Source organism: Globicephala melas, chromosome 20 (assembly GCF_963455315.2).
Source record: "Globicephala melas chromosome 20, mGloMel1.2, whole genome shotgun sequence".
Taxonomy (NCBI): domain Eukaryota; kingdom Metazoa; phylum Chordata; class Mammalia; order Artiodactyla; family Delphinidae; genus Globicephala; species Globicephala melas.
Window position 1 is genome coordinate 20,419,423 of NC_083333.1, and position 69,799 is coordinate 20,489,221.

Here is a 69,799-nt window from a genome sequence, read left to right on the forward strand (position 1 = left end):
AAGGGATTATTGCCGTTGCAAAACTCGAAGTTCAGGGATGGACCTAAGGGCCCCATAGGCCGTGTCTGGAGTCTGTTTCTTGCACCCTCACCTCTGCTTTCCTCTGGGTGGGGGTCCTCTCAGGTGGGCTCAGCCCACATTGGGGCAAAGGTGTCCCCAGCGGCCCCTGGGCGTAGAGTTCCTTTCCCAGCTGATGCAGCCAAAGTCTTAGGGCCGGTTCTCCTTGGCTGGCTTTGATCACATGTCCACACCCCCAACCAATCCCAGTAAAGCTCACAGCCAGGCCTGGGTCACCTGCATCCTGGGCCGGCTGTGGTCCCAGCCATCCCTCCAGCAAGCAGATGGTTGGTAGAGGGCATGGGTAGGTGTGGGTAAGGTTCTCAGGAGAGGGGCTTAAACAGTGGGAGAATGTGGACCACTGATGCCCCCAAAGTGGCCCAGCCAGGACAGCACCCGCCCAACGCACAGAAGGTATTGGATCCAGCGGCCTTCACCCCGGTGCTGCCCCCTGGCCTCCAGAGAGCTGCAGCTCCAGGGGCGCGGGGAGGAGGCCGCGTGCTGAGCCTGTGCAGGAGGCAAGCGTCAGCCGGCCAGCTCCAGGCTGAGATCGATGCCGGCTTCCTGACGGGGTGGGCGGGACTCAGTGTCCTGTTTCCAGGGCTGCACTCCGTTCCTGAAGTTCGGCTCTCCTCAGATCGATGCCGTAGGGTCAGCCCGGGGCTGCAGGTGCCTGGGGACCGGGGAGCGCAGGGCCGGGAGCTCGCAGGCTGTCACTTTCTTGACCTCTCCCTGCCATCATGTCTCTGCGGCACCCCTGACAAAGGGCCTCGGCCTGCACACCTGTCATGTCTTCCCCAGGCAATCTCTTCCCACTGTTTTGGGGGCCCTGGGCTGTGAGCATGCTGGGCGGACGTTGCCCCTGCCCTCATACAGCTGACAGACCTTGGAGGAGACAGACAGTAAACGAGATGCCGCAGAAAGTGGCCAGCTGGGAATAAAGTAAAACGGGGGATGGGAGACTGTGTGCAGAAGACTGTAAGCTGCCCCCGAAGGAAGAAGAGTCTGGGGAGAGAGCCCAGCGGCAGAACCAAGCTGGCTGGCCGGTGTGTTGGGAACAGGGGGGCTGAGGAGGGGGTGCACTGGGGCTTTGGTTCTCAGTCGTGCCCTGGGAGGCCATGAGCCCATTTTATGTTGCGAGGGTCTCCTGCTGAGGAAGGAGAAACCCGGGCAGGCTCCTGGGAGGAGGCAGCCCTTGGGGCTGTGGAGCTCGGAGGGGTCTTGGGGGCGTCGAGGCAGCAGCCTGATGGGTGGGGTGCCCAGTTTTCACATCTCAGTCAGTGGTTAATTTATGCTGGTGTCATCATATTAAGATACAAGTATTACAGGAGCCGGCACCTCTGAGCGTGTGGCCACTCAGACCAGTAAACCCCAGCCTGCGGGGGGCCCCCTACCCACCCCACCCCTGCTCCTCATGGCTTTGTGGACTCGGGAGCAGTCTCCCGTCTCTGGGCCTCACATTCCTCAAGTGAAGGAGTGGTTCCAGAGGGACCAGGGGCTCTTTGCCTCCTGGCCTGTGGCTCTGAGAATGCCCGGCTCAGCAAATGTTTTCGTGAACAGCTACTGTGTGCTCCGCCCAGGGCTGGGAGGGCCTGGGTCCCACCCTGGAGAGGAGGGGAGAGTTTCAGGGTTCGGGAAAGCTGGGCACATTCAGAGGGTGCTGGGAAGGGCCGTCTGTAGCCAGAACTCCTGCTGTGTGCAGGACACCTACCTCCTCTGTCTCACTGGCTTCTCATGCCTGGGAGGGCGTCCTGGGAGGGCGGGTATTTTATGGAGAAGGAAGTGGGACCTCGCAGGGAACATGTCCAAGGTCCCTCTACCGGCCCTGCTTGGCCTTCCTCCACGCCACAGGGAGGTGTGACGCCCCCCACTGCTCTGGGCAGTGCCCTGGGAGGGCCGAGAGCCCTCTGCCCACAGACCGGAAGCCCTGGGCCCCTCTGTGCTCCAGTTCCTGCACTGGGACGAGGGCGAGTCCCCCCCGCCCCGGCCGCCCTCCCCCTGGGAAGCTGGTTCCCCTTGTTGTGCAGTCAGGGACTGTGTGTCCAGGTAACAGTGACTGCTGGTGGGGTGCGTTTAGGGTTAGGAATTGAGTTCCCACCCAGCTGGTAGGTCGGGAGGGAGGGGTGCAGAGCCTGGAGGCCAGCAGCCTAAGGAGTTAGGCTCACACCTCTGCGGCACCTTCTTTGCTGGGTGACCTTGGGGAGGATACTCGCCGTCTCTGTGAAAGGGGTCTGATGAGGGCTCTGGGGGAGGCTCGGGGCCCAGGGGGATGACCAGCTTGCCTCACGCTGGCCTTCTTGGTGAGCAGCTGGGTGGGTGTCTGTGTGTGGGGGGTGTTCTGGGGCTGAGGAAGCCCTGGGTACACCCCGTTGTCCCAAGAGCTGCCAGAATCCTAGACCCAGTGTTGCCTCAAGGTACTCCTGTCCATTCCCCAGCTGCGACCGTTTGCTGGAAGCGTCTCCCAGCTGCGGGGCATCCCGGCTCCTCTGGGGACCCAGGATGGGTGTCTTGGGGCCCCTTCCTCCTACGGTAGAACCGTGTCCTCTGGGAAACTGGGCAGGGGAGGGTGGGGAGCTGAGCCACTTCCCTCCGCGGTCACTGTGAGAGGGAGAGGGAGGAAAAGTTTCCTGAGAGCTTCTGGTCCCCCGGGAGCTGGCCTCTGAGGAGGAGAAAACCAGGACACTGCATACCAGTCGGGCAGAACAGGTTGGGGGCATGGGGCTGGAATCTACTGGGATGCCCCTTCTCTCTGCTGTAGCCCCTCGCAGCCGTCAAGGCAAGGGGCAGGGGCTCTCATACTGGGGACAGATATGCTCCCGAACTTGTGAAATAGGGCCACTGTCGTGGTGACGATGAAGTGTCTTCGAGAGCGAGCGCTTGGTCAGCGGCCGGCATCTACCCAGCCGTGAGCCTGCCAAGGCCGTCAGGTGTGCTCTGTCCTCAGTTCTCACTGCAGCTGCAGGACGAAGGCGAGGAAAGTGAGGCACGGAGAGGCGAGGGGATCTGCCTCTGCAGCTGGACAGAGGACATGGTGTGGCTCCAAGTCTGGACAGCCTGGGGTGAGTTTTCCGGGTGGCCTCGGCCAGGCCGAACCCACCAGCTGCCTGGGGCCGGGAGCCTGGGGCTGGTGGGGACTGCAGACCACTCTGTCTGAGCCGTCAGCGATCTGGGCGGCGGCCAGAAAGCCATCCTCCTCGGTTAGAATCCTGCAGCCAGTCTCCCTGCTGTGCAGACACATAATTATGTTTCACATTAAAGGGGAAGCTGGAGGCTGAGGGGGCCAGAGAGCCCTTTGAGGCTTGCGTGCTGAGCACAAACCTGCCTCCTTGGCCGAAATCTGTGGCCCCAGAGCTGAGCAAGGGGTCGGCCTGGCGATAAAATGGGGTCTCCCTAGGTCAAGGCCCAGCTGGGCAGGTCTGTCTGCCGGGATGAAAGGCCTGGGCCCTGCCCAGGGCTGAGAGATCTGAGGCCCAGACAATAGGCCCCAGGAGGCTTGGAGGGCAGGGCTTGTGGGGACAGGCTGGGAAGAGGCAGAGGCAGGGGTGGCAAGAGAAGAGGGTCACATGGGGGTCAGGTCTGCAGAGAAAGCGGGCAGGGGGAGGAGCACAGAGAAAGCAGGAGAGGAAAAAGCCAAGCAGAGCGCCAGATGAGGAGAGAGATGCTATTAAAGAGGGGGAAGCGCTTGTGTCCGAGTGTGCATGCCTGGGGTGCAACGGGAAGGGAGTCCATGGGAATGTACAAGCTGGGACCTGTGTGCACGTGTGCCCTCCTGCAGCTGTCACCCTTGCACGTGCATGTATGAGTGTGTATTGCACCTGCAACCGTCATGCATGTCACGGCATGCATTTTGCATGTGTGGATCCAGATGCCTGAGCTTGTGTACTCGGCTGTGTGCACACGTGTGTGTGCAAGATTTCCTTTCCTGTGTGTGCGCTCGCCATGCACCTGTGTGGGTCTCTGGGCGGACATGCCTCCGTGTGTGTGTGTGCACGCGCGCGCGCGCTCCAGTGCGCAAGTGGCTGGCCGTGTGTCTGTGTGTGGAGGGGGGCCGGGGCCGGGGACGCCGGGCCAGGCCTGGGCTGGGTGGGCGGGGGCAGCGGCGGCACGGCGCGGGGCGGGCGTTCTCTCCGCGGAGAGTTAGAGTTGTTGCCGAGCTGGGTTCTGGTGACAGCCGGGCGCGGAGCTGGGTGCGCGCCGAGCCTCAGCTTCCCGCCGCCTCCTCGCCCTCCATTGCGCTCTCCCCGCCTTCTCCAGGCCTTGCCGCTGCCACCGCCTTCCCGGGAACGGCAGCCGAGGGCGAGGGCGAGTAGCCGGAGGGGCCGGAGCGGGCGTGGAGACGCGGGGCGCCTGGGCGTGGGGGAGCGCGCCCGGCCCAGCCCGGGATCAGATAACAGCCGGCGGGGGAGGGGGTGGGTCGGCCGCACGCGCCGCGGGACGGAGGGACGGACGCCAGCCGCGCCGACCGGAGCGTGCGCCCCGCGACTGGGGGCGCCGTCCAGGCGCGCGCCCCCGCCCCGCGACCGGACCGGGGCGATTGGCGCCCCGCACAGACGCTCCCCTCAGCATGGAGCGCCCCCGGGGGCTGCCCTGAGGCGGCGGCGGCGGCGATGCAGGCAGCGCGGCGGCTGCCGGGGCCAGGAACGGCCGCCCGGAGCTCGGAGGACGCGGAGCGCGCCGCGCCCGGGGCACTGACCGAGGTAAGCGCCGGGGGACCCGGCTCCAGCTCCTCGCGGGCCCCCTTCCCGGCCGAGCGAGCACGAGGAGGTGCAGCAATTGGGAAGGTGGGGCGGCGGGGTCTGTTCGACCTCTCGTTTTCTGCTTTTTTTTTTTTTTTTTTTCTTCCCCCTCCCTGGTGAGCGTTAGCAGGAAATGCTGACTGCGAGCTTTTCTCCTCTGCCATGTCTCCAGCCACCGCCGCCAGGGAACTTTGCTCCTTGCTAACCTTCGTCTTGGGGGCGCTCCGGGAAACTTTGAGGCGCCCTCGGCCCCCCTCTGAACGCCTCGCACGAGGGGGCTCGGGAGGGAGCGTGGGGAGGCGCTTCCGCAGGCGGTGTCAGTCTTACGAGTGACCTTCCCCGGAGACCCCCCGACCGGGGCGCGGACTACGGGCGGCCCGGCAAATGCCCCCAGGCCCAAGGGCTGCGGGTCCTTGGAGTCGTCGGTCTTTCCCACCTCCTGCGCTCTGTTGGAGTAAAGATATTCTGGAAACGGTGTGGTCCTCTGGCACTCGAGGGCGCCAGCCGAGGAGTCCAGCCGCACCTTTTTTCGCTTGTACAAGTCGGCCTTGATCGCTCAGGGGTGGTCGCTCGGCTGAGAGGCCCCGCGGGTTTCAGGGCCGGGGTCCCCTCACAGTGCTGACGTCTGCTCTGGTTGTCCTGGGGCGCGGGGAGGGGCGCGGGGCGGGGGAACCAGCGGCAACTGGGTGGGGAGTTCCTGCGGGGCTTCGCATGGGATTTGAGGCCCCAGTGGGTGTCTGTGCTGCCTGTTCCGGTGGAGTGTGCACATGTCATGTGAACATTTTTAAAACCTGTGTTCAGGACTGGAGGTCACAGGAAAGTGTCTCTTTGGAGGTGGTCTTTGGTTCTGGGAGGTTCTCCTGCCTCCCCGCGGCCTGGATCTGCTGAGACCGGGGCCACCCTGCTCCCCGTTTCCCCAGCAGCTCTTCATCCGGGAGCCCTGCACTGCCTGGGACCTTTGCTCCGTCCTTCTCTGCTCCCCGTGCCCAGGACGGACCCTGGAATAAAGTGCTGGGGACCTCCAGCCCCCCATATCCGCGTCGCGGAGCCCGGGTTCGCAGGCTCCGTCTCCGGGGAGCGCAGAGGCGCCCACACGCCGCTGAAATCAGCAGCCGCCTCCTCGAAGGTGCGAACCCAGAAGGCGGTAGCCTCCAGCCTACCCCTCGCCCGCTCCCTAGGTGCCGAGGACGGCCAGGCCCCGGCTGCCGCCCCATTCGGACCTCAGCCTCTGCCTGTGCTCCTCTGCAGCCCCTCATCGCAGGTCTCCGCCCTGGACCGCCACCGCGTGGCTGGAGAGCGCCAGGGAGGGGAGAGCCCGAGGAGCGGTGGGGGCGTGTGGTCTCTTTGCGGCCAGCTCCTCCCCCCCGTTGTGAGAAGAGCGCCCTCAGCGCGCGCTGGGACCCCCAGAGAAACTCCTCAGCGTGATCCGCCCCTCAGCCTTCTGGCGGCCCCTCCCCTCCAGGGAGGGGGCCGGGTGTCGGCAGCTCCAGGAGGGGGCCCCGGAAGGGCTCCAGCATCTGGGCCCCAGACCCCTGAGGGAGAGCAGGGCGCTTGGGCACCCCTGGGGACAAGAAGGGGCCTCCAGCGTGCTGGACAACAGGGGAGGGCCCTCCTCTCTACGGGTGTGCCGCTGAGCGCACGTACTGGGCACTCTATAGATGCTGGGTGTTGGCACTCACCTGGCAGACCTGAATTTCCAGTCCCGGACTCCCTCCTTGTGCCCCCCTCTCCAGATGAGGGCACAGCAGAGCCCCCTCCCAGCCCTGAAGGGGATGGACCTTCCCTCAGGCAAAGGGGCAGAGCCTAAGTTTGTCGGCCTACCCCTGGACGCCCCTCCCAAGCCCAGTTGCCATGTCAGACCCCGTCAGGCTTCAGGTTGCTTAGGAGGCGACCCCTCCTCGAGGTGTGTGCCTGGTGGAAGGATGTTCAGTGAACTGTGCTGTGCTGTGAGGAAAAGGTGCCTTTTCCTCACAGAGAGGGGCAGGATCTTGCCCAAAGCCACACAGCAAGCCAGGGCTTTGAGCGGAAGCCTCCACCTAGCTCTCTCCAGGCCAGAGGGCCGCCCTGCCAGGCTTCCTGCCCCAGGGCCGTGGTGTCCCTCCTCTCAAGTCTGCCCAGAGCAGGACAAGGTAGCACTGGTGGCCCCGAGGCAGTGAAATAATAGTGACAGCGGTGGTAACAGTAACAACACTAACGGTGACAGCAGCGCCCTGCAGTTATGCAGCACTGGGACCGGCTCTGCCTGCGGGCAGGCCTCTGGCCTGGTGAGGCCTCCGGTGCCCTGGGCCACGGCTGGCAGCACCGGGCCCGGCACCAGGAGGCCTTGGCACAGCGTCTAGGGTGGAAGCAACTGCATCGTCACTCCCAGCAACCTCTGTGGCCCTTGTCTGGCTCCAGGCCGGAGGCTGCTGGAGCCCCCTCGGGGCCCACCTGGTGTCCACTCTCGGGCTCACTGCTCCCAGCTCGGGCTGGGCCGTCCCTCCGACAGGTGCAACTGGTGCCTGTTGCTGGGTCCCTGCCGGGGCTCTTGCTGTGAGTGACGCCTGGGCACACCTGCCCCTGCCCTGGGGCTGCAGCTGGAGCCCTGTCTCGGGCTGGCATGGAGGAGAGGCTGGGAGAGAGGCAGCTCGTGGGTAGCAAGAGGGGTAGAGGCTGGCTGGCCACTCGGAAGGTGTGCGACATGTGGGCTCGGTCCACGGGATGGCTGCTCCAGGGGAGTTGGCAGTGTGGCAGGGAGCCAGCCAGGGGAAGGCCAGAGATGAAAGAAAGCCGGGCTGAAACTGGGCCGCAGGCAGGGCAGGAGGCCCGGAGGCTTCAGAGGAGCCGTGGGGCTGGGGCTGGGGGTGGGGCTGGCCAGGCAGGAGGGTTTTCCAGAGGATCTGGGGCCGAGGGCAGAACTGGAGCCCTCGCTGGGCACTGGCTGAGGGCCCAGCACTCTGCCGGCTGATTTAATTTCCTAATGGTCTGCTAGTGCAGAGGATGGCAGTAGCTCCGTGAGGCCAGGGAGGCTCTGGGAGAGACTGGAACGCGGCTCGGACCCAGAGCCCGCCTTCCTGCATCCCACAGACAGCCTGCGCAGAATGCATCCGTGTGCCCCACTGTCTGTGGGGGCTGCCCCCCTACCCGCCCAGGGCTGGTCCCCTACGGGCCCTGGTGCCTGCCTGCCATCCCAGATTCCAGGTTGCTGTGTCCTCGGGACCTGGTTAAGGCCTGGCGTGTAGTAGGTGCTCAGTAAATAATTGGTGGGTCTGTGTCTGGGCTGTTTTCTCTGTGGCTGAGGCCTCACTGGGGGCTGTGGTGGGGCTGTGAACTCCTGGGGTGGAGGCCCTGTGGCCCGCTGCTCAGCTGTGGCCCCAGTGCAGTGTGTGGCATACAGAAGGTGCCTAATAAATGGGTGTTGAGTAAATGGAGACCTGGCCCTTGACCTGGCCGCTTGTCTCATTCTTTCGGGGGAGACTTTAGGGCAGACAGCTAGGGTGAGCGAGGCCGGGGGTCTGACTGTGGCCCGGTCACTTCTCTTGGGTCTCAGGTTATCATCTGTGAAGTGGGATCAGAGCGCCGGGTGGGGAGGCTTCTGAGAGCACCCAGGATGGGAGAGTGGAAATGTGAACCTCTGTGTGTGCCTTTGGGGGAGTCTCAACAGAAATGGGGTGCGGAAAGGCGGGGCTCCATGGAGGAGGGCATGTGAGCCTCTGCGACGCCAGAGCCTTGGTATCCGCCATCCAGTCCAGCCTTCCCTTGGACAGGGGGGAAACTGAGGCCCAGAGAGGGTAGGCGAGGGTTCTATGGGAGAAGAGGGCCTCCCCCTCCTAGTGTGTCAGCTCTACCCCCCCCAACCCACTTCCTCCTCTCACCCCACCGATGTTCTGCATCTCGAGGCTTCCTGCCCAGCTGCTGAAGTAGCAGCTGCAAAGGCCGCGTGAGGCTGTGGGCGCCCTGGGGACCCTGGTCCAGCCCCTGACTAGCCTTCAGCCCTGCAGCGCCAGCCACGTTTCCCTTGGCGTGGCCTCTAGGGTCTTGGGGTCTGGACCCTCCTCGCCCTGGTCCGCCGGGCCTGCAGCTTGGCCCTGTTGCCGCCTGCACTCCCCTCTTGCGCCCAGGCCGCCGGCCTCCCGCCCGCGGTGCCTCCTCGGCCTGGGCCTTTGCCCCGTGCCCCCAGCTGCCCTCGCCGGAGCTCCACGGGGCCCTCCCTCACTGCTCTCAGCTCTTGCCCAGACGCCGCCTCCTCCCCGCGCCTCTCTCGGCTCCCTGGGCAACACAGCAGCCTCCCTTCCCCGCGCCTTCTCGGCTGTCTTCTCCGTGGAACTTAGCGCAGTCTGCCACGCTATGTTTCCTCTTGTTTGTTGTCGGTCTCCCTTGGGTGCAGGGCAGGCCCTGTCTCCTGAGCTCCCCTCTGGGGCGGAGCCGGGCCCCCTGCAGCTCGCCTGGGGCTGTGGCCCCACGTCGTGAGGACGTCCCCGCGGTGGGAGTGGGCAGCCTGCGGCCCAAGAGGGCAGCCCCGGCCAGAGGTGGTAGCAAGTGGGGGACAGCGCTTGGGACCCTCTTCCCCCGAAGCCTCCTCACAGCTGCTTGGTGGCTTCGCCAGCAGAGCTGGGCTGGTGCGGGGGGGCGGGGGGGCATGTGGAGATAGCGAGGTACCGAGCTCTGTGTGTGTGCACGCACGCGTGTGTGTGCGTGTGCGTGAACGGCCGAGGTCACGGAGGGGCTGTGCGCCCCCCACCCTGCCCACCTCCCTCTCCTTCCAGCTGCAGCCCAAGCCCCCTGAGCTGGCGGCTCCAGCCCTGCAATTCTCCGGCACTTAAGGCAAAAATAAATCGCTGCCGGCAGCTGGCGTTCTGGGAGGTAGCAGCCGCGCCACCCCCCTGCCCCCGACCCTGTGCCTGTGGGCTCTTGGTTCCAGGCCAAGCCGGGCCAGGGGGGGCTAGGAGGACTGGGGGCCCCGCGGGGAGCTGGCTCCGTCCAGCCCCTTCTCAGGATGAGAGGTTGGCAAGGCCCAGAGAGCGCGGGGCCTGGCTGGGTCGCGCGACGAGCAGAGGTGGATGGAAGCCGGCGACTCCCGAGGGGACCGGGATCTGGGGCAGGTGAGGGGGCTCAAAGGTGGGGCTTCGCAGGGGCCTGGCCCGTGGCCTTGTGGAAGCAGGGTGTGGGCAGGGCCCTGGACCCCCTCGCACAAGGCCCTGGGGACCAGCCCCTGGACATGTCTTTCCCTGCTGGCCTCTCCCTTTCCTTCTCAGAGAGGCCTAGAGGTCTCTGCCTGGTGAATCTTAGTGACACAGGCCCTGAGGAGGTCAGAATTCAGCCTTATTCATGCTTTTGACTATTGAGTCTGGAGCTGGTATCTTTGCTTTTACCCTGTGCCTGGGGCTGGGGGCTGGGGACTGATGTCTGGATTGGGGGAGGGTAAAGAAACCAGTAAACAGACACTTAAGGAAGCACAGAGTTTGTCATATTCTCTTGCTAATTATCACAGTTTTTAATGACAAGCGTGTTAACATGCTCGCGGTAAAGCATCGCACGATCGTAAGGACAGAAAATGAATTTCTTTTTCTCAAACCTTGTCTCCCCCCCACCCCCACCCCAAAGCGTTACGCTTTTGAGGGGACTCATTAGAGAACCTTTTAGATTGTCTGAGTGTTTAACGAACATGTGGATGTAGTTGTGCACACCTGCTAGCAGCTGCAGCGCCCTCTCTCTGTCTGTCTCCCCCTCCCTGTTTCCGTGTTTTCTCATCTTCCCGTCCCTGCTGTCCCTGCTGCTGCCCCAGGCCCCATACTCCGGGGCTTCATCCTCTCTCCTTTGATTGACCCGAGGGCTGAGTCTCAGAGTCTTGGGACCACAGAATCTTAGCTGTGGAGTCTAGGAAAGCACTCAGCCACCCGAGTTCCTGGGCGATGGGCTGAGTCGTGGAGTTGTGGCCTCTTTGGGACAGAGAACCTGGAATTGCAGAATTGGCGTGTCTTACTCCCGGGAGAGGTGCTGAATCTTTGCTGGGGTCCCTCCTTCCTCAGACCCCTCGGGAAGCGGTTGGAGAATGCAGATCTCCTGGCTCCGTCCCCAGAAATTCTGGTTCCGAGGGCTGGGGTGGAGCCTGGGAACCTGCCCTTTTCGGTCTCCCCAGCAGTGCAGCCACCACGGGGAGGTCACCCTGCTGCAGCCCAGTCCTTGACCCTGGGCTGGCCCCGTCCCCTCTGGCCTCAGGGCCCACCCGGCCCAGCGTGGACAAATTTGAGGCTGTGCTCGAGTCCCGCAGGGAAGGCACGGTCCAGGCTGCGCGTCCGAGGTCCTCGGCAAGGGCAGGCCTCTGCTGGGGACTCGGTCCCCCCCCCCCCCACCTCTGAGCTTCCTGTCGGGTGCCAGCACCGTCACTCCTGTCACCTGGAAGGGCCGCCCCGCCTGGCTCCACTGAGGGCCCCTGTGGAAAGGGTCTGAGAGGCTAAGTTCGAGGGGGTGTTGGTCACCCCTGTGCTGGCCCCGGGCCTCAGTGACCCCGCGTGTGAAGTGGACGTGGGCATCGTGCCCCGCCTGGGCATCTGCTTTCTCATCCCTTTGCCACTTCAGCTCTGCGGTCAGGGCAGCCTCCGCTCTCTCTGCCCCCGGCCCCTCTGCCACACAGGCCGGAGGCTCACCGTGCCCGTCACCTCGGCCTGCTGTGCCTCAAGCTGTCGGAAGCACCTGCCCGGCTGGGGCAGCCAAGTTGCCCCCACCCCCACCCCAGGCCCCAGGAGCCTTCAGAACCACTGGAGGCAGTGCCTCCGAAAGTCCCCGGACAGCCCCGGAACGGCCCAGCCCCTCCCTCGGGGCTTCACAGCAGAGGAGACCCGAGCCACCCTCTTCCTTTCCTCTGCCGGCCCTGCCAGCCAGAGCCTTGCGGCACCTGTGGGCTCTGGCCCCGATCCTACAGCAGATGCCCCAGCCCTGAGGCTCCAGAGCCAGGTGACCAGGCCCCGGGTCCTGTCCCGACCCAGCTGCCCTCCTGGTGGGCCTCAGGGGTCCCCCAGTCACCCTGCCACAGATCGAGCACTGGTGGATGGGGAGTGAAGGGGGAGCAGCGCCCCTGGGGGCTGTGACCCGAGCCCTTGGTCTCAGTCTCCTCCTCTGGGAACTGGCGACACGAGGCGAGGTGGTTGAGCAAACCCACACGCCCGACGTGTCTGCCCTGCCCTGCGAGGGGCAGCCGTCCTATGGGGTGGTCCACCAGCCAGGTCCAGAGGAGAAGACAGAAGTGGGGTGACGGGGGGGGCGGGTGGGCTCTGTACTACTTCATACCAAGTCAAGTCACCACAAACTGGGGCTTAAAACAAAACAGATGATCGTCTCTCCGTCCTGGGGGCCAGAGTCCGAAATCAAGATGTCGGCAGGGTCGCTTCCTCCGAGGATCCACCCCGGGCCTCTCTCCCGGCTCCCGGGGCTGCTGCGGCCCTCGGGGTTCCTTGGCGTCCCTCCAGTCTGCACCTCTGTCTTCACGTGGCCTTCTGCTCCCTGTGTCTTCTCTCCTCTCATGAGGACGCTTGTCATTGGACTCAGGGCATCCTTATCCAGGATGCTCTCATCTCCACATCCTTAGTTACACCTGCACAGACCCTTTATCTAAACAAACTCACATTCAGAGGCACTGGGCTGGGTGGACATATATTTTGGGGGAGCCGTCACTCAACCCGTTACACGTGGTCAACCTGGATATGCTGCCCTGTGTCTCGACTTTTTCTTTTTTAAGAAAAACATATTTTTTAGCAACGTATCTTGGAGACACAAGCAGATACGGTATGCTTGGTCTGTGCCGCTTACCAGCTGTGTGTCCTTGGGCAGATTGCTTGACTGTTCTGTGTCTCAGTTTGCTCATCTGCAAAATGGAGGCATTAACGGTTCTTCCCCCCATCGGGCTGCTGGGGGCGATGAAAGGGATGCACAGGAGAGGTGTAGTAGGTGACCCCTTTGATGAGTACATCAACCAGCAGAACGGTTTTAAGGTCTGCCCAGTATTCCCTGCGCTGGGCTGGATTTCTGTTTCGTGAGCCTGCTTCGTTCCGGGGCCCCTCCAGCCCTCGGCTGTTATCACGTGTAACGCTGCCATGATCACCTGGGTACTGAGGTCCTCGTGCCAGCGCCGTCCAAGCAAGAAGTCCAGAAGCGGCCCTGCTGGGTCGGAGGGCTTGTGCCTTTGTAGCTTTTAGAGCTACCACCGCTGCGCCCTCCCGGGGTGGTCCCCGCCCCTTGGAGAGTTGAGCGTGCCTGGGTCCCACTGTGGCCTCCACCGCGTCTGTTTTAGAGCCAGTGCAGCGTTTCTTCCTGTTGAAACCCCTTCCTGTCGTTCCCTTCCTGGCAGAGTGGTCATTTCCCTGACCTTTGCCCTCCCCCAGGTTGAGGTCTTTGGGAGTTGGGTGGGTGCCCCTGCCATATATCCCGTTGGGTCCTCATGGCTAGCCCCAGGGGTGGGAAGCAGCTGCCCTATTTCCAGATGCCAACACTGGGCCTCAGAGAGATCGCATAGCAGCCCAGCCCATCTCTAGCAGTCTGTCTGCGCCTGGAGCCCGAGGGGCCTCCTCAGGTGTCTTGGTTTCCCTGCAAGCTTCCCTGGTGGCACAGTGGTTAAGAATCTGCCTGTCAAGGCAGGGGACACTGGTTCGACCCCTGGTCCGGGAAGATCCCACATGCCGCGGAGCAACTAAGCCCGTGCGCCACAACTACTGAGCCTGCGCTCTAGAGCCTGCGAGCCACAACTACTGAGCCCACGTGCCACAACTGCTGAAGCCTGCGCGCCTAGAGCTGGTGCTCGGCAACAAGAGAAGCCACCGCAGTGAGAAGCCCGTGCACCGCAACGAAGAGTAGCCCCTGCTCACCACAGCTAGAGAAAGCCTGCGCACAGGAACGAAGACCCAGTGCAACCAAACATAAATAAATAAATTGATTAAAAACCCCCCCAGCACTCTCCTCACTGGAGGGAGAGGGCTGGGTTTCACTCCTGCTGGCCCCCCTGCCCTGGCCCCATCCCTGGGCCACCAGGCAGAGTCCCTCTGGAGATGGCTGGTGAGCTGACAGGCCACTGTGATACCCTGGACTGAGGCCGTGTGCCCCGGGGGCCTGGGTGTCCTCAGCCCCCTCCCTTGGCTCCTGGCAACCGTCAGGATATTTTGGGGGCTCCAGCAAAATGCCCGCCTTGGTGGTGGATTCAGCAGCCTGTGGTGTCACTGGGCGCCTTTATTTCTCAGGGAGTGCCGCGGTGTTTCACTGAGACTTGGCGCCCAAAACAATGAAAATGACTGTTTACTTGGTGTCTTCTGGTGCCAGGCGCTGCGCTCAGTGCTTTCCCGAACATCATCTCATTTAATTCTCAAAATGTACTGGCCAGGAGTGGAGCAGGGATTGAGAGATGGGGTGCTGAGGGAGGCAGGTGGCCAGACCGGGGAGCCCCACGGCTGGGCCCCCGGCGCCTCCAAAGGCACAGGGGCCTTTGAGAAGGGCTCTCCCTTGAGGGCAGGCCGAGACCTGGGCTGAGGATCTGGGAGGTGCAGTGTTGGGCATGAGCCAGGTTAGCCTGGATTTAAATGGGGCAGCCCCCCACGCCCCCCTGCTGTGTGACTCCAGGCAAGCAGCTTCACCTCTCTGAGCCTCACTTCCCTACTCTGAGAAATGGGGCCAAGTTTGCCCCGTTCAAACTGTGATTGTGTGTGCCCGGTGTTAGAACTGTTTCAGAAGTCTAGATGATGGAGGAGGGTTCTCAGAGTCCTGTCCACTTTACAGGTGGAGAGACTGAGGCCCCAAGGGGGGAGGGACTGAATGACCTGCCACCCTCCGTCCCCTGTGACCTCAGCCACAGGACATGGGGCTGGTCCAGTCTCCCTCGTTTTTACCCTCACCGGACTAGGATAGAAAGACAGACCATTATTTGAGTGCCTGCTCTGTACTGGGAGGCTCGTGCAAGGGAAAGATTTAAGTTCTCGGCGTGCGGGTCGTGCCCCCTCTGTCCATTTCTTAGGCAGCGGTGGGGCTCACATCTGTCCGAGAGCCCCATGTCCCGGGAGAGCCCCCCACTCCCGTGGCTGCGTCGTGGGCATGCTGGGCTTTCCACAGACCTGCACGCGAACCTTTGCTGCTTGGGGAGACAGCAGGGTGGCCGATTCACTCACCGCTCGACTTTGGACCCGGGGGAAATGCATCCGCGTGGCCTGAGCGAAGTCTCTGCAGAAGTGGGGATGCTGGGGCTTGTGGAGCAGAGAAGGTGCCCCAGGGGAGGGGCTCTGGCCTGGCCCAGCAGGAGGCCTCCCAGGGTGAGTGTCCAGCCAGTGGACCTTAGAGAGCCCTTCAGAACCACCCCTGGTGCCCTGGTCCCCTGCCGTCTGCCTCCTGAGCCCACCTTATCCCTCCTGGACATGCAGGAAACCAGACTTAAAGGACGTGAGCCCCTGAGTCCAGTTGCAGCCTGCACTGCCCTGGGGCCTCATGGACCCCTCTCTTGCTTCCAAGCTTGGGGCTCTGGCCCCAGACCTGCCCCCTTTCCACCCAGAACCTGGCCTCTTGGTCCGGGGGCCCTGCCTCCTGAGGCTCTCCGGGGTCCTGGAGTCTCCGCCGACAGTGTGGCCTCCTCATTCCTGAGAAAGTCAGAGGAGAACCTTGCAGCTCCCACCTCCCGCCACCTGCGTCCCCTCACCGTGCCTCCATCCCTTTCCTGTGGATGGACTGTTGTCCCCCACGGCCACTTGGCCCCTCTGCCTTCACCTACCCAAGGCCATTGCTGTGGTGTCTCCCTCTCCCCGCTAGCCCCTTCCCTGCACCCTGCACCTGTTCCTTCCAAAGGCGATCACGGAGGGCCTGCCATGGGCCGGCACTGCCTCCAAGCACCAGGACACGCCAGGGGACGAAACCAAGCCCTGCCGGCATCCATCTGCAGTAAAAACTCTCAGTAAACTAGGAACAGAGGGAAACTTTCTCAACTTGGTAAAGGCACCTACAAAAGTCCTGGAGCTGACATCATACTTAATGATGAGAAGCTTGGCTTTCCCACTAGGAACAAGGCAAGGAAGTCCTCTCTCACCAGTGCTTTTCAACATCGTACTGGAAATCCTGACTGATGAGATAAGACAAGAAAAGGAAATAAAAAGTATACACATTGGGGAGGAAGACACAAAACTGTCTCTGTTCACGAATGACAGGATCATCTATGTAGAAAATATGAAAAAATCGACAAGAAAACTCCAGGAACTAATAAGCAGTTACAGCAAGGTTGCAGGATACAAGGTTAATGTACAAAAGTCAATCAGTTTCCTATATACCAGCAGTAAACAAGTGAAAAGTGAAATCTAAAATGAAAATCACAATACCATTTCTATTAGCAACCCTCCCCCCCCAAATAAACCACCGAGGTATAAATCCAACAAAACCCTGATGAATGAAATCAAAGAAAAACTAAATAAATGGAGAGATATTCCATGTACACGGATAGGAAGACTCAATATTGTTAGACATCAGTTATTCCCAACTTGATCTATAGATTCAATGCATTCCCAATCAAAATCCCAGAAAGTTATTTTATGGATATCGACAAACTAATTCTAAAGTTTATATGGCGAGGCAAAGGACCCAAAACAGCCAACACAGTACTGAAGGAGAAGAACAAAATTGTAGAACTGACACTAACTGACTTAAAGACTTACTATAGGGACTTCCCTGGTGGCGCAGTGGTTCAGAATCCGCCTGCCAATACAGGGGACACGGGTTCGAGCCCTGGTCCGGGAGGATCCCACATGCCACGGAGCAAATAAGCCCATGCGCCACAACTACTGAGCCTGTGAGCCACAACTACTGAGCCCGCATGCCACAACTACTGAAGCCCGTGCGCCTAGAGCCTGTGCTCCGCAACAAGAGAAGCCACCGCAATGAGAAGCCTGCGTACTGCAACGAAGACCCAACACGGCCAAAAATAAATAAATTTTAAAAATAATAAATAAATTTATTTTTTAAAAAAGACTTAACTATAAAGCTACAGTGATCAAGACGTGTGGGGTTGGCAACAGGACAGACAGATCGATGGAGCAAAGTAGAGAGCCCAGAAATAGACACACACAAATATAGTCAACAGATCGCTGACAAAGAAGCAAAGGCAACACAGTGGAGCAAGGATAGTCTTTCAACAAATGGTGCTGGAAGAACTGGATGTCCACACGCAAAGAAGTTAATCTAAACACGGACCACACACCCTTCACTTGAATTAACTCAAAATGGATCCTAAATGTACGTAAAGCACAAAGCTATGAAATTCCTAGAAGATAGAGAAGGAGAAAACCTCGATGACCTTGGGTATATGCCTTTTTAGACACAATGTCAAAGGCATGATCTGTGAGAGAAATAATTGACAAGCTGGACTTCATGAAAATTAAAAACTTCTGCTCTGGGTAAGACAACGTTGAGAGAATCAGAAGACAAGCTACAGACAGGGAGAAAATATTTGCAAAAGACGCATCTGATGAAGGGCTGTTATCCAAAATAAAGAACTCTTGAAACTCAACAATAGAGAACAAACGACAAACAGACAATAGGAAAAAATGGGCCGAAGATGTGAACAGACACCTCGGCAAAGAAGATATACAGATGGCAAGTAAACATATGAAAAGATGCTCTAGAGACTTCCCTGGTGGGCCAGTGGTAAAGAGTCCGCCTTCCAGTGCAGGGAACGTGGGTTTGATCCCTGGTCAGGGAACTAAGATCCCACATGCCGCAACTACTGAGCTTGTGCACATCAACGAGAGAGCCCGCGTACCTCAAACTACAGAGCCTACGCGCTCTGGAGCCCGCGTGCCACAACTGGAGAGAGAAGAACCTTCACGTCACAACTAGAGAGAAGCCCACGTGCCACAAAGAGAGATCCCGTGTGCCTCAACTAAGACCCCATGTGGCCAAATAAATAAATATTAAAAAAAAAAAAGAAGAGATGCCCCACATCATTTGTCAGCAGGGAAATGTAAGTTAAAACAACAGTAAGATACCACCACATACCTTCAGAATGGCTGGTGAAGACGTGGAACCCTCATCACTGCTGATGGGAATGCAAAACGCAGCAGTCACTTCGGAAGAGTTCAGCAGTTTCTTACAAGACTAAGCACACTTTACCGTGTGACCCAGCAACCCTAACTCTAACCCTTGGTATTTACCCAAGGAAGCTGAAACTTACATCCACACCAAACGCCGCAGGCAGGTGTTCACAGCAGCTTTATTGGTTATTGTCAAAACTTGGAAGCAACCAAGACGTCCCTCAGTAGGTGATGGATAAATAAACCGTGGTCCATCCTGACAGTGCAGTATCTTTTAGCACTAAAAAGAAATGAGCTGTGAGGCCATGGAAACACGTGGAAGAACCCTAAATGCATATGACTCAGTGAAAGAAGCCGGTCCTAAAGGGCTACATGCTGTGTGATTCCAGCTATATGATGTTCCGGCAAAGGCAGAACGGTGGAGACAGCAGGCAGATCAGCGGTTGCCGGGGTGGCGAAGGGGAGACGGACAGGCAGAGCAGCGGATATTTAGGGCAGTGAGCTGTTCTGTGTGACACTGTCATGGTGGATACAAGTCTTTGTACATTTGTCCAGACCCACAGAAAGTACGGCACCAAGGGTGAGCCCCGAGGTAAACTGTGGCCTTCGGGCGATGCTGACCTGTCAGCGCAGGTCCACTGATGGCGGCGAAGGTCCCGCTGTGTGGACGGGTGTTGCCGGTGGGGAGGCTGTGCGTGTGCAGGGTCGGGGTGTGTGGGAAATCTCTGTGCCCTCCCCTCAGTTTTGTTGTAAACCTAAAACTGCTCTAAAAACCACTCTTGAGAAAAAAAGAGAATCCCTGCCCTCACGTGTCCGTGGGCAACTGAGCATAGACTCCTGAATTAGTGATCAGGGAACATGTGAGAGGGTAGGGCCGTCTGAACAGAGACCCTCGTGGAATTGGGGAGGAGCTGGCCGGGGTCTGGCAGACTGCAGCTGGGCTCGTGTCTCTTTCACGTGTCTCCTCATAAAAGTGGATCGCAGTGAACCAAGGTGATCTGTGTCGAGGGGCTGAGCCCCCTGAGCCCGTGGGCGTGCGGTGGGAGTCACGCCACCCACTCGGGGTCCCAGTGGAGCCGTGGGACCCCGGGGTCCTGCAGGCCTGGCACACAGTAGGTGCTCAGTTGAGGGGCACAGATGTGGACGTGTGTGTGCCCAGCAGGCATGGATGGGCTCCCCAGGGAAGGGGGCGTCTGCCTGCTGCTGGGAGGACAGAAAGGCTGGCAGGGGACAGGAGCCCCTCTCTCTGCACCCCACAAAGGCTGCAGCTGCTCCGGGTGGGAGGCGGGGGCACAGCTGATCCCCCACCCCCTAATCAGCCTGTCAGCGCCGAGGAGCCTGCAGGAGCTCCCATCAGGGCTGTGCCGGTGGCTGGATTCGGAGGGAGTCCCAGCCACCTGCTTCCCCTTGGTCTGGGGGCTGGCGCTGCAGGAGTGGAGGGTCTCATGGACCCCCACCCTCCTTTCTGTGCCCCTCCTTACAGCACAGCATCCTCAGGGGGTGGAGCCCAAGCACGTGGGTTCAGAGGGTGGGCCTGGGACCAGCCGTGTAGGCGGGGTCGGGCCATCTGAATGGCAGGCTGTGTAGACAGTGCGGGGTGCTTCGCTGTGTGTGCTGCGGCCGTGCAGGTCCCTGACTGTGGCGGGCGCGTGTCTGAGTGTGTAAGCGGGCACGAGGAGCGTGTGCGCTGTGACCAGTGAGGCGGCTATGACCGATGGCTCAGGTGGGGAAGGGCCGTGCCGCCCCGTGCTCTGTGTTTTGACCCTCGGTAACTTTTAGGTCCCCGTGTCTTTCGTGGTCTCCTGTCCCATCACTCTGCTCCCAGCGTCTCCCTGGCTCGTGGGTTCTGTGGCTCCCGTCACCCCGCCTCAGGATCCCCCCGACACCCCTGGCTGGAGGGAGGGTGTGGGCTCCGGGGTCTCAGGAAAGGACGTTCCTGGAAGCTCGCGCTGCTTCGGACTTTGGTGGATGTCGACACGTTGCTTTGCTGTGGTGACCCCGGAAGGCGCCGGTACTCTCTTTACCCCCGTTTACAGAGGAAAGCATGAGGCTCAGAAAGGTTAAGGGGTTTTCTGGGGCCCGAGGTGCTCCTCTGAGCCTGTCTGGGAGTGTGGCTGTGGCTGATGGGGAAGCCGTCAGAAGGCCAGCTTCAGGGCCCCACGCGGTCTGCCCCCACGTCGCTGCTCACCCCCACCCCTGTGCCGCCCTTCCTCGTGGGCACAGAGTCTCTGCGACTCCCTGCCTTTGTGCAAGGCCTGGGGTGCCTTTTCTTCCTTGCTTATGGGGCCATCACGGTCCGATGGCCATCAATCTGGTGCTGGGACCTTGAGTGCCCCTCTGGGGGCCCCAGACCCCTGCCTGGGTTGACCTGCCAGTAGGAGGTGGAGGCTTGAGTGGCGGGAGACTGGTGGACCCTGGGCCGTTAGGGCCCCTTCAGCCCTCCCTTCCATAGCTGACGGCTGAGTGCCCACTTGGCCAGGTGCCGGGCTGGTCCCTACCACCCATTATACACATGGGGCTTCAGAGGTCGGGAGTGCAGCCCCCATGCACCTACTGCTCCACCCTCCAGCTGTCACGCCGAGCACTGAGGGTCCTGCGTTTGGGCCAGGACGTGGCTCCCCAAAGCTCGGGGCCGGGGGTGCCACTGAGAGTCAAGGGGGCTGTCCCCACTGCAGGACATTGCCAGTCACTGGTGCTGGCCTCTCCTGCCACCCCACAGGTGGGACAGAGAAGGGGGTGGGGTCTGGGCTGTAGCCCACATGGTCTCCAATGTTCAGAGGCCATCTTCCTGTGCCTCGGTTTCCTCCGATGTCAAAGCAGGACTCTCGTGAGGCTTAAATGAGGACATCCAGGTAAAGTCCCCGGGTTCCAGGTAGGCGTGTGGCAGATGCCCAGAGAGCATGGGCACTCCTTACCGCCATCTGCCCTTGCTCGTGCCCGGCCCTGGGCTGGGTGACAGTCAGATCTAGAGGCTCAGGGCTCCAGGCTGGGGGTGAGGGGATACGTAGCGTGGTCGCTCTTTGGGCCCCCGCGGCCAGGCCCGGGCCGAGGTGTCACTCAGAGGTCCCAGCTGCCCTGGCTTGGAGTCGGGTGGGGTGAGGGGCTGTCTGGCTCTCAAGGGCTCGCTGAGGCCGGAGCACACCTGGACAGGCCCGTGGGCAAGGCAGGGACACCAGGGCTCAGAGGGGGGCTGCCAGGTGCGTGAGTCAGAGTTGGAACTGGAACTCAGAACTGGCACCCCGCAAAGCCCGTGCAGTTCTGTGGTTCGGCAGGCGGGCCGCTTCGTGCTTTGCAGACGACGTGAACGCCAGCGCCATGACCACTTGCTGAGGGGTTCTTGTGTGAAGGCCTTGTGCTGGGTGCCACGTCTTGGTGCCCACCCCACCCTCAGAGGGCCTGCTGGTGCCTGTCGTACGCATGAGGACACAGGAGCTGCGAGGCGGCCGCACTGCCCTCCGGACCTCTAGCTGGCTCCGTTCCCGGGGTCTCAGGAGAAGCCAAGGTCAGGGGTTGCCCAGGGGGTGGAGGTCGGCAGGGGCTTTCCAGAGTTCCCTGCTCTAATGCCAATGTGGCCAGGCGAGGGGCACCTTCTCCGTGAGGGTGACGACCGGAGGTCAGCGCTAGGGTTCGAGGGCCCTTCACACTGTGCTGGTAGCTGGGTCCTTGGAGGTACCAGAACCAGGCAAGCTGCCCTCCCCTGGTGTCTGGAAGATGGGCTAGGCTTTGAGGCAGGGTCGCCTCACAACGTGAAGGGGCCCCACATGGCTTCTGCTTCAGGTAGCAGTGCGGACTGACTGCCCTGAGCCATTCTCATCCCCCTGGGGCTGTTCCCTGCACGCATCAGGGGGTTCGCGCAGGGCATGGATTGGGGCACATTATCAGTCAGGGTCACACATCTGGCTTCCGTTCCTGGCTGTGTGACCCTGGGCAAGTCACTTCACCTCTCTGAGCCTCAGTTTCCTCTTCTGTAAAACGGGAGTCATAGGGCTGCTCTGGGACTCAGTTAGGGAGGTCAAATGCTGTGCAGTAAAGGCCCAGGCTTTGGGGCGGCTTGGCTGCGTTTAGTCCCCAGCTCTGCCTCCTACAGGCTGTGTGGCCTCGGGTGAGTCACTTTGGCTCTCCAAACCTCAGTTTCCTCATCTGTCAGATGGGGACAACAGCAGACTCTTCCTCACAGGGCTTTCTCAGGGCACAGGGAGGCAGGTAGGGCAAAGCCCCTGTAGATGTGAGCGCAGGCCGGTGTGAGCACCTCGCACTTCTGCCTGACGCAGCCCGTGTCGGGGTCTCAGCTCCTGGCTGCTCGCGGGGTGCAGAGCACCGGCGGTTTCATCCCCGTGCACGCTGTCTGATGAGATATAAATAGCGTGCAATGTTTGCGAGCGAGATAGGGAAGCGTCTGGCCGGGCCCTCCCTCCCCACCCAGCAGAGGCAGCGAGGCTGGCGAGCTGGCCGCGGGGATGGGAAGGGGATAGGAGCTCGTGAATAAATCATCACACGATCTGGGCTAATGCACTGGCCACGAGGCAGCGCGTGCCGTTAGTGCGTTAACTGTCCAGAGAGGGTGACTGTGTGCGGCTCGGCCCAGCGTCCTCTGGTCTGCAAAGTGCCTGGTGCCTAGGGTGCCCTCTTCCGGGGCTTGGTGAGTCTGTAGAGTGGGGGGCCCACCCAGTCCCTGACTGCTGCCATCCCTGGTGGGCTCCCCGGGACTCTGAAGGGACCCCCCCACACCAGGGGCTGTCCGCCCGCTGGGTCCTGGGACCTGTGGCAGCCCTCGCTGGGTTGGGACAGGTGGGCCGGGTTGCGGTGGGAGCCGTGAGCGGAGCCTGGGGCTGCGCCTCACCCTCACAGCCCTCCAGCTCCTTCTCTTCTTTGTGTTCAGTGGTTTGATTTTTTTTTTTTTTTTTTCTTTTGAAGCAAGGCTGCCCCAGCTCAGCCAGTTACCAAGGTGACCAGACCATCTCCACCACCACACAGCCACGGCCAGGGCTGGGTGAGGGGCTTCGGTGCGTGCACACGCACGTAGCCTGAACGTGTGTGCGTGCCTGTGCCATACCTTGTGCACACGTGTGCGCACACACAGCTCGCACATACGCATACACATGTGCAAGAGCAGACGCACGGAGCCTCACCCCATGTGTCCAGCCTTGGCATGACGTAGGCACAGATGCATTCTCGTGAGGACACAGCCCACGTGCCTTTGGTGTGTTCCCGCGGGGGAGCAGGGACGCACAGACATGCGCTGCCCGGTGTGAGCAGCGGGCTGCCAGCTTCGGCCCTTGCGCCCTGGTCTCTGTGTGAGTGGCTGCACAGCTGTGGAGTGAAACACAGCATATCCAGACTCCAGGCCACTGCAGCCCCGCCTCCCGTGCACTGCCTTCCCGCTGCTGCCCCTCCCTGGTCACCTCTCTCCCAGGTAAACTACCTGCCCCCAAATCCTTGACTCAGAACCTGTTTCTGGGGAAACAAAGTGAGGCCAGGTGTGTACGTACCACGACGCTCCTGGAATAACACGTACCCGCACCCCAGGCCGTGTGTCCATGCAGGATGTGTGCACCCATGAGCACGTTGGTGTGCTGGTCCCGGCTCTGCACCCTGTGCGTAGACTAACAGCTGTACTAGGCAGGCAGTAGAATTGGGCCCCTTTTACAGATGTGGAAACTGAGGCAGGCATTAGTCATGTAAACACGTGCCTTAGAGGTGGAGGAGGGCAAGCTGGAGCTGGCAGAGGTCGGGACCAGGTGTGGGGGTGTCCCACGGGCCCCCAGCCTCCCCAGGACTCCCTGCCTGAGGACGGCACAGCCCCAGGCACCGACTGGCCTGTGGCCTTGGGGCACTGCATTCTCTCTCTGACCCTGTTGCTTTCTCTTTGGGCAGTGTCTCACAGGATTGTTGAGGGGCGCACACAGTTGGTGCTAAATAAAGGCTCCAGGTGTGAGAAAGCTTTTCCTGGGGCTCTTAGTGGCCATCCTTCCTGGGCTTGGGGCAGAGACCTGCGGCTCACACCCCCTGCACCAGGAACCATGCCCCCGCAAATATACCTTCTCTTCCTGGGCGCGGGCTCAGAGAGGGCTGGTGGCTCAAGCCAAGGTCACACAGCACAGCAGGGCCTCATAGGATCCAGACACCAGGCCCCTGTCCCACCAGTCTTGGGCTCTCAGCAGCCCCTGCCTTCCCACGGCACCAGTTAGCCATGAGGGAGAGGCAGCCAGGCAGAAGGCTTCCTGTAGGAGGTGGTCCTGAGCCCCTTGGAGAGACTGTGGTTTCTCCTGGAGACATCAGGGCCAGATATGTGTGGTCAGTTCCCGGGCCTCTGTTCCCATGGCCCTGAATCTGGGTTCAGATGAATCCCACCCAGCTCTGGATGGGCCAGCTGTGTGGCCCTGGGCATGGCGCTCACCCTCTCTGAGCCCCAGTCTGTTGCGACTGTGTGAGCTGAGGTAGCACGTGTCACGGTGTTCACGTGTACAGTTCAAGTTGTGGGGTTGGAAAAGCGTGTGTGGCATTGAGGCCACAAGCGTGGGAGGCTGCAGTGGGTCAGAAGGTCAGGCGCCCTCCGGCTTGGCGCTTTCCCACGCTGAGCCCCGGTCCCGGTCTCGTGCAAGGCAGGAGGTGGAAGCGTTTCCTCTGAAAGCCATTTCTGCAATGTGGATTGTTATTGCCTCTGGCAGATGGGAAAGAGGAGGCTCGCGTGCCCCCATTGGCCGTCAGGCGTCAGGCCGTGTGTCCCAGGCAGGACGGCTCTCCCTCTGAGCGCTCCCTCCCCCGTCACCTTCTCTCCCTTCTGGCACACGCGGCTGCAGCCCCACTGCCCTCCCTTGAGTCCCTTGAACACATGGAGCAACATTCCAGCCTCAGGGCCTTTGTCCGTGCTGTTCCCACTTCTGGGAACACTGTTCCCACGTTCTCTCCTCCAGAGGCCTCGAGTCAAATGTCACCTCCTCGGAGAGGTCTTCCTATGCCCACCCTGCCTCTGGAATGACGCGGGTTCCTTTCTCCCCGGCATGTTTTTTGTCCGCCTTGTCCCACTTGGATCTCGGCCCTGAGCGCCGTGTCTGCACATAGTGGAGGCCCAGTAGGTGTCCGCTGAGTGAGTGAACGCCGAGTGCGGGTGGAGGCCCCAGGCCTTGGCAGTGCTGCCGGAGCCGAGCTGGCAAGGGGACCCTGGGTGGAGTGGTGGGTCGTCCGGAAGCCCACCCTGTTTTCCCAGACTCCTGATCTCAGAGCACGGCCTCCAGCCCGTGCCAGGGTGAACCCCAGCCCTCAGAGGTCTGTCAGGCCCTCCCAGTGAATCTTCTGTTCCCCAAATAAAGCCAGATTTACACAGTGAGGAGGGGAGGAGGAGGGAAGCTGAGAAAACAACTGTCCCTGTGCTCCCCCAGCAAGCAGCCGGGGGTCAGGCCGTGTTCTGCCTGGCCTTTGCCTGTCAGGCCTCGTGCTGGCCCCAGCCTGCTGTGAAGCTAGGCAGCCCCTGGCTGAGAGGGCTCCTTAGGAAGGAGGCGGCTGGATGCAGAGGGACAGAGGCCAGACCCCTGGGTGCTGGGCTTGGAGCCGTGGCTCATAGCCTGGTGACTGTGGACACACGTGCTCTTTTCCGTGACTTACTTCCTCCTTGGTCAGAGACGCTTGGGCCATCTCACCCGGAACATTCTCGGGTGCAACGCCAGGCACTCACAGAAGCTAGGCATTTGGTTCCAGGGGTCCAAGAAAGATGTTGTGGGGACCTGGCAAGGAGTAGCGGCAGTTCCAGGGAAACCTCGGAAGGCTTCCTGGAGGAGGCATCCTTTGAGCTTGAAAGATGAAAGGCAGAGAGGGGCTTTCCATGGTGAGGGGCCAGCTCAGGCTGAGGCTTGAGGTGTGGACATTCCTGAGACGTCACCCACTGAGGATCGCAGGATCGCACGATCATTCCTACTGTGTGCTTTTCTCTTGTTGATTTATAAGAACCCTTTATATATTAAGTACATCAATCCTTTTCATAACAGACATGTTATCATTTCCCTTTTATTTAGCTTATAGTGGGTTTTGGTAAGCAATGTCATAAATATTTTTATGTTGGCAAATTTTCCAGCCTTTTCTTTCATGGTCTTTCTTGTCCCAGGCTGTTTCTTGTCACTATCTCAGGTCCATGCTCTCCTCTGCGCACTTAGAAAATGTCTGAGGCTCGAATTAAATTGAAGCTTGAAAAATTACAGCCGTAAGAAAAATAGACACCATGGTGCCTTTGTGCACTGGGTCCCTCCCATCCTGTCCATCTGGTCTCTCCTTCCTGCTTGGAGGTAAGGTCTAGTCCAGGCCCTCCAGGGACCTGTGGCCCCTCTTCAGAGTGAGTCAGGGGCTCAGAGATGTGATGAGGGCAGGGCGTGGGGGACCAGGAAATGTCCAGCTCCTTGTACTAACTTGATGAAACCCCATCATGAACCCATCGACAGATAACATTGTTAATCCCATCTCACAGGTGAGAAAACTGGGCTCAGAGAAGTTATATGACTTGCCCAGGGTCACCCAGGAAGGGACAGAGACAAGATTGGAACGCAAGCCGTATTGCCTCAGAATGTATACTTTCTCTGGCACCCCAGTGCCCTTGGGGTCAAGTCCGAGCTCATTGAAATGACTCACAGGGCCTCTCCGGGCCTCCATTTCCGCAGGCATCAGTGCAACGCCTGTGCACACAGGCACTCAGCACACCTCCGCCCTCACTGTTATTAGGGTGACAGGGGTGCCCCTGCCTGTCTCTCTATACCCGCCTCAGCCCCAAATCCGTAGGGTCCTGAATGTTGGGACCGGAAGGGCCAGCCCCCTCGTTTGCAGATGGGAACAGGGAGGCTCCGAGGTGGGCGGGACTTGCCCGAGGCCCAGTGTGTGAAGAGCAGAGCCGATGTGCACCCTGACCTGGGGGACCCCGAGTGCCCTGCGCTGTGCTGTGGTCGGTCTCAGCCGGGCTGTCTCGGGGGAGGCCCTGCCCGCGACTGGGTCAGACGCCTCCCCTGGGCTCCGAGGGCTCTGACCACGGCCCCGATCCTGCCCGTTGTGTGTGCTGCTTTACTCGCTGTCTTCCTGCCCGGTGGGGACGCCCCTGGCAGGCGGGCACTCCTGGTCCATCGCCAAGTCCGTGGTGCCCTCAGGAAAGTTTGCCTGCCAGAGGGAGGCCCAGAGAGGGATAGGGGCCTACCCTAGGTCGCACAGTGAGTTTGAGCAGAGCTGGGAGCCCCAAGAAAACCCCAAGACCCTCCAGGTCCCACTTGCTCCTGGGACCCAAGGAAGCCCAGGGATGGGGCAGTGATGTAATGGCCACTCTGGCAGAGGGCACCAGGGGTCTCTGTCCTCTGCTGCTTCCAAGGGCCTGGGGCCAAGGACACCCTGTCTCTCTCCTGCCCCTACCCCCCAGGGAAGGATGTTCTCAAGATAAAAATACCCTCGGAAACATTCCCTGGTGCCTGGCGTGACCTGTCATCCGCCGTGGGGGCCAGAACTTCCTGCCCTGGCTTCACCTCGGGGCTCGGAGAGTGGACACCTGTCCCTCCCGGCCGCTTGGCGCAGCCTAACCTTGTGTCGGTGCGTGCAGCCTGTCTCCAGGCCGTGGAATCTGAGGGGCCGTGGTCACTGTGGTTGCTGTGGCCAGCGTTTACTGGGCGCCCCTGCCAGCGATGACACCCCTGGCACAGAGGAGCGGGGCGGCCAGGCCCCTGCACCCGCAGAGCTCAGCCTGTTGGGTGCGTCCTGAGAGCATCACACCAGGCCGCACGGGAGGGTCCGGGGTGCCCCAGCTTCCCATCGTGTCGGGCGCCCCGATGGTTGTCAGAGCAGGAAGACCCCTCAGACAACGCTGGGAGGACCGGTGCTTACCGCGTGTCTGCTGCTCACCGGACGCTGCGGCAGGGCCTCGGTCTGCCTTCTTCACAGCCTCCCCAGGCAGGTGGGATCTACCCATTTTGCAGATGAGAAGCCTGAGGCCCAGGGAAGTTCCCACTGGGAGCTGGGGAGCGATCAGGCCTCGAATGCAGGGCTGGGAGCTCACTGGAGCCTGGGCCCCGCCGCTCCGGGGGAGGCTGTGATGGTGGCGACCGAGCCACCTGGTGCCAGGCCCATGCTTAGCGCACACCTCCCCCCAGGTTGAATTTCACAGGCACGTCCTTGGGGAGGCCGGGCAGGAAAGGGAAGCGCCTCGCCCCAGGCTGACAGGACGGCCCTTGCTGGGAGGCTGAGGGACAGTCTCACTGTTACATCCAGTCACCCCTGTCACCTGCAGGCGTTGCCCCTGCTCCGGCCCCCCCTGTCCAGGACTGTGACCGCCACCCAGGAAAGTGTTTGGTGAACTTCAGAGGGTTGGGGGTCACGTCTCGTGGGCCATGGCCACTGCAGGGGCAGGGGGAGCGCTGGATGGGGTGTCAGATCCTGGGCTCTTGTCCCCAAGCTGCCATTCACTCTGTGGCTTTGTGACCTTGGGCGAGGCCCTCCTCTGATCTGAGCCTCCGTCTCCTGCTGTGTAGAGCGGAGCTGGTGTTGCTTCCCTCCTAGAAGAACGCCCCTTCCAGGAAGCAGGGAGTCAGAGGCTGAGGGGCTTGGGGCAGGCGGGCTGAGTGACCACGGGAAGCGGGGAGGGCAGGTGCTCCCCCGCTTACCGCCCCCTTCCCTCCCCACGGCCCTGTGACACCTCCTCTGCTCTCGGAGACCCGGCACGAGGGACCTCACCTCCCCCAGCCTCAGTTTCCCCGTCTGTCCCTCAGGGTGGGCTGCGCAGGTTGGAATGACTGAAGCCGAGACCCAGCACACAGGGCCGGGCACAGCGGGTGTCCACTCCAGGGCAAGGACAAGGTCAGTGACCCGGGAACGGGTCCTCGCCGTGGGGAGTCCAGCTGCGCGATGGGGTCTGGGATGGAGCCTCCATTGGCTTTAGAAGGAAACGGCTGAGAGCGGCCAACGGCAGGGCCGCTGGCTGCTGCTCTAGGAGCAACGAGGGTGGGGAAGCAGGGCCTGAGGACTGGGCATCTTGCGGTGGGAGCCTGGAGTGAAGAGGGACCAGCCAGGCCACCGCTACCAGAGCGAGCAGAAGCCCTGAGCCGGGAAGTGACGCACCCAAGGTCACACAGCTCGTGAGGGGCGGAGCTGCGACTGGAGCCCAGGTCCGTGTGCTTCTAAACCCACTGCTGGCGCTGCCCCAGGAGACTTGTGATGTGGGCCGACTCACAGCAGTGCCCTTAATCCCAGCTGGAAAATCCAGTGCCACTGCGGACTCCCGCCGGCGTCGGCTGCAAGAGGGTGACCCGCATGGACGCCGTGGCCGGGAGGGCAGAGGTGACGGGGCATCTCGGGCTGGCTCGCCTCCGAGGCTCCCGAGCCCCTTCCCGCTGCTCTCTGCCCTGACCTCACAGCGCACTGCCGTGGAAGGCGGGGGCCGTCCGCCCACAGCGGGGCCCGTGGGGGTCGTGGGGAAGGCTCTGCAGGTGGCCAGGCGCACAGGCTGGGCCCCGAGGTCCTCTGTGGCCCGAGGAGAGTTCCCACAGTGCCCACATCTCTGGAACGGGAACAGCAGCGGGTCCAACTTCTTGGGGCTGTCATGAGGCTTGCCTGAGTTGGCGTCCGTGAAGCAGCTACCGAGTGTCTGGCATGCAGCGGGCACTCAGTAGCTAGCAGCGGTCATTTTCTCTGGGGGCACACCTTGTTCTGCCCTCCTCTGGTTCTGAAGGGCTGTTATGGACAGGCTCGCGGGCTGTGAAGCTCTGGGGGCACACCTTGCTCTGCCCTCCTCTGGTTCTGAAGGGCTGTTATGGACAGGCTCACGGGCTGTGAAGCTTTGGGGCACTGGGGTGGGCTGGAGGCCCCTTCTACCTCCCCTGGGGTCCTGGGAGGGTCCGGGGGACAAAGCAAGCAGAAATGGGGGTTTGTGTGGAGGTTGATGACTGTGGAGCTCCCCCAAGGAGAGTGGTGACTGTGCTCTGTTAACTTCAGGGTCTTCCAGCCGCTGAGTCCTCTCCAGCTGGTGCCTGGGAAATGGCGGCCTCTGCTAGTGCAGCCTTGAAGACAGTCACTTGCCTGGTGAGCACCGTTACTTAGAAGATAGGATTCCAGAGGTAAGATTAAGGTCACGGATATGCACCTGTCCACGCAGTCACGCTCATCTGTGCCTCCACCCACCCACTCATCTCTGTGTCCACCTACCCGCGCACCCATCCACCCGCCTGTTCGACCTCTCATTCACCCATTTTCCATCCATTAGTTCCACACATCCCCCCATCCATCTAACTGTCCACCCACGCACCCAACCCAGCCAGCCATCTTTCCATCCATTCATCCCCCCAGCCATGCAGCCACCCACCTACCCATCCATCTATTCATGTGTCCGTCCACCCACCCAATCTGTCCATCCATCCATCCATCCATCCACTCGTCCGTCCATTCACTCACCCGTCCGTCCGTCCGTCCATCCATCCACCCACCCATCCATCCATCCACCCACCCACCCACCCACCCATCCATCCATCCATCCACTTGTCCATCCATCTATTCATCCATCCATTCACTCACACGTCCGTCCGTCCATCCATCCACCCACCCATCCATCCATCCATCCACCCACCCACCCACCCATCCATCCATCCACCCACCCGTCCGTCCGTCCATCCACCCATCCATCCATCCATCCATCCATCCACTCATCCGTCCATTCACTCACCCGTCTGTCCGTCCGTCTATCCACCCACCCATCCATCCACCCATCCATCCATCCACTTGTCCATCCATCTATTCATCCATTCACTAATCCGTTCGCCCAACTCATCTAAGCAGTTTTCACGCACATAAACGAACCATGCCTCTGGTCCCCCGCATCCGTCCATCCCCGTCCGTCGGCCCTGTTCATCCATCCGCACGCTTGACCCCCCACCTGTACGTGTAACTGTCTCCTCAGCCATCCCTCTGTTCAGCAGCTCATTCCCTCGTCTTTGTCTGAACACTGAGCATTTCCTGGGTGCCCCCGCCGTGCCAGGCCTGCACCAGCCTCTCTGGGCCTCTGAGGTTGGCCCGAGGTGGGGCCCAGGCAAGGCCAACTCTCACACAAGGCGGAAAGTAGCTTCTGGTCCTAACAGGCGAAGCCCAGGGCCAGAGAACGTGAAAGGGCTTCGTGAAAGCGGTGGGCTTCTGCTGACTCCCGACCCATAGGGGGATTTCCAGCATTCCCATTGGCTGTGATTGGGGGGTTGGGCCACAGCGGGCAAGGCTCGCCACAGGAAAACCCTCAGGGACCTGTGGCTGTGTAGGTAGGAACGGCCTGGACAGGGAGGTGTCTGTGGACAAGCTTCTGTCATTCAGGAGCTAAAATACACAGGACCTGGGAAGGGAGTGGATCTGGGGGCTAAAGGAGAGGGAGGAGGCCAGGCTTGTGGCTGGGCTAACTGGGGGAGTGGTTGGACTGCCCAGTGACCCCACAGTGGGGACGAGTGGAGGGAAGAGGGGAGGAAGCTTTGGAGGAGAGGGGGAGCATGTTGGCCACGTGGCCTGGGAGGGGGGCCCAGGGGCTGAGGGGCCTTGGGAGGCCGAGTAGAGCAGGTGCCCCGAGTATGCCCGTCGTGGCAGGCAGCTGCTCCTGGGGCATTAACTCCCTGGCATGCCAGTGCACGGGCAGAGTGGAAAGACTGATGTTGGTCTTTTGGGTGGAAAGACTGGTGTTGGTGGTTGGAAGCTGGGCAGGTGGGCCTCGAAGTGGTGAGGGCCCGGGGACAGCCAAGCACCGGCCATTCCCATGCCCAGCACAAGGCGACACGTCTCTCCTCCGGCCTCACAGGGGCCTTGCAGGGGCCTGGCCCAGGAGGCCTGCACGGTGTTGACCCCAAACGTTTGCAGGCCATGGGTGACCGAGGCCGGCTGAATGTTTTGGGGAGGGGAGGGAATGTGCCTGGGAAAGGTGGGTGAGCACAGGAGATGGCCGTGTCTCCCCAGAGTGTGAGAACAGAAGTGTCGGCCCCCTAACCCGCCACCTCCTGTCCAGGCCAGCTCTTGGCTCTCCTCAGCCAGCCTCAACCTCTTCACTGGACCCTGAGGTGCCAGCCTGTTCTCCCCTCCCCCCAGGCCTGCCCCCCACCCCCACTCGGCGCCCCAGTCCTTGGAGCCTGCCGCCCCTGAGCTGCCCCGTCTCACTGCAGTGCACCCTCCAGGCCTGGCCCACGCCTCTCACTTCCTGCGTGGCTGAGCAAGGGCGCCCTTCTTGGAGCCTCCGTCTTCCCGCCTGCAGATGAAGGACTGGGTTTTGCAAGCTCTCGGGCTGAGTGTGATGGGCAGTAACTGGATAAGGATCCTGTGGCCACCACAGGGCGCAGTGCGAAAGCGCTCTGTGACGGCTTAGTATTTCTGCCTCGGGCACGGGCTGGGGGGAGGTGTATGTGGCTGCACGCTGGCTTTCCCTGAAGCAAGTGATTTTTAAGGAGAGACCATGGACTTGGAAGGACTTGACCATGAGGTAGTGAGTGCCCTGTCCCTGGATGTTCCAAGCAGGGCCTGAATGGCCACAGGTCAGGAGTGCTGGTGAGGGTCTTACCTCTGCTTTCACGGGCTCAGATTGGGGTTATGTGTGTCTCATCACCATGTGGCATTGCAGGGACCCTGAGGACCGAGGCTTGGAACACAGTGTCATGTCCACAGTCTGGCCTAGGGGAATGGGGGGGGGGTTGAGTTCTCTCCTACCCCCCCAGACCAGGAGCTCACTCCTGAAAGGCTGTGTGACCCTGGGTAAGTGACTCAGGCTTTCTGAGCTTCAGTTTCCTCATCCAGAAAGTCACACTAAGGGATTACGTGAGCTACTGGAGCTCTTAGCGCCCGGCAGGTAGTAAGCACTTGGTGACTCTGCTCATCCCTGTGAAGGGGTCCTGCCGCCTGGGAGGCCTCCCGGGGGAGGGGGTCACTGAGCTTCTCCTCGGTGCCCCCTCCATTGATCCGACTAGTCCGTGCTTTCTTGGCCTTGGCCTGGTCTCCTCCGGACGTTGCTGAAACCTGAGGCCCAGAGCCTCGGGGGACCTGGCATGGGGTGTCCCGCTCCATCCGGGGGCACTTTGCGATGACTCTTGGCCCTCGGGTCATGTGTTAGCTGCCTCCCTAAAAGCTCCCAGCCCAGGCCCTGCTGGTGCGCCAAGCCTGCCGGGTGCCGGGCCCTGGAGACGCCGGGCTCGGGACAGCTCCCCCTCCCCTCGGGGTCTCTGGGTCCAGCCTGCTGGGCCTGCCTCACTCCCAGTCTCCAGTGCTGAAGTCGCCTAGGCTGGCTCAGGTAGGGGACCGTAGTGCCTCTCTTCCCTTTCCCTCCCAGCGACGCCTGGGAACCCCACTGGCCAACCTGGGCGTCCGACCAATGTAGTCTTAATTATTGTCTTTACCATCTATCTCATCCTGGCCCACAAGGTGTTTTGTGACCTGGGACAAGTCTCTTCTCATCTATAAAATGGGGAGCCGGCCTCCTTGCTTGCTACAGCCTCTTCCAGCAAAGCAAATCTAATTTCCTTTCTGTCTGATCCGTGTGCACCCGTTGGACAGGAGCCACAGCGGGCTGCACATGGCTGGTTGAGAATCTTGTCCCTCATTTCTTTTTCTTTCTTTCTTTTTTTTTTTGGTCATGCTACACGGCTTGCGGGATCTTAGTTCCCCGACCAGGGATCACACCCGGGCCCCCTGCAGTGGAAGCGCAGAGCCCTAACCGCTGCGCCACCAGGGAAGTCCCCCACATTTCTTAAACCGAGTCCTTAAAGACCACAGAGCCCCGTAACCTTCTTGCCTTGGGTGTGCAGAGGGTCGCTGGACGTTTGGCAAGTTTGTGGTGCCAGAGCTGCTACTGTGGATCCTCTTCTCGGCCTTTCTCTCTGGTAGTGTGTTCACCAAGCGCCCGCGAGGTACTCCCCCACCCTTGGCATCTCATGCACGCACACGTATGCACACACGCGTGCACACAGAGCCGCCCGCTGTGTCTCTGCTCCTTGGCTTCGGGGGACTTTGCACAGGTGACTTTGCTGCGAGTACCAGTTTCCAGCTCTGAGAAGTGAGGGAGTGGCCGCGAATGTGACCTGTTGATTTTCGCTGTGGCTTTAGGAGGAAGACCAGTAGAAGAGGGGTTCCCAGGACTGTGCAGCACAGTCTGGGTGCGGCCCAGGCGCCCAGCCCAGGCAGAGATGCCAGTGGTCACTGCGAGCTGGCCAGGTGGGAGGCTGCCCAGCTGCCGGGAGCAGTGTGCCAGGCTGGGCTCCTCTGGCCTTCGAGTCTTGCGATTCTGTCCCCCGCAGGCCTCGAGCTGCTCAGAGCCCCACCTGGGGCAGCCATGACCTGCTGGACGTCCCTCAAGGCCTCCTGGCCACACAGACCTGCCCTGGTGATCCGGTGGCCTGCCGCTGGCATCGGCGTGCCCCAGACCTGGCCACCTCCCCCTGGAAGGCCCAGGAGTCTAGGGCTGAGCTGTCTTCCTGGCACAGTCCACGGGGTTCCCACCACCACCGGCTCCTGGACCAGGCGGGAGCCGTGTCCACCACTATGGCCTGAGGCCTCAGCTCCTCAGACCCAGGGTGAGGCTGTCAGCTGCAGCAGCCGTGGGGGAAGGATGGCAGCCTGCGCAGAGGCCGCCGCAGAGCCTGGGGTCCCCACGGTGGGAGGCCTTGTGTTAGACAGAAGTGGTTCTGCGCCCAGCTCTCCTGCCTAGTGGTTGTGTGGCTTTGAGGAAGTCACTTGACCTCTCTGAGCCGCCATCCAGAGCGTAGAAGTAGCCACGGTAGCTACCTCCTCGGGCTTCCGAGCGGGTGACACACGAGCGTTTGCTGACAGGTCTGGCCTGCTGTCCCTGTGGATGGATGAGCTGGTCCGGGCAGCAGGGAGCGCCCTGCACCTGCCAGACCTGGGGATCCAGTGGCTCCAGCAACCGGGCAGGCCCTGGGCGGGGTCTGCAGCCTGGCTGGCCGTGTGGGTTTGGAGCAGAGGTCAGAGGTCACCCCGTCCCACAGACCAGGGCTGGGTCGCAGTGCTGCCGCCTCCTCTCTCCTGGCCTGGCCGCCCTGGACCTTCTCTGGGGCCTCAGTGTCTCATCACACATGAGCACCCCGAGGCTCAGCTAGCTCTGACCTCGTCGGGCGACTGGTGGGGGTCGGGGGGCGTGGGGTCCATCCGTAGGGGGCGCAGGCCCACCTCTTCAGCGCCCTGCCACGCCATTCCCGCGGGGCACCCGGCGCGGCCGGCCGGCCGGCCTCAGTGCCCGCGGGGCCAAGTGGTGTCGGGGTCTCCGGTCTGCGGATGCCTCAGCCTGGCACTCACAGGCCAGCCCAGAGCCGGCGGGGCACCGGGGGAGGGGTGGCCACCGGCCTGCGCGTCTGGGGCTGGGGTGCCTGCCCCCAGCCGTGAGAACGGGGAGCGACGCTGTGGAGTGTGCCCCGTGTGTGAGGACGTGCGCCGGCCCGGTGCTCCACCGAGGGGTCTGAGGCTCCCCACCTGCTCTTGTTCAGCGCTGAGGAAGGCGGGGTGGCGGAGGCCCCCGGGCTGAGGTCCGGGGTCAGCGAGCCCCCTGGTGATGGGGTGGCCACGAGCACAGCATGTGGGCAGCGAGAGTGGGCGCCTGCGGGGACAGCGTGAGCCTCAGGAGGACGGGTGGGGCCCGGCTTGAGGCGTCTGTCATGCCCAGGTCTAGGCCCTGGGGGTGAGACAGCAGTGAGCAAACAGCAAACCACCCGCGCTCAGGGACTCGCGGTCTCGTGGTGGGACGGTGGGTGCAGCCCCAGCGAGCCATTGCTGTCGTTATTACTATCGTTACGAGGTCAGAGGCCGGTGCAGCGGGATTACCGTGGGGTCCTGGGTGGGGTGCACAGTTTGCCCAGGTGCAGGGGGGCCCTGAGACACCCTTGTGGCCTAGAAGCCAGGGCCTGGGAGGACGGTGTCCGGGTGGGCCTGGGGGCGAGCAAGGGCGAGACTGGAGGTGAGGTCTGAGGGGTCCCAGCAGAGGGCGCACTGACTCCTGGCGGCTGCCGTGGGCACTGGCACCGGCGTGGGAGTGGGGAGGCTGGCGAGGTGGCCGTCATGCTGCTCTCGGCGGGTGATGCCAGGGACTCAGGCCGGGAGGTGGGAGGAGGGGCTGGACCCTGAATATCTTTGCAGGCAGAGCCCTTGGTGGGGGAAAGGGAAACTGAGGAAGAAGCCAGGCTTCCCGTCTGGAGCAGCCGGGAGAGGGGAGGTGGCCGAGGAGCTGGCTGGGGTGAGGCCGGGTCGGGGTGGAGGCGCAGGCCGGGTGGCTGCTCTGCCGGCCTCACTGCCAGCCTGCTGTCCCCTCTGTTGCAGGAGCTGCCCCGCCTGGAGCCGGCCCGGGGGCAAGCTGGGGTCCCACCGCCCCCGCCCCCGGGATGACCGCATCTGGCCGTGCCAACCCCTACAGCATCGTGTCGTCCGAGGAGGACGGGCTGCACCTGGTCACCATGTCGGGCGCCAATGGCTTCGGCAACGGCAAGGTGCACACTCGGCGCAGGTGCCGGAACCGCTTCGTCAAGAAGAACGGCCAGTGCAACATCGAGTTCGCCAACATGGACGAGAAGTCACAGCGCTACCTGGCCGACATGTTCACCACTTGCGTGGACATCCGCTGGCGCTACATGCTGCTCATCTTCTCGCTGGCCTTCCTCGCCTCCTGGCTGCTGTTCGGTGTCATCTTCTGGGTCATCGCCGTGGCCCACGGGGACCTGGAGCCGGCCGAGGGCCGCGGCCGCACGCCCTGCGTGCTGCAGGTGCACGGCTTCATGGCGGCCTTCCTCTTCTCCATTGAGACGCAGACCACCATTGGCTACGGGCTGCGCTGCGTGACCGAGGAGTGCCCGGTGGCCGTGTTCATGGTGGTGGCGCAGTCCATCGTGGGCTGCATCATCGACTCCTTCATGATCGGCGCCATCATGGCCAAGATGGCGCGGCCCAAGAAGCGCGCGCAGACGCTGCTGTTCAGCCACAACGCGGTGGTGGCGCTGCGCGACGGCAAGCTGTGCCTCATGTGGCGCGTGGGCAACCTGCGCAAGAGCCACATCGTGGAGGCCCACGTGCGGGCCCAGCTCATCAAGCCCCGGGTCACGGAGGAGGGCGAGTACATCCCGCTGGACCAGATCGACATCGACGTCGGCTTCGACAAGGGCCTGGACCGCATCTTCCTGGTGTCGCCCATCACCATCCTGCACGAGATCGACGAGGCCAGCCCGCTGTTTGGCATCAGCCGGCAGGACCTGGAGACGGACGACTTTGAGATCGTGGTCATCCTGGAGGGCATGGTGGAGGCTACGGCCATGACCACACAGGCCCGCAGCTCCTACCTGGCCAACGAGATCCTGTGGGGCCACCGCTTCGAGCCGGTCCTCTTCGAGGAGAAGAACCAGTACAAGATCGACTACTCGCACTTCCACAAGACGTACGAGGTGCCGTCCACGCCCCGCTGCAGCGCCAAGGACCTGGTGGAGAACAAGTTCCTGCTGCCCAGCGCCAACTCCTTCTGCTACGAGAACGAGCTGGCCTTCCTGAGCCGCGACGACGAGGACGAGGCAGACAGAGAGCAGGACGGCCACGGCCCCCAGGCCAGGCGCGACTTTGACAGACCCCAGGCCGGCACCGCCCTCGATCAGCGGCCCTACAGACGGGAGTCCGAGATCTGAGCCGCCAGCGGCCAAGGTGCAGCATCCGCCCCGCCGGGGAAAGGCCCCGACTCCCGCGAGGGCCCCGGGCCAGAGCGGAATGGGCTTGGGCCCTGGTTGCAGACTCAGTAGCGTTTTAGATGTTTTACGTTTCTTCACAGCGGCCTGGGAATGTTGGTGGAAGAGTGGGTGGCCTGAGTGGCCTCTGAGGCCAGAGCAGGCCTGGGGGCGGGGAGGTGGCCCCCCGGGGGGGCCGGGCCACAGGAGCTGGGGGCTTCTGCCTCAGGGGGGAGCCACAGCCTGTCCAGAAGCGGCTCACCAGCTGCCCGGCCTCTGTGGGCGAAGGCCGGCGGGCTGCAGTGCACCTCGCTGGTTTTTAACTTGGGTAGAAACACCGGGTTTGGGCTTTCTCGACCTTAGTTTAAGACTGTTTACAAAAAAAAAATTAACATGTGATTGAAAAAAAGTTTTGTAATTTGAGGGGGGGTGGGAAAGGACAATTAGAATTCCATTAGTCTGCCAGGATGCAAGTAACCGGGGGGTTCCAGAAGGTCCCCGAGGCTGGGCTGGCCTCTCTTCCATGAAGGCCGGGCACGTGCCCGACGCCGCGGCCTGAGGGCAGGCATGGAGGTCAACCCCACCTCCCCACCCCTCTGTGCTTTACGCGCACGGGGTGAACTGGATTTCCTTTGGAATGGCAAAACCAAGACCTTGTTAATGATCATAACAAGAGCTTTTCGGTGTCACTGGGGTGGGAGTCAGGGCCGGGAAGAATCCAGTCTGAGCTTTTTAAGTTTGACTCTGTACCTCCTTTGAGGTGCATCTCAGGGCCGGGATGGGACCTGCCTGCGGTGGAAGGTCTGCTCCCCCCCTCCCCCCAGCCCCACCCCCCCTCCACGACCCCAGCCCGCCGGATTCTCCCTCCTTTTCTGCCCTGTGGCCTCCATCCCCTTCCCCAGAGAGGGGCAGCTGGGGAACGTAGGGGTGGCTCCATGGGAAGGGGGTCAGCTTCCCCGACTCCAAGGAAGTGTTTCAGCCCAGTCCCCACGGGGCCCAGCATGAGTCGTGCCTTAGAGACCCTGGGGGGGGGGGTCTGGCTCCAGTTGTCACTGTTTTTATGGGACTCACCCGTCCTCCCTGCTGCTCCCGACTCCACCATGGCCCTCTGTCTGCGGAGGCCAGGCCGGGCCGGCACCCCATCCCCCCGAGGTGGGCAGCAGAGGTGAGCCTGGGTGGGGCTCAGCCAGGCTGTGCCCTGGTGCCGAACGCACAGGAACGTCCTAGGAGAGCTGTGGGCTGGTCAGCGCACACGTCTGGGCACCTCGGTCAGGTGGCGGCTCGGGCCCCCTGATTTGTCACTGGCTCTTGCCTCCGCCAGCCCAAGAGCTGCCCAACGCAGCTCGTTCCTGGCGGAGGGAACAGCCGTCAGGGCGGCGCCTGGGCCCTTCCCAGGGCTGCTGAGAGTGTTTTCCTCACAAATGACCAAGCCGGTCAGTCATTAGAGAGCCCCAGCCTGCCTGTCCAGGCTGGCGCGGGACAGCTCACCACCAGGAGATGCCAGGGCTCCGGCCCAAGTTAGGAGACAGAGGCCGAGTGCAGATGGGCGAGGGGCAAGGAGAGGCCAGGGGCTGCACTGGGGGCTTCTGCCTCTCCCCTCCTCCAACGCCTGCAACAGCGGGAGGCCTGGCCCTAAAGTCAGGGGCCGTGCAGGGTCCGGGCACCGGCTGTGTATTCCCACCCAGAAAGCCCCGCCCTGGCCTCAGACGCCACCCTAACTTCCGGTCAGGAGGAGTCAGAAGGGTCAGCCCGAGGCAGGTGGAGGCCTCGTTCCTCTCAGGATCCGCTGGACAGGCCTCTGCTCCTTCCTGGCCTGAGCCCCTGCTGCCTCAGCGTTAGTCCTGGGCGGTGATGAGGAGTCTCTGTGGTTGCCGGGGGGGTGGCAGGTGGCCCTGGTCGCTCGGGGCTGGCACGTGGTCCCGTTGGGCCAGCCCTCCACTCATCCCACCAGGGCAGAGCCCCGGGGCCCTGGGTCCCCCAAGGCCCGAGCTGTCTCGGGTGGCCGGGGGTGCTTCCTCTCAGGCCTGTCCCCCTCCCAGGCCCACGCCGGACGGCTCAGGCCGCAGACCCTGCAGGAGGGCCTTCCCGAGCTGCCTTTCATCTCTCACCAAAGGCAGATGCTGCGTTTTCAAACTCCGCTGCCCTCTTTTTGCCTCCTCTGTGTGTATTTATTTATTTATTTATTTATTTATTTATTGCTTGTGCTAAAGACCAAAATAGCCTCCCTCCTTAGTGCCCTTGAAGCGGGAGGGCGGATGGGAGGAGCTGTGTGTGCAGAGGCAGGATCACGTGGCCCCTGGGGCGCGTGTGCCTGTGTGTGGGGCGTGGAACATGTGAACCCAGCGAGTGTGCGGTGTGCCGTGTGTTGTGTGTGCGCTGAGCACGTGTGTATGTTACGTGTGGCCTGTGTGCTGAGCGGGTGGGTGTACAAACCTGCTTCTGACCCCGCCGGCGCCCCCTGCCCCCCCCACCCCGTACCTACTGGTGCTGTACCACCCAGTCCCGGCAGTGGTATTTGCAGGAAGTTTCTCGACAGCCTGGACCCAGTGGTGCAGAGGCTGGAGCTGGCTGAGGCGCCCTCTGCCCTGAGACACTGAGCTGCTTACGTGGGGAGGGGCCTGGGGACAAGATACGTGTGTGAGCACCGAGGCGTGAATTCCTGTGTGGAATCATCTCATCCGTGTGCCAGTGAAACGTGTCCAATTGTGGCTTTTCCTGTAAGTGCACGAGTGTACGTGGGAGTGCTGTGCAGACGTGTGCCCACGACGATCTCTGTACATGTGTGACCTGGGCTGATGGTGTCTATACACGATGTGTACATGTGTGTAACTGCACACAGGCTCACACAGTTCTGTGTATATCTACCCATAGGTCTGTTTGTGTGCTCGTTGTGTATGCAGGCGTTGGTTTAAATGTTTACCAGGCTGTGGGGCTGGGCACACAGTACTCAGGACGGACACCGGCCGTGGTCCCACCAGCCCTCTGCCCCGATTCTGTCCACGTGGGCAGGCGTGGAGCACGTGTGACAGGATGACGCTTCTGTGTACCTGGGCACAAGGTACACGTGTGTGTGAGGACATGGCCTCCAAAGGCGAGCGTTTGCACGCAGTTGCACGTAGGAGGCCTGTGTGCACTTGTCCACGAACGCACGTGCGTGTGCGTGCCGGGCTCCGTCAGCAGGGCTGCTGTCTGCCTGCTGGGGGTGGCGTGTGTGCGTTCGCGGACCCGCCCGGGTCCCGGAGGTTGTGCGTCCAGATGGGCGAGTGTCTCAGAGCACGGCGCCCCCTGCCCCCCACCCCACCCCCCCGCCCCGTACCTGCGGGCGCTGTGCCACCCAGTCCCTGCCGCCCTAGGGTCCTGGTGGGGGCAGGGGGCCTGGTGGGAAGGAGGCCCCTGCACAGGTCAAATCGATGTCAAATCTATTTTAAATGGTGAAACTGGAGAATTTTCATGTTATTTTCAATACACAGCAGTATCTAAAGATGTAGGCCACAAGACTAGACCGCATTAAACCATTTTGATCTCTCGGAGTGCCACTGCGTGCAGACGTGTGTTTGAAAGGCCCCGCCTGACCGGCGGGGGAGGGGAGAGAGGACAGAACTGGCCTCCTCGAGGACCCCCGCGTGCTTTTCAGGCCGTCGCACACGCCCTCACCCTCCCGCCCCCCGCCACCACCGTCCTCTCCACACGGCCCGGGTGTGCCAGACCGCCCGCCTTGCCTGGACTTGCGCCCCTGCCTTGCCCTCCCCGGGCCCGTGCCTCCCCTTTCCTTTCTTCTGCAAGGGTTTGATGAGGGCAGGGCAGGCGCGGTCTGGGCCCCCAGCTCGAGGCAGCCCTGCTTCTCACCGGCGGACAGGAAGCCGGGTGGCGTGCGGGCGCTGGGGCGATGGCACCGGAGGGCAGGCAGGTGCCGCCGTCGGGGAGAGCAGCGTGCACGAGCACGTGCACAGCCCGTTCCCGGGCAAAGGAGAACGTCATCGCCCCGAGGGCTTCGGTGGCTTCTGGAAGTAGCCCCCAGGGAGAGAGTCCTTCCCTTTGCCCAAACGTTCCCTGAGTGGAGACCTCCTCTGTGTCAGTGAAGGACCGGGGCCCTCACGCCGTGGGGTCCAGGTGACATCCCAGACCACAGGATAAGAAGCCGGGTGACGGGAGGAGCTGGGGTGTTTGCGAAGACTTCTTGGCGGATGTCCCGTGAGTCGGACCTGGAGATGCTCGGCCTTATGTGGGCGGGGCTTTCCCTGCCTGGCCCTGAAGCTTCCCCCGCGACCCCAATACCGGAGTCTAAGCCAGTTGTGGCCTCCCCCGCTCCCCGGAGAGCTATTTCCACAGCACTGACAGGTCCGGCCTCTGGGCAGGAAGACCTGGCCCCGGCGGGAGCTCAGGAGTCCCTTGGGGCCCGTCCTGGCTGGGACTCCGGGTCAGACGCCAGGCCGCGCACTTGCTCAGTGATCTTGAGAAGTGGGTCCCCGCCCCGCCCCGGCCCCAGTCTCTCCGTCGGTGGAAAAGGGTGTTCCCAACAACGGCCAGCCTGCAGACTTGTTGAAAAGAATGGAGAAGAGAAGCCCTTTGTGCAGCGAGTGCTTTGGACCCCTGCCCTCCTGTGTGGACACAGGTCTTCAGGTAGGGGCGACGCGGCCAGGTCCCCTCTGTGCGTGGCCGTCACCACTGGCTCCCTCTGCACTTTCCTGCCTCCTTGAGGATGAGAGAATCCGCATGAAAACCGGTACATGGGGTGGGCGGGGAATCAGGACCAGGGCCCGAGGAAGTCAGTTCAGGGTCAGCGAGGGACTTGCCCAAGGGCAATGGGAGGGTAGTTATCTGAGCTGGGGTCGGAGCTAGGCCTCAAGCCCCCAGCACCCCCTGCGGACTTCACGTCCGCTCCTTTGACCCAGATGCCTCAGGGATAGCCCGGTCAGAGGGTCTGCCCCGGTTTATCCTCCCCGGGTCCACCTCCTGTGACTTGGGAGGAAGTCGGAAGTGGGCTTCTCTTCAGTGTCAAGGGGCCAAGGTCAGAGCGGTGGGGCCTCAAAGGGCACCCCCATCCCCCCACGGCCCACCCTCCACCCAGGACCAGAGGGGTCTCAAAACCAGAATCAGTCCTCTTGACCCCGCTGCCTGAAACCCCCCCTGTCTTCCTTGAACACTGGAACTAAAGTCCCCACTGTTTCTCCAGCCCTGGAATCCTGCCCATCCTGCCCCCTCCTCTGCTCCAGACACCCTGCCTCGCTCTAGCTCCTTGAGAGCACGTTTTTGCCCCTACCCCAGGACCTTTGCAAGGGCTGGTCCCTCTGCCTGGATCCCTCTTCCCCCAGACCTGCCTCCCACCCTTCCCGGCCCCCGTGCAGAGGCTCCCCAAGGGCAGGGATGGCCGTGTCTCTCGTCCACTCCTGGGTGCCCAGTGCCAAGAGCAGGGCTAGGCCCTGTGTATTCGTCTGACGGATGGTGGGTGGATGGAGGGCAGGCCCCGTGGGCTTCACCACCCAGACAAGTGTCTTCAGGCCTCACCAACCTGCAGCCCCCCCTTCACCTTCCCACTGACCCAGCTGGGCATAGCCCGGCCACCAGCCACGCTGAGGAGAGAGCAGCTCGGCCTGGGGCAGGAAGGGTGGAGAGCTTGGTGCCGGGGGATTTGAGCCCACCGAGGGCTCCGGGCCCTACTTTCTTCCCTCTCAGTGCTGCCGAGAAAGCACAGAAGCCTGGACTGGGGTCTCGAAGGCCTTCTGCCTCCTAAATGCTTATGACCGGCCAACTCTGGGCCTCAGTTTCCCTACGTGAGAAATGGGCGCTCCACCCATTCCTTCAACAAGTGTTTACGAATTGCCACCGTGTGCCAGGCAGGCATTGGCCCTCTGGGAGGAGGCAGGACAGGCCCAGCCCCTGACGTCCGTCTAGGGGCTCAGGGGACAGGCGTTCAACTGTGTGAGTCCCCAGAAGTAGAGCCCGCAACAGGGATTCGTGTGCCCGTGATTCACTGCGGGGTTGGGGGCAGGGAAGCAGCAGAAGCAGGGGAGGAGCTGAAGGGCCGAGGTGGGTCCAGCCGACGGCCAGCTGGCCTGACCCTGGGCTCGGGAATGTGAGCTGCCCCACCTGCCGGCGGGGGCTGGGCTTTTGTACCCTCAGCAGCCAGCCTGTGGCTACTGCCACCCTGCCGAGCGGGGAGGTGCAGCCTCTCAGCCGTTTCGGGCCAGGGTGGTTCCTGTTGGCCCAGAGTGGTTCTCCAGGGAGGGGGCAGCTGAGCGCCATTAGCAAATGACACAGCACCTGGGCGCCGGGCTCATCGCGGTAAAGGGGTCCAGGTGGCGCACAGCCACGCCTGCTGCAGTGGTAGCGATGCAGCGCGGTCCCTGAGTGAGGGACACGAGAGGGTGCCGTGGGTAAGGCAAGGGGAGGCCTTGTGGCAGGGACCGAGGCGGGGGGTCCTCCAAGGAAGTGACGTTTCCTCTGAGATCTGAAGGGTGGGTAGAGGTTTGCCAGGTATGTGGGGAGGAGCTTCCCAGAGAGAGAGAGAGAGAGAGAGAGAGAGACCGGCACCAGCAAAGGCCCTGGGGTAGGAGAGCACAGGGAGAAGCAAAAGGAGCCGCTTGGCTGCGGCAGGGAAGACCACCCAGGGCCCGTGGGCCCCATGCAGGGCCCGGCCTCCTTCCCCAGCACTCAGCTTCCCTCGGGCCTCCCTGGCAGCCTTGCTGCATCGCCCTCCTCCTCCTGCAAAGCCAGCCTCTCCGGAGCGGGAACTTCGGTTCCATCTTGTTCGCGACGGAGACCCAGCACCCAGAACACCGGTGCCGGCACCCTGTAGGGGCTCAGCTTTGGCTACTCCCGCGAGTTGTGAAAGTGCGGGAGGTAAGATGTCAGTAGCTGTTCTTGGCCTGTCCTGCGAGGGGCCCGGGGCCTTGCCGCAGGGCTGGCCGGGGTGGGAGGGTCCAGGAGGCCTCGTCCGTGTCAGCCCAGGCTGTGGAGTGCCGGGGAGCCACTGCCTGCAGACTTTTAAATTTTCCTATGCCGTGGTCTTCTTCTCAGAAGAACATTTTGAAATGCACAAAATGAAATACCTGTGGCTGCAGAGGAAACCCATCCGCGTGCAAAGCAGTTACCAAAAGACAAACGAAAAAATTTGTGGGATATTAATAACCACATTTCCTCACTAACCGCTGATGCCAGCTTCCTGGTGGTGAGCACAGCCTCACTGTCGGGGGTCCCAGAAAGTCACTGACGACGAACGCCCCCCCCCCCCGCCTCCTTCTGCAGGCAGCAGAATTGCCTCCATCCATAGACGAAGAGGATGGCTAATTTCCATCTGAGGTGAGCAGCACGGAGACGGGCACGTTTCTCGTCCCGGTACACATGCCCCCGCGTTTTCCCCTGAGCCCCGGTGGGCGTGCGGGCCCGGGTTCAGGCCCTGCAGGCCCAGTGGTTTGGAGACAGGCTTACTGCTGTCAGGCAGGACAGGGGAACTTTGCCGGCAGAGGCCCGAGAATAAATACCGTAGGCTTTGTGGCCGTGAGGTCTCTGAAAGCGGCGTGGCTCTGTGGTGGCATGAAAGCAAACCCGTTAGTTATTAGTTACTGTGTTCAAATAAAACCTCATTTATGGACGCTGACATCCGAATTTCATATATTTTTCACATGGCGCAAACTATGACTCTTCCTTTGATTCTGCCCCCACCCCACAGTCATTAAAAAAATGCAAAAACCATTCTTAGCTAAAGGGCCATACAGAAACAGGCTGTGGGCTACACCAGAACCTCCCCGAGGGCTTCTTTAAACTCACAGCGCTGTGAGTTCTGATTCATCTAGCCGGTGGCAGTCCCCAGATGTGCATTTCTAACAAGTTCCCTCACCTTGAGAACTACTGTTAATTCTGCCTGGGGGATGGAGCCCCGGAGGTTTGCGTGTTGACCCCCTGCCCTGGCTCCCTCACACGGTTATAACCCATTCCGGGTAGGTGGCCGGTGTTCCCTACAGAGGTGTCGAGCTGAGGTAGCCCCTCTCTGACGGAGGAGAGGAAAAAGATTGTTTTCCCGTCTATCCTCCTGGGTCCTTCAGCTGGTACCCTGCAAAGTGGACTGACAAAAGACAGATGAACAAGGAAAAAACAAGCAGGAGTTTATCAACATATCCATAGCACATACACATGGGAGAACTCAGTGATGAGTGGCGGACAAGGATGGTTAGAACTTAGAATCTCAACAGTGCTTTGCAGATGAGGAAACTGAGATTCAAGGAAAAGGAGTGGCCTGGCCTCTCAGTGCTCAAGCCAGATCTCTGCACCTCGTTTTTGATGCACCCTTTCTCTCCCTCACCTCTCACTCTAGTGCAATACCCTGACCTTTTACATTTTTAAAATTTGTTTTCAGCCCCAATACGTTTCTCCATCCCGCTGCCACCACCTGGTCCAGGCCACTGTCATCACTGACTTGGATGACTTCAGTTATCTCCTCTCTGGTCCCCTGGGCCCCCTCGCCCTTCTCTACCTGCACAAAACTATTAGAGTCCCCTGGGTTTTGGTTCTGGGTGACCTGGGCTCCCTGACCCTGATGGGTCCACTGGGGTACTGCACGAGGCTCTTCCAGCAGGCAGAGAGCTTGGCTGGGCCAAAAGGAGCACACGAGTTGCCTGGATCCTGGCACCACCCTCTCTGAGTGACCTGCCAGCCCCAGACCCTCCTGGAAACCTCAGTTTCTGACACATGAGGAATGATGCTCTCTGAGGCCCTGAGTCAGGCTCGCATGCTGAAGGGCTCTTGCTCCCCCTTCCTGGGTCAATGCCCCTTCAGCGCTGAGGCCTGGGACTGTCCTTATTCCCTAGTGAGGCCCAGTGCAGAAAGTGAGCTGGAGCTTGGAGACCGCAGCCCTGGGCCAGGGCAAGGCTTGAGGTTGTGTACTGTACAACCCCGGGGTGCCACTCACAACCTACTCAACCGTGCACAGCAATGGCAACCGCTGAGGCCTCTTGCCTTTCCTTGCTGCCCGCGGGCTCCGTGGGGAGGCATCACAGCATGCGTGGAAAGTGTGGTTTGGGATGCCCGGGGCCCAGATGGGAGCGGCTACTGCAGACACCGACAATGTTTCTTTGTGAACCTACTGGCTAGCTGGAAAGTGAAAGGGTGGTGCGGCCTCATTCCAACACACGCACATAACCACATACAGACCCACACATACACATGCACACACACCTAAAATGTACACAAACACATACACGCACTAAACACACACAACAGTGTATGTCGTATTACACAGTAGTGCAGAGGAGCAGCCCCTGATGCGTGCACCAACGTGAAGGGGCCTCACGGTCACAGATGGAGACTTGCTCGAGTTCTAGGATAGACATGAGTCTGTGGGAGGTTGCCTGTGGGAGCAGGTGGGCCAGTAACTGAGTGCTGGGGGTTGAACTTGGCGGATTTGGGCTCAGAGAACAGGCAGCACCTGGATCTGGAGGGACGGCCCGACAAGGAGAGGTTTTGGGTCCATGTGTCCTGCCCAGCAAAGAGCAGGTTTTTATCAGTATGTGCATCGCACACACACACGGGACAACTCGGTGAGGAGAAAGGATAGATATATATGTATATAGATAGACAGACAGAAAAAGCAGACACAGAGACAGATAAAGTGACAGAACAAAAAACATACAGCCTGATAGATGGACAAAGAGATAGAATCAGAAGGACGGACAATAAACAGATATATTAACAAAAAGACAGAAAGACAGATGGACAACACAGAAAGACAGGCAGGACAGGTAGACATGTACACACACATCTGTACATAGAGTCATACACACACAGACGTAGATACAGAGAGAGATGCACAGCCAGTGGAACGGAGGGGCAGACGGCATTTTTTTCTCTCTTTTTTTGATTTTTTTCTGCCTTTGAACAGAGTTCCTCTACTGGGGCCTCTGGGGACGAGGCGCTGTGTGGGGCACGGGCCCGAGAAAGCCACGCCCACAAGAGGCGGCGCCATTATGAGCTCACTGTTGACTGGGAGCCTTGGATTCTGGGTGAAACGTTTTGATGACTTCGAATGATGTGAAGGGCAAAACGATGTAGCTCTGACATCTCGTGTGGGATCAGAGCGCGTTCTGCCCTTTGAATATTTGACTAAGGATATACATCAAGGACTGTCATATTTTTATTTGTGCTTGCTGTGTGTTTAAGAGGAAACATCCAGAAAAATTCTACCCTGCAGCCTTTTTCCTGGAATATATCTACTGGAACCAGCAGAGGGCAGGGAATCATTAGTCACTAGATGGTGTTGCTTGGCCTGTGGATAGTAAACTCAAGGTTTTCTTGTGTCTTTGCTTCTTGAGCATTTGGTTAATTAACTCCAGGACCTGCGCACACCCATCCACCCTTAGTGAACGTGCCGAGTCGTCAGTATTTATAGCACTCAGAGTCTGTTTTCTTTCTTAGCAATGAGATATCAGAGGACACAGCTGTTCTTCAAAGCAGGGTGGAAAATCAACGAATATCCACTCAGTATTAACTTTATGGATGGTCCAATGGGGTTATATTGGATAGAATAAATAACAACCCAGAATGAATATCCTACTGAGATTACCAACTTTAAGCTTATTCTTTTTCCTTTATATTGCATCATTTACTAAATTCTGCATTCACAGAAATAAGTTGGCTGTTCAGAAAGAACGACTTTTGGAAGATAAGGAATCAAAGTGTATCTGAGCTCGTTACAATCGACGACCCCCCAGCAATGTGGTCTCTTCATCCAATTGCTGGCAACAATTAGACATGTACTCATCAGTATTTACGGGTGACCCCTCACACCTCCACAGCCCCCCCACCCCCCCCCCCGTCATCTCTAATGTAATTTGCAATTATAAATGCATCCTTAAGTTTTTACGACTTTGGAATAAGTAGGGATAGGCTGATCTTATCATACGAATAAGATCAAGCATGTTTCTCTTTGAACACGGAAATTACGAAACAGAAGTATTCCCATTAAAATTAGCTTAGAGTCAATAAAGTCTGCTGGAATACTGATGAATGTGAAGAGTTAAGAAACAAACAGGAAGACTCAGGCTAGAACACCGAGCAGACCGTACGGTGCTTCAGGTAAAGGAAGGCCCTCTGTGCCCTCTTAATGAACCTCACCCTGTCCCAAAGCTAGACACACTTGTATTCTCTATTGGGCTTTGCCAGTTTCTGGACCTCTAAGCAATGCAAACACACATTAGGTACCTGGTTTTTTTTTTTTTTTTTTTTTTTTTTTGCGGTACGCGGGACTCTCACTACTGTGGCCTCTCCCGTTACGGAGCACAGGCTCCGGACGCGCAGGCTCAGCGGCCATGGCTCACAGGCCCAGCCGCTCCGCGGCATGTGGGATCCTCCCGGACCGGGGCACGAACCCGTGTCCCCTGCATCGGCAGGCGGACTCTCAACCACTGCGCCACCAGGGAAGCCCCAGGTACTTTTTTTTTTTTTTTTAAAGTATACATTTATTAGTGTGATCTTTTTTTTTCTCTCTCTTTTTTTGCGGTAGGCGGGCCTCTCACTGCTGCGGCCTATCCCGCCGCGGAGCACAGGCTCCGGACGCGCAGGCTCAGCGGCCATGGCTCACGGGTCCAGCCGCTCCGCAGCATGTGGGATCTTCCCGGACCGGGGCACGAACCCGTGTCCCCTGCATCGGCAGGCGGACTCTAAACCACTGCGCCACCAGGGAAGCCCCCCAGGTGCTTTTTCACATCTAGCTTTTCCACTCAAGGTTACGTCTGTGAAACTCATCCGTATTATTTCATGCAGCAATCATTCATTTCATCATTGCTATGCACTATTGTTTGACTATATCGAAATATATGTATCTGTTCGATTACTGGCGTAAAATTTTTAATTGTCTAATTTTTCTAGCTTTTGCGTACTTGAACGTCTTTTTGTGGACATAAGCCATAATCTCTGTTAGGCTGTGTCAGAGGGGGTATGTATGTATGCTCAGCTGTATAGATACTGCCAAGCAGTTTTCCAAAGTTGTTGTACTAATTTACACTCCCATCAGCAATGCTTATCTTGCCAGTTTTAAAATATTTTATTTAGTCTGTTTAATTTTAGTCATTCTGATGTGTGTGCTGTGTATGACATATTCATTTGAATTTCCTGAACAGCAATGCTGTAGAATTGGCTGTCCGAGGCTTCTTAGCCATTTGGATATCATCTTTTCTGAAGGGCTTGTTCAAACTTTTGATTATTTTTAATCGGGCTCTCTTTAAAAAGAAAATTGATTTGTAGCAGTTCTTTAGATGTTCTGGGTATGAATCCTCTATGGGATAAACGCATTGCAAACACATCGTTCCCGTTTGTGTCTATTGTTTTTACCTAAAGTTCTTAATCTTAACTAAGTCCAATTTAGCAATCTTTTACTTTATGGTTATTGCATGTTTTGGGTCCCATTTGAGAACACTTTTCTGACACCAAATTCACAGATGCTGTAACAGAAAGAAAACACACTCCTGTGTTTTCTTCGAGAACCTCTGTAATCCCACCTTTCGCCTGGGCAGGACCTTCTCCAAGGTCTGCGTCCCGGCTCTGAGTAGCCCTCTGCCTGCCCAGCCACAGAGGTCTCAGCGCAGCCAGGTGACGGCCCTTCCCCAGGGGCATGGGCTCTGGAGCCCGAGCCCTGCCCTTTGTTCCTGCGACCTCGCGGGCGGCGCCAGCTCCCCGAGTGGGGTGTTTCTTGAGGAGCCATTCGGCGGTACATGGTCGTATTACAATGTGTATGGATTTGACCAGTAACTTTTCCTGCATGCCACCCCTGCCTCTAGAGAAAGACGCTCACCTGAGTAGGAAGACTCTTACTGGCATGATCACCTACACGTGGTTTGGATGTAAATCGTCATAACGGGACAGTTGTCAAACTGGCACCTCCGATGTACAACATGAGGTGAATCTGTACGGACCGAACAGGACAGATAGGGTATGAAAGTGTTGATCTGTACAGAGAAGCATCTGGTATAATTGTATAAAATGATGGCCCACACATTATCTTGTCCTGCTGAGAGTTCCAGGCACTAACCACTCAGTTCAGTAGATGAGTGGTGCCCTAGGTCATCTGATGTTTGTAGGGGACCGGGGCTCTCGTGGGGATGCTGCTGGACCAGGGGACCACCCAGCTGTGTAGCCCCTGCAGCACGGCTGCTGGCCAAGCCCATAAATTCAACACTGCTCAAAGTCTTTACTTGGTTGTTCTGGTCACCCTGATCATGCCGTGAGCAAGTATGCCCCCGGGTAGTCTGAGGGCTGGGACACAGGATATAAGGAGCCTGCTGAAGGCCCAGCAGGCAACGCACAGCGGCGTCCGTGGACAGCGGGCGACACGGAGAAGTTTGCCTCCCAGGGTGGCTGCCCCTGCTGCTGCTCCTGTGATTATGTCATTTCACAGAGCAAAGGGATTTTGCGGATGTAACTAAAGTTCCTCATCAATGACCTTCGGAGGGATAAGACCCTGGTGGGCCTAATCTAATCACACGAGCCCTTGCAAACTGACTGCTGTCTCTGGCTACAGGCACAAGGGCAAGTCCGGAGCGCCAGGAGCTCAGCGGAGAGGGAGCTGAGCTGTTAGGTGTAAGCGATTAAAGCCACAAGCCGCAAATGGAAGCGCTAAAGCTTTAATCACTTACTGTGATGAACGATGCACGCATCTACAGCTGTTCCGTTTCCCCCCAGGAAATGGTGCGCCTGTTGAGGGCTATGCAGAGCAGAGCCTCGTAGGGGCTGTCTTACTGCAGGGGGAGGTCCAACAAAAGGCTCTGTCGGTTCTACGGACCCAAGGATGAGGGTGGGTGTGAGGGGGTGGGCTCGGAGTGGAAACGTTCTGGGTGCCAAGTCAGAGTGGGGAAGGTGCCTTCAAGGTTTCCCCTCCTCCCCGAAGAGGCCTCATAGAAGCACCTGGAGAAGACCCCTGTCCAAGGCTTCAGATAAAGGGACCTGGGAACGGAAGTGCTGGGGCTAGAGATGTACATCTGTGAAGAGCAGTGCCAGCCAGGGGGCCTGAGTCCTTGACTGTGTAGGGGAGCAAAGTCTGTCATCCCAAAATGTATCTCTCTGGCATGAGGATTCATTTAGGCTGATTATTTTAAGAAACAGAAGACTCAGGAAGTGCTTTTTTTTTTTTTTTTTTTTTTTTTTTTTACCTCCCTCTTAGCTGCCTGTTGAATTTAGATAAAGGGTCTGTTCCTGGAACAGAGCTGTCACCAGAGAAATCTGCAAAGAACGTGGGTTATGTGTGGTGGGGAAACTCAGCAGAGCCTGGAGACCAGAGTCCAGTCTGCGTCCCACTGCCTCAGCAGGGCCCAGGAAACGGTGATTTACCAAACATCTGCTTTTCTGTCACCAGGTGAACTGACTGCATTCCCTTTGAAGCCCCAAATCCCTACCCGACATCTTCTATGGTCTTTAGCTGAAGATGGTATTTAAGGTGAAGGTTTGGCCACTGGCGAGTTACTCAGTTTCCCTGGGTCTCTCCCATATATACATGTTATTAAACTTCGTTTGATTTTCTCTTGTTAATCTGCCTCATGTCAATTTAATTCTTATACCAACCAGAAGAATCTAGAAGCGTAAAGGAAAATCTTCCTCCCGGACAGCTATTTCATTATATTTATATATATATATTTATACGTATATATACGTGTCTCACATTTTCTTTATCCACTCATCCATCAACGGACACGGGTTGTTTCCATATCTTGGCTTTTGCGAGTAACGTGGCCGTGAACGTGGGGCACAGATATCTCTTTGAGATACTGATTTCATTTCCTTTGGATATATACCCGGAAGTGGGATTGCTGGGTCATATGGTAGGTCTTTTCTAATTTTTTAAGGTACCTTCCTACTGTTTTCCACGGTGGCTTCACCAATTTACACTTCCACCAGCAGGTGCACAGGAGTTTCCTGTTCTCCCAAGTGAGCGTTTTCAATCTGGGGAGATCGTCAGTGATGCCTCCACAGAACCTCCCTGCTGGTTCCTTCTGGGTCTGAGCACCAGACTTCCCAGCATCGCTGCCTTGGAAGAGACCTGTGGGCCAGAGGGAGCTTGTTCTGCAGAGAGAAGCAAAGGCTGTGGGGATGAGATGCAGGACCCGTGTGGGGAGGGGCAGGGAGGCATCACCACCACCTTCAGCTGCAGTTCGTTGAAGGGCCCTGGAGGGTGCAGACACGGCCTGGTGCTGTCTTGAGGGGTTTACTCCATGTGGGTGGCTGGGGTCTCAGTGAAGTCTTGGGGGCACTGGAGTCCATTGCAGGCTGCTGGGAGAGCAGCCCCAAGTCCCCCCTGCCCTGGGCCTGTCTCCTCCATGCTGGTGGACACCCACCCTGGTCCCAGATGCACACCTACCCTGAAAACACCTGCTTCACATGCTTTCAGACTGGAAAACATCTGATTTGGACTTTCCTGGGTAAGTCAAAGTTCCTTTTTCATTTTTACCTATTAGCCATTATTTAGCCATTTAGCCATTTAGCCATATTAGCCATTACCTATTAGCCATTATTTCAATGAAGCATGTCCCTTGTGGCTGGAGGACTGAGGTCTCTAAGAATAAAGGACCTAGTTGAAAGGTTTTTCCTCTTCTTCCCGTGCCCCTACCATGTGATCATGAACTTGTAGAAATAAGTTGGCAACTCATGTGTGTCTTTTGCTGCATCCAGAGAGATGGTTGTATCCATGCTCTAGCATGTGAGTAGATACGCACGCGTAGAACATTGCTTCCGGCTGTCACCTGCTAATAATAGACATCTAGTAAATGCTAGCTTTTTATTAAGTGGCTACAATGCACGTAAGTCGATCTTTAGGATAATGAATGTGACAGGTGTTGTATGTTCTTTATCAAGACACTTTGCAATGCCTTTTAAAATAAATGTGTTAAATTCTATAATTAATTTACCTAGACCTCGTTAGCGGGCTGACATTTTCAGTCAATAAAGAGCAGTAAGGTCTTCCCTGGTGGCACAGTGGTTGAGAGTCCGCCTGCCGATGCAGGGGACATGGGTTCGTGCCCCGGTCCGGGAAGATCCCACATGCCGCGGAGTGGCTGGTCTCGTGAGCCATGGCCGCTGAACCTGCGTGTCCAGAGCCTGTGCTCCGCAACGGGAGAGGCCGCAACAGTGAGAGGCCCGTGTACCGCAAAAAAAAAAAAAAAAGAGCGGTGAGATGTGTCAGATCCCTTACTCGGACCCCACTTAGGAGCAGCTCCATTAATTCAATGGTTCTTTATTGAGCACCTACTGTGTGGCAGCTTCTGTATTTGTCTCTGGCCCTGGTTAGCTCCTGTTTAATAGATGCTTAGATCTGCGGCTGGAGGACAAAGGCCAAGTGGTCTTGGGGATGTTGAGCCCGTGAATGAGTTCTTTTTTCTCCTACACTACCTTCCTGTGTTCACTGCTTTCAGGAAGCACATCTAGGTTTGGGGGGAGATGGGCGTTCCCCATGGAAACCTGGCCCCTACTTGAGGTCACTGTTGCCTGACATCAGAACCCCTGGCCTGTCCCCAGGCTTGGTCCACAGTTGTCACGTAACTTGTCTTGCATGTGCAGAACCAGGCACCTGTTCACATCTATTCTGCAGTCTTTGTGTTCTTCTCATCTCAGGAGCACCGTTACGTGAGCATCTTCTCTTGGTGTGCAAAGGTTCCAGAGTGTTCCTTTATTAGTGCCATGCTGCTGGATATTCCATTTTTTAAGCTATAATAAATAACATTAACCTTCTAAAAAATACATTCGGGTAGTATTCGGGATGAAGATATCATCTCAATAGGTATCCAATTGCTTCACCTGATTTTGCTTATCTTTTCCAAATAAAGGGTCCGTGGTGTGGGCTCCTCTCCTTGTGGAAGAGCACACGCCCAGTCCAGGCAGGGAGGCGGGATGCCCTGCCCTCCTCTCTTTTTTATTTTTTTATTTTGCGGTACACGGGCCTCTCACTGTTGTGGCCTCTCCCGTTGCGGAGCACAGGCTCCAGACGCGCAGGCTCAGTGGCCATGGTCCACGGGCCCAGCCGCTCTGTGGCATGTGGGATCCTCCCGGACCGGGGCACGAACCCGTGTCCCCTGCATCGGCAGGTGGACTCTCAACCACTGCACCACCAGGGAAGCCCTGGGCTCCCTCCCTGACTCAGACACAAGACCCCAATGGCATCTGTCCCTCACGGTTGTGGACCACAGGAGATGGTCACCTGGCGTACAGGTGTGCAGCCTCCCTGAGATCAGACGTTTTGTCTAATGAGACAAACAAGGGCAAGGAACAGCAGGCACTCGGGTACGTGCACGTGACCAGGTGACACACGTGTGCAGCTGACCCAGACGTCCAGGAAGCCCTAAGGAGCCACACCACCTCTCGACGGTCACAGTAAGGCCACCGCTTCGCTCACGGTGTGCTCGCAAGGCACTTGTTCTCTGTGCTCTGTTATAAAACGTTCAGCTGCAGCACGGCTGGAGCACAGAGGATGGAAGGCAGGAGGCATCTGCTGCTGTAGGAGAGGCATGCTGGCAGCGGTGACCAGAGGAAGAGACCGGGAGACTGAGCAGGGGATCTGAGAAATCAAAAAGCCCAGCACACAGGGCAGGTGGTGTCAGGGCTGCTTCCTTGGGTCCAAGAGCCGTCCTTGCACTATTGTTCAGTGAGCTGTGGCCTGATCTTGCAGACGTGCGTGTCATGGCCCCCGGTGGGCAAGGGATTTCCCAGGCCCTGTGCCAGGTACCTGGCAGCCGTGACTCAGCTGGTGCCCTTGTCACTGTCCGAGGGACAAGAGCACCAGTGGTCTCTGCAAACTGCACCCCAGGCCTCCAGGCCTCCGGGGACTGCAACAGAGACGAGGCCCCCAGTGCAGCACTCTCACAGGGTCCCCTCCTCGGCAAGCTGTGTGCACTTTGGAAATGGGCCTGACGTTAGCTAATGCAACCTCATCAACGTTAATAAGATCAAATTGGGTTCTATCATATTACATTAGTTGGCAGCAAATCAAAGTAGATATTTTTGAAAATCTGAGTTGACAGAGAAGGCTGCCCCCACAAGTAAGTTTTCCAGAAAATAAAGCCACGACTTATGGAGCAGCAAGTCACTGGAGCAGCCCAGTGACTTGGCTTGTAGCTGAGAACCTCCTATAAACTCCCCTCCATGGCTCGAGTCACACTTCCTGCTGCTGCTGCCGGGTGGCGATCGACTCCTAGGGCTGGCCTCCGTCCATGGCACGTACACGGCCTGAGCACAACCAGATGGGTCGCTGGCATGGAAGCTGGAATGGAGAACTAACAATCTCTGAGCCCAGATGTAATTTCTAAGGGGATCCAGCCCGCAGAACAGAGCTACCTGGGTGTGTGGCTCTGACACAAGGAGACATCCGTGGTGCTGAAATGACCCCCTTGGCCTCCCGCTACCACACCTCCTCCTGTCATAAATGGATGACTAGGAATTCCAGTCCTAGGTGAGTGAGGGGGTATTAAGCCCGGGAGGTGGACGGCAGAAAACTGCCCCAGGTCCGACTTCTCCCCACTCTGGCCCATCCCTGGCAACATCAAGTCATCTTTGGCCCCAACCTTCTGCTTCAGGACCAGAGGGAAGGAAACCACTTGAAAAAGCCAACCTCACAGAATCAGCATTTCTTTCCAAGACTCCAAGTCATGTCTGAGAAAGGGAAGAACAGCTACAAGGCAAAGAGGAGGGAAAAACCTGCCAAGCTGTCTTACAAATTAGCTGAACGTGCATTCCACCGGTAAGCAGGGAGAGTTCCTGTTGTTCCTCACCTTGCAGTAACTGGCATTGTCATTTTCTTGGGGTTCAGCAGTTCTAATAGATGTACAGTGATATCTCATTGTTGTATTAATTCATAATTCCCTAATGGTGTATGATACTGAGCACTTTTTATACTGTCTGTATATCTTCTTTGTCCAGGTGTCTGTTCATATCTTTATCTGTTTTTAGTGGGGTTGCTTGTGTTACAGGTCTTTGTATATTTGAGACAAATCCTTTATTAGATATGTGTTTTCAAATATTTTTCTCCCAGCTTCTGGCTTGTCTTTTGATTTTCTGAATAAGGTCTTTCACAGAGTAGAAATCTTTAAGTTTATAAAGTCCATGCTATTACTTGCTCTTTTTTCGTGGATTTCCTTTTCGTGTTGTGTGTTAAAACCCAAAGATCATGATCTACCTAATCAAACACAAGTTCATGTAGATTTTCTCCTATGTTTTCTTCTATAATTTTGAAGTTGTGCCTTTTAAATGTGTCTAAGAATAATTTTGAATGAGTTGGCATAAGTTGTAAAGTTCGTGTCTACCTCCATTTCATGTCATACGGTTTCCAGTTAACGGTTCCTTAACTATTTTTGGAGAAGTTATGGGACACAGTCTCCGTGTCAGTGAACGCCCAAAGTTGAATGGGTTCCGCAGTTCTGCCTGCAGGGAGCGCTGTGTCCTGTGAACTGTGAGGGACGCGCGGCCTGCAGTTCCTGCACTGACCACACGGTGGCGCTGAGCTGGCCTCTCCGACCCAGGGCGCATGCGTGTTCCCCCTCCCTGCCCGCAGCTGAGAGGAGTTGTGTCTCCTCAGGCACCGCCGAGGCTTCGGCTGGGACGCCCGGCTCAGCGTCTCTGCTGACAGCAATTCAGTCTCCTTAGGACTCGCTGGGGTTTCGGTTTCAGGACGACGCAGGGCTGAGTCCACGCTGACGGAAGCTGGGTTTCCTGAGGACCCAGGCGACGCCGGGAGATAAAGGTGAGAAGAAGTGGGGAGAAGCTTCCTGTGGGGACTGACGGCTGACGGGGGTCCGTCTTCATGCGAGCCAGGAAGGGCTTGGTGTGCGAAGCCGGGTTTTGGGTCACTTCGGCGTGCCGTGTAGCCAGCATGTGGTATGGGGTGTCCAGTTTCCCCAGCACCATTTCTTGCGGGGCCTGCCCTTCCCCTCGGTGTGTCCTCGGCCCCTTTGTCATCAATTAACGGGCCCCACGCGTGCGGGCTGGATTCTGGGCTCTGCGTCCCGCCCCTCGGGCCCGTGCGCCTGTCTCTGTGCCAGTTCCGCACTGTTTGGGGACCGCAGCTTCTCCGCAGAGTGTGGAGTCAGGAGGGAGATGCCTCCAGCCCGTCCTCCTCGCTCAGGGTCGCTTCGGGGTCCTTTGTGGCTCCACACAGCTGTTAGGAGGATCTGCTCTGTTTCCGTGAAAACTACCATTGGAATTTCGGCAGGAGTTACGCTCACTGTGTACATTGCTTTGGGAAGAATGGACATTTTAACACGATGAGTTCTTGCGTTCCGTGAGCACGGGATATCTTTCCATTGACTTGTGTCTTCAGTTTCTTCAAGCTTTCAGTGTGCGGGTCTTTCACGTCGTTCGTTAAATTTATTCTAGGTATTTTGTGCTTTTTGATGGAATTGTGAATAGCTTTTGTTTTTTCCCTCTTTCTGATGGTTCGTGATTAGAAATGCAGTTGACTTTCTGGGTATTGATTTTGTAACTTCACTGAGTTCATTTATTAGTTCTAATAGTTTTTTGGTAGAGCGATGTAGAAAACTGGAACTCGAAAACCCCACTGTTTCTGTCATATTTAGGTCATCCACAACACCAAAGACACAGTGTCTCCTACTAGAATCTTCCCACAGTGCCTGTCAATTCCATGTGGACTCCTATAAGGGCAGTTAGGTTCATGACTTTGTGTGAAGTGGGTCTGGGTTAAGGCTTGGCCTCTGTAAGAAAGTGTAATATTTTCTCTGCCTTTCTGGTGTGGTCTTGACATGGTGTTTTGGAAAGTTATTGACTTTGCAGTAACTCCAAACCTACAGAAATTTGGGATAGCAGAACAAGGTACTGTGTATCTGCACACTCAGATTACCCAGACTTCCTTGCTTTACTGCTTTAGCCACTGAACACACAATACTCCAGTGCGTTTTACCCAAAACGGGGCCCCCCTTCCAGGGAACCACCACGTAACCTCCAAATGAGGAAATTATGATGGTTTCCACATTGCAGTCCAATCCACAGGCCCACTTCAGCTTTCACCAGCTGCTCCAGCTCTAGGGAAATGTCTCTTCCCATTCTGATCCAGGTTTCTTTTTCTGGAACAATGACTGATACTTCCCCTCATTTTCACAACCTTGATGGATTTAAAGCACACAAGATGAGTATGATCTGGGTGGCTTTTCTGTATTGTCACAGGTATCAGTACTTCATTTATTTTGTGTGTGTGTGATTAAATGTACCGATCATTTACAATTTAAACTATTTTAAGTACACCATGCTATGGCATTAACCACACTCACATTGTTGTACAAGTATCCTCACCAGCCACATTCAGATCTTTTCAGTTTTCACCGGTGAAACTCTGTAGCCATTAAACACGAATTCCCCTCAGCCCCTGCGGGCAACCACATTCTACTTTCTCTCTTTGAATTTGACTTTTCTGGGTCCCTCATGTAAGTGGAATCATATCATTTTTGTCCTTTTGTGACGGAGTTATTTCACTTATCTTTTTTTTTTTTTTTTTTTTGGTACGCGGGCCTCTCACTGTTGTGGCCTCTCCCGTTGCGGAGCACAGGCTCCGGACGCGCAGGCTCAGCGGCCATGGCCCACGGGCCCAGCCGCTCCGCGGCATGTGGGATCCTCCGGGACCGGGGCACGAACCCGTGTCCCCTGCATCGGCAGGCGGACTCTCAACCACTGCGCCACCAGGGAAGCCCTATTTCACTTATCTTAATGGCTTCAAGGTTCATATATGTTGTAGCATGTGTCAGAAGTTCCTTAATTTTTAAGGCCGAATGACATTCTTTTGTGTGTATACCACATTTAGTTTATCCGCTCATCCTTCAATGGACACTTGGATCGCTTCCACCTTTTGCTATTGTGATTAATGCTGTTGTGAGTATGGGTGTACCCTTATCTCTTCCAATCCCTGCTTTTAGTCTTTTGGGTATATACCCTGATGTGAAACTGATGGATCATATGTTAATTCTGTGTTTACCTCTTTGAGGAGCTGCCATACTGTCTTCCACAGGGGCTGCACCGTTTCACTTTATTCCTTTCATGGCAGAATAACATGGCGGTTTTTGGATCAACCCCATTATGTTTATCCATTTACCCACTGATGGACGTTTGCATTGTTTCTTCCTTTTGGCTCTTCTGAACAGTGAGTCTATCAATATATATGTACACCTGTTTTCAGTTCTTTGGGATCTCTATCTAGGAGTGGAGGTGTTGAACCGTATGGTAATTATACATTCATATTGTAAACATAGGTTGCACCCTTTTCCATTTCCACAAGTCATGTTTAAAGGTTCCAGTTTCTCTGCATTGTTGCCAACATTTGTTATTTTTAATTCTCTTGACGAGAACCATTTTAGAGTGTGTGAAGGAGTTATTGCAAATTGTGGTTTTAACTTGCATTTCCCTCCTGTCTTGTCATCTACTTGTTGACCATTTTCATGTCTTGTGCAAAGAAGGGTCTATTTAAGTCCTCTGTCCATATTTAAAATTGGGTTGTTTGTTTTTGTTGATGAGTTATGAAAGTTCTTGATATACACTGGATAAAGAAAGACTCATCAGATATATAATGTGGAAATATTTTCTTCCATTATGTGGGCTGTCTTTTCACTTTCTGGATTGCATCTGGTCACTGTCAAGCCACGGAGAGAGGCTTGACAGACAGGGCTGTGAGGGACAATTATGTTTGACTTGGCCAACATGTCAAATCGACTTGGCCGACACGTCACATTTCCTTCAAGCCTCCAGATCTGTGAGATAATAAATTTCTATCGCATATAGCTGCTCAGTGTGTGATATTTCATATGGCAGCCCTAGAAAATAATAAAGATTTTGGTATCAGGAAGAGGAAGGCTGCTTAACACTTACCTACACATGTGGAAATATTTTTAGATTTGGGTAATGAAAAGAGGCTGGTGTTGGTGTGCTTAATAGGAAAAGCTCAGATAGATCGGAAGACCTGTTGGTAGAAAATGTACGTCGATGGAGATTATGGTGAGGGATCAGAAATGAAAGAGGAGAGCTGAGAGAAAGCTTCTGTAATCTTAGAAATACATATATAAGCATAATAAACAAATAAATGTTGGTGATATCTCAGATGGAAATGGAGAACGTGCCATTGAAAACATGTGGAAAGGTGAATCTTGTAATAAAGTGGCAGAAAACTTTTCTGAATAGTATTAGGTTGCATATACAAATTAGAACTTGAGTGTGATGATTTTGGATGTTTAGCTGAAGAGATTTCTAAGCAAAGTATTGAAGAAAGTATGGCCTGATTTCTTCTTGCTGCTTGCAGTTATGAGAAGAGAAAGTGAACTGAAGAGACAATTATTAAGAAAAGCAGAAAGAAATCCTGAAGTTTTGGAAACATCTCAGTCTATCCAGATAACCTACGTTTGAAATAGAGCCAAGGGTGTGCCTGGAAAAACTTTTGCTAAAGGGTTGATGCATGTGATTCATACAGTCAGCCATCTCAGCAGAACCAGGAATAGCTATGTGGTCATACAGGAAAGGCCTGTGGAGGATCCTCTTGTCTGGTGACCTGAATCTCATGAACTGCATAGAAGGCCAAGAAGGGTTTTGAGAGTCTGACAGTAGCAGACACAATGTTCCTCTGGACTGAAATAACCAAATGGGATGAAGTAGAGAAAGATTGATTTGAGGACAGGGACAGACGGAGTGGCTCGCTTGGTTGCTACTGCCACCCAGTGTTCAGAGGGCACAGGCTGAGGTGCCAGGGTCACAGACAGGTGGGCCCAGAGGACAGAGCATGCAGATGAAAGGGAGCAAAATTTGCCACCCCAGTGTGTCTCATTATCTTGAGGATTAAATTAAGGTCATTCTTTTTAAGAACAGAAGAGCCAGGAAGAAATTTTGACCTCCCCCTTAGCTACCTATAGAATTTAGATAGAGGACCTGTTACCAAAGTAGAGCTGTCAGCAGAAATATTTGCAAAAAACATGGGCTAGGTGTGGTGGTGTGGGGGCCAGGAGATCAGCAGGGCCTAGAGATCAGAGTCCACTCTGTGTCCCATTGTCTCCACTGGCCCAGCAAACATTTATTTATCAAACATCTACTTTTCCATTTTCATGTGAATTGCCTTCTTCCCCTTTGAAGTCCCAAACCACTAACCCCAACCTGCTCTTTCATCTTTACCTTAAGATGATATTTAAGGTGAGTTACTCAGGTTTCCTGGGTCTCTCCCATGTATACATATTATTGAGTGTTTATTGGAATTTTTCCTTTTAATCTGTTTCATGTCAATTTAATTTTTAGACCAGCCAGAAGGACCTAGAAACGTAGAGGAAAATTTCTTCCTCCTTGATAGAGCCAATACATTTTTTTTGCTTATCTTAAAATCCAATAGAATTTGCTCTGTTTCTTTCTGACTTGCTTGACACCTTGTTTACATCATTTTCCTTTTTTGCTTTGGGAATGGGAAACTCTATCCTATGCCTGCCCCACCAGTGTAATTTGAAAGCAAAGAACTTGGGTTAAAGAACAACAAATTATAAAACTTATAAAAATAGCAAGTGAGACTTTATTCAATACTACTGCAACACGAGGCAGACTGGACTAAACTCCAAATACAACAGGGACAAGTGGGGATTTATACCAACTGGCAGAGTGATCAGATGTAAACTCACTTATAGGAGGTAACAAAGGTCAGAGGATCTTCTTAAACTGGCTTAAGAGGTTCTTGCTAAATGCAGTCAAGGTCTTATATCTCAAAGGTGGAAGATCAGGAATTTGATCACATATCAAGGGTGGAGCAATTCTCAGTAAATTGACTTAGCAGGAGTCTTACTAAAGGCAGGCCAAGGTTGAGGTCTCCTCAAGAAGGGAGTTCAGAGGAGCATCACTAAAGTTTGATCAAGGAGGGAGTCTTTGTCAATCCACCTTTCTGGCTCAAGGTAAGAAGAGGCATTCTTCTTTCCTCTGTACAATAGAAGTCCATTTCTTGTTCAGTGGGTTTTTGATTGTTAAGGACCTCCTGTACTGTGTGTTGAGAGTTTATAGTAGAGGATATTGTTTGTATGGTGTGAGCCTTTAAACCTGCAATAAGGGGGATTATCAAGAGAGCAAAATAAAAGCAAAGATTAATGGTTGAGCTTTGTTTTTATTTCCATTTCTCTAGGAGGTGGGTCAAAAAGGATCTTGCTGTGATTTATGTCATAGAGTGTTCTGCCTATTTTCTCCTCTAAGAGTTTGATAGTGTCTGGCCTTACATTTAGGTCTTTAATCCATTTTGAGTTTATTTTCATGTGTGGTGTTAGGGAGTGTTCTAATTTCATACTTTTACATGTACCTGTCCAGTTTTCCCAGCACCACTTATTGAAGAGGCTGTCTTTTCTCCACTGTATATTCTTGCCTCTGTTATCAAAGATAAGGTGACCATATGTGTGTGGGTTTATCTCTGGGCTTTCTATCCTGTTCCATTGATCTATATTTCTGTTTTTGTGCCAGTATCATACTGTCTTGATTACCGTAGCTTTGTAGTATAGTCTGAAGTCAGGGAGCCTGATTACTCCAGCTCCATTTTTCGTTCTCAAGATTGCTTTGGCTATTCGGGGTCTTTTGTGTTTCCATACAAATTGTGAAATTTTTTTGTTCTAGTTCTGTGAAAAATGCCAGTGGTAGTTTGATAGGGATTGCATTGAATCTGTAGATTGCTTTGGGTAGTAGATTCATTTTCACAATGTTGATTCTTCCAATCCAAGAACATGGTATATCTCTCCATCTATTTGTATCATCTTTAATTTCTTTCATCAGTGTCTTATAATTTTCTGCATACAGGTCTTTTGTCTCCTTAGGTAGGTTTATTCCTAGATATTTTATTCTTCTTGTTGCAATGGTAAATGGGAGTGTTTTCTTAATTTCACTTTCAGATTTTTCATCATTAGTGTATAAGAATGCCAAAGATTTCTGTGCATTAATTTTGTATCCTGCTACTTTACCAAATTCATTGATTAGCTCTAGTAGTTTTCTGGTAGCATCTTTAGGATTCTCTATGTATAGTATCATGTCATCTGCAAACAGTGACAGCTTTACTTCTTCTTTTCCAGTTTGGATTCCTTTTATTTCTTTTTATTCTCTGATTGCTGTGGATTGCTTCCAAAACTATGTTGAATAATAGTGGTGAGAGTGGGCAGCCTTGCCTTGTTCCTGATCTTAGTGGAAATGGTTTCAGTTTTTCACCATTAAAAGCTTTTGCACAGCAAAAGAAACCCTAAACAACACCAAAAGACAACCCTCAGGGGCTTCCCTGGTGGCGCAGTGGTTGAGAGTCCACCTGCCGATGCAGGGGACACAGGTTCGTGCCCCGGTCCTGGAAGATCCCACATGCTGCGGAGCGGCTGGGCCTGTGAGCCGTGGCTGCTGAGCCTGTGCGTCCGGAGCCTGTGCGCCACAACAGTGAGAGGCCCGTGAGCTGCAAAAAAAAAAAAAAAACGAGTAATGTACCAAAGTGTTCACTGCAGCTCTGTTTACAATAGCCAGGACATGGAAGCAACCTAAGTGTCCATCAACAGATGAATGGATAAAGAAGATGTGGCACATATATACAATGGAATACTACTCAGCCATAAAAAGAAACGAAATTGAGTTATTTGTAGTGAGGTGGATGGACCTAGAGTCTGTCATACAGAGTGAAGTAAGTCAGAAAGAGAAAAACAAATACCGCATGCTAACACATATATATGGAATCTAAGGAAAAAAAAAAGGTCATGAAGAACTTAGGGGCAAGACGGGAATAAAGACACAGACCTACTAGAGAATGGACTTGAGGATATGGGGAGGGGGAAGGGTAAGCTGTGACAAAGTGAGAGAGTGGCATGGACATATATACACTACCAAATGTAAAATAGATAGCTAGGGGGAAGCAGCCGCATAGCACAGGGAGATCAGCTGGGTGCTTTGTGACCACCTAGAGGAGTGGGATAGGGAAGGTGGGAGGGAGGGAGACGCAAGAGGGAAGAGATATGGGAACATATGTATATGTATAACTGATTCACTTTGTTATAAAGCAGAAACTAACACACCATTGTAAAGCAATTATACTCCAATAAAGATGTTAAAAAAAAGATTAATGGTTGAGGCGGACTGAAATGACAATTTCTTAGTCCAGAGTGCAGCTAATCAAGAAAATTTCTAGACATTTGGCACAAAATATCTTTAGATGGTGGAGTGCCAACATCAGTGCCAGTCTGATGGATTTCTTGGATGGATTTACTGAATGTTCCAGGTGGTGGCATAGACATCAGAGGGATTTTGATAAGATTGTCCACAGTCATGGTATTTCCTGGAGCAGAGACTAAAAGGTGCAGAAATTAGGTGAACTTCCTGAGGAGCCTACACAGCAGCAGCTCCAGGCACCACGGTTATTCACATACCATCTTCTGAAGTTTCTTTGAAGTTTTTGTCAAGTTGTCCTGCATCAGCTCACACGGCTTCATTAAGTACCGGGGGGAAGATCAGCTACAGACAGCTTAGAGTCACAGTGAGGATCTGGGTAGTCACGTTTTGGTTCTTCATGATGTGGATTCTGGAGGGTGGGATAAAATTCGGAACATTACTTTGGAGAGACGTGGCCAGATAGTGAAGGCAGCTACAAGAGGTGAGAATTTGTTAAGGGCCAACTAAATATGAGAAATGGCAGGATCAAGACAAATTTACAGGTAGATAAATACCTTCTCAGAGAATTAACTGGGCTGGAATCTGATAACCCAATAGGACTGGCTGTGGTTTTCTACTGAAACATAAAATCTCTCCGTATAGTCACCCTACTTGTGATCGAACCTTAACAAAGTAAGGTTATCCTTTTTTACAAAATTCATCTGCTCTAATTAGATTTGGCCTGATTATTCACACATGTTCAGCAAGAATGATTACTGACCACATGAACATTTTAGTTTGTTTTGGTTGAATTTTTTTAAGGAATCTCAGGTTGTAGTCTTAAAAGCCTCTTGAGGTTAGGAAGACATGCCAAGAACTTACCACCAGACCTCATATGCAGTAGCTATAGATTTGGGTGAATTCCTCTCTTCTGTCATCATTATCTCTTCTATAAAATATTCTAAGGTTCCTGGTCCTATCAAGAAGTGCCTTTCCTTACTTTCCTGTAAGGCTGGGTACCACGTGAGCCAGGATGCAGGCCAGTTATCCTGAGATGTCTTTGTAACCATTGGCAATAAAAATCAACCTTAGTGTCTTGAACTCTCAGGACACATCTGATTTTATACACATCGCTCTAAAATATGACAGTCCAGTCAAAGCCTTGGTTACATGGCCAATATTTCCAAGTATGTTCTGTTATAAGGAGGGTAGATTCTGAATAAACCCACGCAAAAAATCAAATTCTGGCAGGAAGTGGAGCATTACGAACTTGGAAGACATTTTAACAGTTTCTTATGGAGTTAAACATACACTTACCATGCGACTGAGGAGTGGGCTACAAAGTACTTACCCAACTGAGTTAAAATTTTATGTTTGGACTTCTCTGGTGGCACAGTGGTTAAGAATCTGCCTGCCAATGCAGGGGACACAGGTTTGAGCCCTGGGCCGGGAGGATCCCATGTGCTGCGGAGCAACTAAGCCCGTGTACCACAACTACTGAGCCTGCGCTCTAGAGCCTGCGAGCCACAACTGCTGAGCCCGCGTGCCACAACTAGTGAAGCCCGTGTGCCTAGAGCCCGTGCTCCACAACAAGAGAAGCCACTGCAATGAGCTCATGCACCACAACGAAGAGTAGCCCTCACTCGCCTCAACTAGAGAAAGCCCGCGCACAGCAACGAAGACCCATCATAGCCAATAAAAAAAAAAATTTTATGTTCACACAGATGCCTTCATGGGAATGCTTATATCAGCTTTATTTATTTGAACCATTTTCCAGTCTCTGAATTTTGCTCATATGGTGATTGGTTTATGGAAAATTTCCAAAATAATTAGTGAATACTCATATCTATTGGGTAATTTTAATTACATAAACCCATTTTCTGAGGCACCTTCACCCTAAACATCTCTGTCACGTCCTCAGCCCCAGCACAGCCAACCTCTCCCTCGGGGTTTCTGACATACTCAGGAGGAGGTTTCAGCCCAGGGACTGGGAAGTTCCTTACACGTAGCCACTGGTGCCAGAAGAGGACCCTGCCAGCCCAGCCTGTGGTGAGGGCTGAGAGACTTCTGTGGAGGATGCTGCATGGTTGTTGGATGATGCTCTCAGGGCAAGACATACCCGTATTTAACCTAGGATATCTCAAGTTATTTGCCCATTGATGAGGCAGAATATTTCATATCCAGTGCCTGTCTAGCCAAGGAAAGATGGATATCCCATGGGCCATACTCAGTGGGATGCCAAAGGCCCAAGTCCTAATCCTCGTTGAGAATATGTGTCCCCCATCACATCCTTGACCTCTGTGCAGACAGAGTTCTTCAAACTGAGAAAGAAGCCCCAGAGGACATGCCTCTCTCTCTCTTTTTTTTTTTTTCTTTTTTGCGGTACGCGGGCCTCTCACTGTTGTGGCCTCTCCCGTTGCGGAGCACAGGCTCCGGACGCGCAGGCTCAGCGGCCATGGCCCACGGGCCCAGCCGCTCCGCGGCATGTGGGATCCTCCGGGACCGGGGCACGAACCCGTGTCCCCTGCATCGGCAGGCGGACTCTCAACCACTGCGCCACCAGGGAAGCCCTATTTCACTTATCTTAATGGCTTCAAGGTTCATATATGTTGTAGCATGTGTCAGAAGTTCCTTAATTTTTAAGGCCGAATGACATTCTTTTGTGTGTATACCACATTTAGTTTATCCGCTCATCCTTCAATGGACACTTGGATCGCTTCCACCTTTTGCTATTGTGATTAATGCTGTTGTGAGTATGGGTGTACCCTTATCTCTTCCAATCCCTGCTTTTAGTCTTTTGGGTATATACCCTGATGTGGAACTGATGGATCATATGTTAATTCTGTGTTTACCTCTTTGAGGAGCTGCCATACTGTCTTCCACAGGGGCTGCACCGTTTCACTTTATTCCTTTCATGGCAGAATAACATGGCGGTTTTTGGATCAACCCCATTATGTTTATCCATTTACCCACTGATGGACGTTTGCATTGTTTCTTCCTTTTGGCTCTTCTGAACAGTGAGTCTATCAATATATATGTACACCTGTTTTCAGTTCTTTGGGATCTCTATCTAGGAGTGGAGGTGTTGAACCGTATGGTAATTATACATTCATATTGTAAACATAGGTTGCACCCTTTTCCATTTCCACAAGTCATGTTTAAAGGTTCCAGTTTCTCTGCATTGTTGCCAACATTTGTTATTTTTAATTCTCTTGACGAGAACCATTTTAGAGTGTGTGAAGGAGTTATTGCAAATTGTGGTTTTAACTTGCATTTCCCTCCTGTCTTGTCATCTACTTGTTGACCATTTTCATGTCTTGTGCAAAGAAGGGTCTATTTAAGTCCTCTGTCCATATTTAAAATTGGGTTGTTTGTTTTTGTTGATGAGTTATGAAAGTTCTTGATATACACTGGATAAAGAAAGACTCATCAGATATATAATGTGGAAATATTTTCTTCCATTATGTGGGCTGTCTTTTCACTTTCTGGATTGCATCTGGTCACTGTCAAGCCACGGAGAGAGGCTTGACAGACAGGGCTGTGAGGGACAATTATGTTTGACTTGGCCAACATGTCAAATCGACTTGGCCGACACGTCACATTTCCTTCAAGCCTCCAGATCTGTGAGATAATAAATTTCTATCGCATATAGCTGCTCAGTGTGTGATATTTCATATGGCAGCCCTAGAAAATAATAAAGATTTTGGTATCAGGAAGAGGAAGGCTGCTTAACACTTACCTACACATGTGGAAATATTTTTAGATTTGGGTAATGAAAAGAGGCTGGTGTTGGTGTGCTTAATAGGAAAAGCTCAGATAGACCGGAAGACCTGTTGGTAGAAAATGTACATCGATGGAGATTATGGTGAGGGATCAGAAATGAAAGAGGAGAGCTGAGAGAAAGCTTCTGTAATCTTAGAAATACATATATAAGCATAATAAACAAATAAATGTTGGTGATATCTCAGATGGAAATGGAGAACGTGCCATTGAAAACATGTGGAAAGGTGAATCTTGTAATAAAGTGGCAGAAAACTTTTCTGAATAGTATTAGGTTGCATATACAAATTAGAACTTGAGTGTGATGATTTTGGATGTTTAGCTGAAGAGATTTCTAAGCAAAGTATTGAAGAAAGTATGGCCTGATTTCTTCTTGCTGCTTGCAGTTATGAGAAGAGAAAGTGAACTGAAGAGACAATTATTAAGAAAAGCAGAAAGAAATCCTGAAGTTTTGGAAACATCTCAGTCTATCCAGATAACCTACGTTTGAAATAGAGCCAAGGGTGTGCCTGGAAAAACTTTTGCTAAAGGGTTGATGCATGTGATTCATACAGTCAGCCATCTCAGCAGAACCAGGAATAGCTATGTGGTCATACAGGAAAGGCCTGTGGAGGATCCTCTTGTCTGGTGACCTGAATCTCATGAACTGCATAGAAGGCCAAGAAGGGTTTTGAGAGTCTGACAGTAGCAGACACAATGTTCCTCTGGACTGAAATAACCAAATGGGATGAAGTAGAGAAAGATTGATTTGAGGACAGGGACAGACGGAGTGGCTCGCTTGGTTGCTACTGCCACCCAGTGTTCAGAGGGCACAGGCTGAGGTGCCAGGGTCACAGACAGGTGGGCCCAGAGGACAGAGCATGCAGATGAAAGGGAGCAAAATTTGCCACCCCAGTGTGTCTCATTATCTTGAGGATTAAATTAAGGTCATTCTTTTTAAGAACAGAAGAGCCAGGAAGAAATTTTGACCTCCCCCTTAGCTACCTATAGAATTTAGATAGAGGACCTGTTACCAAAGTAGAGCTGTCAGCAGAAATATTTGCAAAAAACATGGGCTAGGTGTGGTGGTGTGGGGGCCAGGAGATCAGCAGGGCCTAGAGATCAGAGTCCACTCTGTGTCCCATTGTCTCCACTGGCCCAGCAAACATTTATTTATCAAACATCTACTTTTCCATTTTCATGTGAATTGCCTTCTTCCCCTTTGAAGTCCCAAACCACTAACCCCAACCTGCTCTTTCATCTTTACCTTAAGATGATATTTAAGGTGAGTTACTCAGGTTTCCTGGGTCTCTCCCATGTATACATATTATTGAGTGTTTATTGGAATTTTTCCTTTTAATCTGTTTCATGTCAATTTAATTTTTAGACCAGCCAGAAGGACCTAGAAACGTAGAGGAAAATTTCTTCCTCCTTGATAGAGCCAATACATTTTTTTTGCTTATCTTAAAATCCAATAGAATTTGCT

The 69,799-nt window shown here is 56.3% G+C and overlaps 1 protein-coding gene across 4 annotated transcripts; it reads left to right on the top strand.

Annotated features, from left to right (window-relative positions):
• The first annotated feature begins 4,558 nt into the window (after positions 1–4,558).
• KCNJ12 (potassium inwardly rectifying channel subfamily J member 12) lies at positions 4,559–41,009 on the top strand. 4 transcript variants are annotated; one of them, XM_060290390.1, is made up of 4 exons: positions 4,559–4,754; positions 28,540–28,627; positions 29,762–29,883; positions 36,098–41,009. In XM_060290390.1, exon 4 carries the CDS (start codon positions 36,160–36,162, stop codon positions 37,441–37,443), a length of 1,284 nt encoding a protein of 427 aa, XP_060146373.1. In that variant the 5' UTR covers positions 4,559–4,754; positions 28,540–28,627; positions 29,762–29,883; positions 36,098–36,159; the 3' UTR covers positions 37,444–41,009. The 4 variants fall into 4 exon arrangements, with proteins under 4 accessions (XP_060146373.1, XP_030716968.1, XP_060146374.1 ...); XM_030861108.2 differs by lacking the exon at positions 28,540–28,627; XM_060290391.1 differs by lacking the exons at positions 4,559–4,754; positions 28,540–28,627 and adding an exon at positions 5,581–5,919.
• The last annotated feature ends 28,790 nt before the right edge of the window (positions 41,010–69,799 follow it).

Bases quoted from the DNA above. Each gene is read 5' to 3' on its own strand.
- KCNJ12 (XM_060290390.1), top strand. From the start codon at position 36,160: ATGACCGCATCTGGCCGTGCCAACCCCTACAGCATCGTGTCGTCCGAG.